General features: G+C 51.0%; 1 protein-coding gene across 3 annotated transcripts; it reads left to right on the top strand.

Moving 5' to 3' along the window:
* The first annotated feature begins 23,198 nt into the window (after positions 1-23,198).
* On the top strand, positions 23,199-64,877 carry ZBTB7B (zinc finger and BTB domain containing 7B). Of its 3 annotated transcripts, none has more exons than XM_075843559.1 (4): positions 23,199-23,428; positions 44,796-44,855; positions 54,220-55,280; positions 62,183-64,877. In XM_075843559.1, the coding sequence occupies exons 3-4, from the start codon at positions 54,226-54,228 to the stop codon at positions 62,571-62,573; spliced, it is 1,446 nt and encodes a 481-aa protein (XP_075699674.1). In that variant the 5' UTR covers positions 23,199-23,428; positions 44,796-44,855; positions 54,220-54,225; the 3' UTR covers positions 62,574-64,877. The 3 variants fall into 3 exon arrangements, with proteins under 3 accessions (XP_075699674.1, XP_075699676.1, XP_075699675.1); XM_075843560.1 differs by lacking the exon at positions 23,199-23,428 and adding an exon at positions 30,326-30,356; XM_075843561.1 differs by lacking the exon at positions 44,796-44,855.
* The last annotated feature ends 7,024 nt before the right edge of the window (positions 64,878-71,901 follow it).

Below are 71,901 nucleotides of genomic sequence, written 5' to 3'. Positions count from 1 at the left end.
GACATCACTCACAGGTCCTGCATCGTGTCAGACGAGCGAGGACACATCGGCACCAGAGGCTTCAGTTGATTCTGCAGCAGCATCGGCGTTAGCAGGTAAGTCGATGTAGCTACTTACCTGCAAACGCTGATGCTGCTGCAGAATCAACTGTAGCCTCTGGTGCCGATGTGTCCTCGCTCGTCTGACACGATGCAGGACCTGTGAGTGACGTCACAGCGTGATCTGGCAGAAGCTGGGCGTTCTGAAGAGAAGTGGATGATACTTCTCATCAGAACGCCCAGCTAGTAAAAGTATTAAAAACGCCCCGATGTACGCACATAATACACGCCCACTTGGACTTTTACTTTTAAACACACCCACTTGGACTTTTGCAAGCCTCATTTGCATAACTACAAAAATGGTCATAACTTGGCCAAAAATGCTCGTTTTTTAAAAATAAAAACGTTACTGTAATCTACATTGCAGCGCCTATCTGCTGCAATAGCAGATAGGGGTTGCAAAATCTGGTGACAGAGCCTCTTTAAGAAACTGTTTCTCAGAAGCTACTGATTCTCCTGGTCCTGAAGGAACTGCTTCTCAGAAGGTACTGATTCTCCTGGTCCTTGAGAAACTGCCTCTCGGAAGGTACTGATTCTCCTGGTCCTGGAGATACTGATTCTCGGAAAGTACTGATTGTCCTGGTCCTGAATGTACTGCCTCTCGGAAGGTACTGATTGTCCTGGTCCTGAAGGAACTACTTCCCGGAAGGTAAAGATTCTCCTGGTCCTGAAGAAACCTCCTCTCGGAAGGTACCGATTTTCCTGGTCCTGAACACACTGCTTCTCAGAAAGTATTGATTCTCCTGGTCCTGTAGAAACTGCCTCTCAGAAGGTACTAATTCTACTGGACCTGAAGATACTGTTAATCGGAAGGTAATGATTCTCCTGGTCCTGAAGGAACTACTTCCCGGAAGGTAAAGATTATCCTGGTCCTGAAAAAGCTGTTTCTCAGAAGGTACAGATTCTCCTGGTCCTGAGGGAACCGCTTCTCGGAAGGCACTGATTCTCCTGGTCCTGGAGAAACTGCTTCATGGAAGGTACTGATTCTCCTGGTCCTGAAGAAACTGTTTCTCGGAGGGTACAGATTCTCCGGATCCTGAAGAAAAAGCCTCTCTGAAGGTTTCAGATTCTCCTAGTCCTGAAGAAACTGCCTCTTGGAAAGTACTGATTCTCCTGGTCCTGAAGGAAGTTCTTTTTGGAATGTACAGATTCTCCTGGTCTTGAAGGAACTGCTTCTTGAAAGGTACTGATTCTCACGGCCCTGAAGGAACTGCCTCTCCGAAAGTACTGATTATCCTGGCTCTGAAGAAACTGCTTCTCAGAAGGTATTAGTTCTCATGGCCCTCAAGGAACTGCTTCTTGGAAGGTACTGATACTCCTGGTCCTGAAGAAACTGTCTCTCGGAAGGTACAGATTCTCACGGCCCTGAAGGAACTGCCTCTCAGAAGCTACTGATTAACCTGGTTCTGAAGAAACTGCTTCTCAGAAGGTATTGGTTCTCATGGCCCTCAAGGAACTGCTTATTGGAAGGTACTGATACTCCTGGTTCTGAAGAAACTGCCTCTCGGAAGGTACAGATTCTCCTGGTCCTGAAGGTACAGCTTCTCAGAAGGTACTGATTCTCCTGGTCCTGAAGAAACTGCTTCTCATAAAAAAACTGATTCTTCTGGTCCTAAAGAAACTGCTTATCGGAAAGTACTGATTCTCCTGGTTCTGTAGAAACTTCTTTTCTGAAAGTACACATTATCCTGGTCCTGAAGAAACTGCTTTTTTGAAGGTACTTATTCTCCTTGTCCCAACAAAACTGCTTCTCGGAAGGTGCTCTTTATCCTGGTCCTGAAGAAACTGCCTCTCGGATGGTTCTGATTCTCCTGGTCCTGAAGGAACTTCTTCTCGGAATGTACTGAATCTACTGGTACTTAAGAAACTGTTTCTCAGAAGCTACTGATTCTCCTGGTCCTCAAGGAACTGCTTCTCAGAAGGTACTGATTCTACTGGTCCTGAAGAAACTGCTTCTCTGAAGGTACTGATTCTCCTGGTCCTTGAGAAACTGCATATCGGAAGGTACTGATTCTCGTGGTCCTGGAGATACTGCTTCTTGGAAAGTACTGATTCTCCTGGTCCTGAAGATATTGCCTCTCGGAAGGTACAGTTTCTCCTGGTCCTGAAGAAACTGCTTCTCAGAAGGTACAGATTCTCCTAGTCCTGAAGAAACTGATTCTCGGAAGGTACTGATTCTCCTGGTCCTGAAGAAACCTCCTCTCGGAAGGTACTGATTCTCCTGGTCCTGAAGAAACCTCCTCTCGGAAGGTACTGATTCTCCTGGTCCTGAAGAAACTGCTTCTCATAAAAAAAACTGATTCTTCTGGTCCTAAAGAAACTGCTTATCGGAAAGTACTGATTCTCCTGGTTCTGTAGAAACTTCTTTTCTGAAAGTACACATTATCCTGGTCCTGAAGAAACTGCTTTTTTGAAGGTACTTATTCGCCTTGTCCCAACAAAACTGCTTCTCGGAAGGTGCTCTTTATCCTGGTCCTGAAGAAACTGCCTCTCGGATGGTTCTGATTCTCCTGGTCCTGAAGGAACTTCTTCTCGGAATGTACTGAATCTACTGGTACTTAAGAAACTGTTTCTCAGAAGCTACTGATTCTCCTGGTCCTCAAGGAACTGCTTCTCAGAAGGTACTGATTCTACTGGTCCTGAAGAAACTGCTTCTCTGAAGGTACTGATTCTCCTGGTCCTTGAGAAACTGCATATCGGAAGGTACTGATTCTCGTGGTCCTGGAGATACTGCTTCTTGGAAAGTACTGATTCTCCTGGTCCTGAAGATATTGCCTCTCGGAAGGTACAGTTTCTCCTGGTCCTGAAGAAACTGCTTCTCAGAAGGTACAGATTCTCCTAGTCCTGAAGAAACTGATTCTCGGAAGGTACTGATTCTCCTGGTCCTGAAGAAACCTCCTCTCGGAAGGTACTGATTCTCCTGGTCCTAAAGAAACCTCCTCTCGGAAGGTACTGATTCTCCTGGTCCTGAAGAAACCTCCTCTCGGAAGGTACTGATTCTCCTGGTCCTGAACACACTGCTTCTCAGAAAGTACTGATTCTCCTGGTCCTGAAGAAACTGCCTCTCAGAAGGTACTAATTCTACTGGTCCTGAAGATACTGTTTATCGGAAGGTAATGATTCTCCTGGTCCTGAAGGAACTGCTTCATGGAAGGTACTGATTCTCCTGGTCCTGAAGGAACTGCTTCATGGAAAATACTGATTCTCCTGGTCCTGAAGAAACTGCTTCTCGGAAGGTACTAATTCTCCTGGTACTGAAGAAACTGCCTCTCGGAACATACAGATTCTCCTGGTTCTGAAGAAACTGCCTCTCGGAACGTACAGATTCTCCTGGTTCTGAAGAAATTGCCCCTCGGAAGGTACAGATTCTCCTGGTCCTGAAGAAACTGCCTCTCGGAAGGCACTGATTCTCCTGGTCCTGGAGAAACTGCTTCTCGGAAGGTACTGATTTTCCTGGTCCTGAAGAAACTGCTTCTCGGAAGGTACTGATTCTTCTGGTCCTAAAGAAACTTCCTCTCGGAAGGTACAGATTCTCCTGGTCCTGAAGAAACTGCTTCTTGCAAGGTATTGATTCTCCTGGTCCTGAAGAAACTGCCTCTCAGAAGGTACAGATTCTCCTGGTCCTGAAGGTTCTGCTTCTCAGAAGGTACTGATTCTCATGGTCCTCAAGAAACTGCCTCTCGGAAGGTACTGATTCTCCTGGTCCTGATGAAACTGCTTCTCGGAAGGTACAGATTCTCCTGGTCCTGAAGAAAATGCCTCTCAGAAGTTACAGATTCTCCTGGTCCTGAAGAAACTGCTTCTCTAAATGCTTTTTGGAAGGCACTGATTCTCCAGGTCTTGAAGAAACTTCTTCTCGCAAGGTACTGATTCTCCTGGTCCTGGAGCAACAGCCTCTCAGAAAGTACTGATTCTCCTGGTGCTGAAGAAACTGCTTATCGGAAGGCATTAATTCTCCTGGTCCGGAAGGAAGTTCTTTTTGGAATGTACAGATTCTCCTGGTCTTGAATGTACTGCTTCTCAGAAGGCACTGATTCTCCTGGTCCTGAAGGATCTGCTTCTTGAAAGGTTCTGATTCTCCTGGTCCTGAAGAAACTGCTTTTCAGAAGGTAAAGATTCTCATGACCCACAAGGAACTGCTTCTCAGAAGCTACTGATTCTCCTGGTTCTGAAAAAAACTGCTTCTCAGAAGGTATTGGTTCTCATGGCCCTCAAGGAACTGCTTCTTGGAAGGTACTGATATTCCTGGTCCTGAAGGAGCTGCCTCTCAGAAGGTACATATTTTCCTGGTCCTGAAGAAACTGCTTTAACGTAAGGTACTCAATCTCCTGGTCCTGAACACACTGCTTCTCGGAAGGTACTGATTCTCCTGGTCCTAAAGAAACTGCTTCTCGGAAGGCACTGATTCTTCTGGTCCTGAAGAAACTTCCTCTCGAAAGGTACAGATTCTCCTGATTCTGAAGGTACTGCTTCTCAGAAGGTACTGATTCACCTGGTCCTGAAGAAACTGCTTCTCAAAAGGTACTGATTCTCCTGGTCCTGAAGAAATGCTTCTCGGAAGGTACTGATTCTTCTGGTCCTAAAGAAACTTCCTCTCGGAAGGTACAGATTCTCCTGGTCCTGAAGAAACTGCTTCTTGCAAGGTATTGATTCTCCTGGTCCTGAAGAAACTGCCTCTCAGAAGGTACAGATTCTCCTGGTCCTGAAGGTTCTGCTTCTCAGAAGGTACTGATTCTCATGGTCCTCAAGAAACTGCCTCTCGGAAGGTACTGATTCTCCTGGTCCTGATGAAACTGCTTCTCGGAAGGTACAGATTCTCCTGGTCCTGAAGAAAATGCCTCTCAGAAGTTACAGATTCTCCTGGTCCTGAAGAAACTGCTTCTCTAAATGCTTTTTGGAAGGCACTGATTCTCCAGGTCTTGAAGAAACTTCTTCTCGCAAGGTACTGATTCTCCTGGTCCTGGAGCAACAGCCTCTCAGAAAGTACTGATTCTCCTGGTGCTGAAGAAACTGCTTATCGGAAGGCATTAATTCTCCTGGTCCGGAAGGAAGTTCTTTTTGGAATGTACAGATTCTCCTGGTCTTGAATGTACTGCTTCTCAGAAGGCACTGATTCTCCTGGTCCTGAAGGATCTGCTTCTTGAAAGGTTCTGATTCTCCTGGTCCTGAAGAAACTGCTTTTCAGAAGGTAAAGATTCTCATGACCCACAAGGAACTGCTTCTCAGAAGCTACTGATTCTCCTGGTTCTGAAAAAAACTGCTTCTCAGAAGGTATTGGTTCTCATGGCCCTCAAGGAACTGCTTCTTGGAAGGTACTGATATTCCTGGTCCTGAAGGAGCTGCCTCTCAGAAGGTACATATTTTCCTGGTCCTGAAGAAACTGCTTTAACGTAAGGTACTCAATCTCCTGGTCCTGAACACACTGCTTCTCGAAAGGTACAGATTCTCCTGGTCCTGAAGAAATGCTTCTCAGAAGGTACTGATTCTCCTCTTCCTGAAGAAACTGCCTCTCAGAAGGTACAGATTCTCCTGGTCCTGGAGAAAGTGCTTCTCGGAAGGTACTGATTCTCCTGGTCCTGAAGAAACTGCTTCTTGGAAGGTACTGATTCTTCTCGTCCTGAAGAAACTTCCTCTCGGAAGGTACAGATTCTACTGGTCCTGAAGAAACTTCTTCTCGCAAGGTACTGATTATCCTGGTCCTAAAGAAACTGCTTCTCGGAAGGTACTGATTCTTCTAGTCCTGAAGATACTGCTTCTCAGAAGATACTGATTCTCCTAGTCCTGAAGAAACTGCTTCTCGGAGGGTACTGATTATCCTGGTCCTGAAGAAACTGCTTTTTTGAAGGTACTTATTCTCCTCTTCCTGAAAAAACTGCTTCTCGGAAGGTACTGTTTCTCCTGGTGTTGAAGAAACTGCCTCTCGGAAGGTACAGATTCTACTGGTCCTGAAGAAACTGTCTCTCAGAAGGTACAGATTCTCCTGGTCCTGAAGAAACTTCCTCTCGGAAGGTACAGATTCTACTGGTCCTGAAGAAACTTCCTCTCGGAAGTTAAGGATTCTCCTGGTCCTGAAGAAACTGCTTCTCAGAAGGTACTGATTCTCCTGGACCTGAAGAAACTGCTTCTCAGAAGGTACTGAGTCTCCTGGTCCTGAAGAAACTGCTTCTCAGAAGGTACTGATTGTCCTAGTCCTGATTAAACTTCTTCTTGGAAGGTACAGATTCTCCTTGTCCTGAAGGAACTGCTTCTCGAAATGTACTGATTCTCCTGTTCCTCAAGAAACTGCTTTTCGGAAGGCACTGATTCTCCTGGTCCTGGAGAAACTGCTTCTCGGAAGGTACAGATTCTCCTGGTCCTGAAGAAACTGCCTCTTGGAAGGCACTGATTCTCCTGGTCCTGGAGAAACTGCTTCTCGGAAGGTACTGAGTTTCCGGGTCCTGAAGAAACTGCTTCTCGGAATGTACTGATTCTTCTGGTCCTAAAGAAACTTCCTCTCGGAAGGTACAGATTCTCCTGGTCCTGAAGAAACTGCTTCTTGCAAGGTACTGATTCTCCTGGTCCTGAAGAAACTGCCTCTCTGAAGGTACAGATTCTCCTGGTCCTGAAGAAACTGCCTCTCGGAAGGCACTGATTCTCCTGGTCCTGGAGAAACTGCTTCTCGGAAGGTACTGATTTTCCTTGTCCTGAAGAAACTGCTTCTTGCAAGGTACTGATTCTCCTGGTCCTGAAGAAACTGCCTCTCGGAAGGTACTGATTCTCCTGGTCCTGATAACTGCTTCTCGGAAGGTACAGATTCTCCTGGTCCTGAAGAAACTGCCTCTCAGAAGGTACAGATTCTCCTGGTCCTGAAGAGACTGCTTTTCTAAATGTACTGATACTCCAGGTCTTGAAGAAACTGCTTCTCGGAAGGTACTGATTCTCCTGGTCCTGGAGCAACAGCCTCTCAGAAAGTACTGATTCTCCTGGTCCTGAAGAAACTGCTTATCGGAAGGCATTAATTCTCCTGGTCCTGAAGGAAGTTCTTTTTGGAATGTACAGATTCTCCTGGTCTTGAATGTACTGCTTCTCAGAAGGCACTGATTCTCCTGGTCCTGAAGGATCTGCTTCTTGAAAGGTACTGATTCTCCTGGTCCTGAAGAAACTGCTTTTCAGAAGGTATTGGTTCTAATGGCCCTCAAGGAACTGCTTCTTGGAAGGTACTGATTCTCCTGGTCCTGAAGGAACTGCCTCTCAGAAGGTACATATTTTCCTGGTCCTGAAGAAACTGCTTTAACACAAGGTACTGAATCTCCTGGTCCTGAACACACTGCTTCTCGGAAGGTACTGATTCTCCTGGTCCTAAAGAAACTGCTTCTCGGAAGGTACTGATTTTTCTGGTCCTGAAGAAACTTCCTCTCGAAATGTACAGATTCTCCTGATCCTGATGGTACTGCCTCTCAGGAGGTACTGATTCTCCTCTTCCTGAAGAAACTGCCTCTCAGAAGGTACAGATTCTCCTGGTCCTGGAGAAAGTGCTTCTCGGAAGGTACTGATTCTCCTGGTCCTGAAGAAACTGCTTCTTGGAAGGTACTGATTCTTCTGGTCCTGAAGAAACTTCCTCACGGAAGGTATAGATTCTCCTAGTCCTGAAGATACTGCTTCTCAGAAGATACTGATTCTCCTAGTCCTGAAAAAACTGCTTTTTGGAAGGTATTCATTCTACTGGTCCTGAAGAAACAGCTTCTTGGAGGGTACTGATTATCCTGGTCCAGAAGAAACTGCTTTTTTGAAGGTACTTATTCTCCTCTTCCTGAAAAAACTGCTTCTCGGAAGATACTGTTTTTCCTGGTGCTGAAGAAACATCCTCTCGGAAGGTACAGATTCTTCTGGTCCTGAAGAAACTTCCTCTCGGAAGGTACAGATTCTACTGGTCCTGAAGAAACTGCTTCTCGCAAGGTACTGATTCTCCTGGTCCTAAAGAAACTGCTTCACGGAAGGTACTGATTCTTCTAGTCCTGAAGAAACTTCTTCTCGAAAGGTACAGATTCTCCTAGACCTGAAGATACTGCTTCTCAGAAGATACTGATTCTCCGAGTCCTGAAGAAACTACTTCTCGGAAGGTATACATTCTACTGGTCCTGAAGAAACTGCTTCTCGGAGGGTACTGATTATCCTGGTCCTGAAGAAACTGCTTTTTTGAAGGTACTTATTCTCCTCTTCCTGAAAAAACTGCTTCTCGGGAGGTACTGTTTCTCCTGGTGCTGAAGAAACTGTCTCTGAAGGTACAGATTCTCCTGATCCTTGGGAAACTGCCTCTCGAAGGTACAGATTCTACTGGTCCTGAAGAAACTGTCTCTCAGAAGGTACAGATTCTCCTTGTCCTGAAAAAACTTCCTCTCGGAAGGTACAGATTCTTCTGGTCCTGAAGAAACTTCCTCTCGGAAAGTACAGATTCTCCTGGTCCTGAAGAAACTGCTTCCCAGAAGGTACTGATTCTCCTGGTCCTGAAGAAACTGCTTCTCACAAGGTGTAGCGCCCATGGCCGCGGGCCGTCGGGTTTACTCACCTCCGGACGCCCGCAGCCATGGATCTGTGAGCGCTGGCCTCCGTCTCCCTCCTAGGAGATGCCAGCGCTCACTTCCGCTCCGTCCGGCTGGGTCCCGTAGGATTTATTGAAAACAAGGCTACGCGTTTCAATGCCGCACCGGCATCTTCATCAGGCCATATGGCGTAGCCTTGTTTTCAATAAATCGCTTGTATATCACATATCGTTTATGCCTATTGCCTTCCTCGTGCAGCAGCGCCTTGGAGACTCTGTTTTTTCTGTACATCAGCATATCTTCTGCGGTTTTCCTTGGAACAGCAGCAACTATTCTCTCAACTGTCCGTTGTCCTCTTATCCTAGGTGAGCACCTATTTGGATTTTTGGATATTGTACCTTTATTGCCCGGGTAATCTACACTATGTGGCGCCGTGTTTTCTATTTCCTATCTGGTCTATAAGAAGGCCCCTGGCCTTCTAATCCTTGCCTGAGCGTTGTTAGTCTTTCCCAGTCTGTCTCGCAAATGGTCCCTTAGTGTCTCCCGTTCCAGCTGTTACCCGTGCCCTGTTACCGTTCCTGTATTCCGTATTGTTCCTGTGCCTACCCGCGTTCAAGTGTCTTCTGCCACGTCAAGTGCCATCTGCCACGTCAAGTGCCATCTGCCACGTCAAGTGTCATTTGCCACATCAAGTGTCTACCGCTCATCGGATACTGCCCGACACGTCTGGCGCCACTTGCCGCACCTGCCTCCACCCGTGCTGAAGCCACAGCCACCGCCCGGACTAATTCAGGTACCCAAGCATTACTGTCTGCCATTTTACTTTCGCATAGACTGTGACCTGGTCAGCTGCCTCCCCGCTACGGCGGAGCGGCCTAGTGGGTCCACAAACCCAGTGTCCGTGACAGTACGCTCAGGCCATGGAACCCGCTGGCCAGCCCAAGACCCCAGTACAGAAGATTCAGACAGAGATGCAGGACCTACGCACACGTCAGGATCAACTCCTTGAGGCGGTGAATTCTATTCTGGTCCGCCTGGATCTACTCACGGTTCCACCCCCGGTTCTTCCTCCTGAAGTTGTTGCCGTGCCACTGCCTGTTGCTCCCCCTGTTTGTTCCAGATCCTCAGTTCCTCTGCCTCTTCCTCCTCGCTACGATGGTGACCCCAGAGCATGCAGAGGATTTCTCAATCAATGCACGGTGCATTTTAGGCTACGGCCTCATCTCTTCCCCTCCGAGGAGGCCAAAGTAGCGTTCATTATCTCCCTCCTCGCTGGCAAGGCCCTCGCATGGGCGAACCCAATCTTGGAGCAACAAGGACCTGTATCCTCGGATCTAGCCTTGTTCCTGCAGTCCTTTCGTGCCGTGTTCGAGGAGCCGGTTCGAACATCCTTTGCCGCAGGCACTCTGCTGACCCTCAAGCAAGAAGGCTCCACAGTAGGGGAGTTTGCGATCTCCTTCCGTACCCTAGCAGCTGAGCTGGCATGGAACAATGAGGCACTGGTGGCGAACTTCTGGCAGGGACTGTCCTCTCACATCAAGGACGAACTGGCAGCCCGCGACCTTCCTTCTACCTTGGATGCCCTCATCCTGTTAGCCACCCGGGTTGATACGAGAATCCGGGAGCGTTCTCAAGAGGTTCGCCAGGAGAGCCGGGCCCACAGACCAGCACCCTCTGCCCAGAGACCACTATTGTCCACTCCTAGTGCGCTACCTGAGGAACCCATGCAGGTAGACAGAGTCCGGTTATCTGAACAGGAGAAGCAGCGCAGACGCTCCTCTGGACTTTGTATATATTGCGGCCTCAAGGGTCATTTTGTGCGCCAATGCCCACAGAAACCGGGAAACTCCAGTACCTAGGGTTGGTTGGAGAGGCAACTCTAGGTGGAACGTCTCCAAACGTTAAAACCTCTTCCAAATTATCGATACCTGTGGCCATCGTCACCGGACAGGCATCACATCCTTCCTCCGCCTATCTTGACTCTGGAGCGGCTGCTAATTTTATCCACCAAGATCTAGTGGATCGGTTTCAACTACCCACAGTCCGTCTGGAGAGACTCCTGGCAGTTGCCTCTGTGAATGGTCTACCGTTGCCTGATCCAATCATGCTCATCACTGAGCCGTTGACATTACGGGTCGGAGCTCTTCACTCAGAACAGATCTCCTTCCTGGTACTACCCAAGGCTATCAATCCTATCCTGCTGGGTCTGCCATGGCTCCGTCTACACGCCCCCCGACACTCGACTGGAGTTCTGGAGAAGTTCTTCAATGGGGTTCCAGATGCCATAGCCATTGCCTGTCACAAGTCCGTCCTGTTGTGCCCCCTCTGCCTCAGTCACTCTCCGATCTACCTTCAGTATGCCAGTTTTGCGGATGTCTTCTGCAAACGAGAGGCTGAGACGTTGCCTCCACATCGGAATTATGACTGTCCCATTGAACTGGTTCCCAATGCTTCTCTTCCCCGTGGACGAGTATATCCTCTCTCCTTGCCAGAGACTTTATCGATGTCAGCCTATATCAAGGAGAACTTGGAGAGGGGTTTTATTCGAAAATCTTCCTCCCCGGCCGGGGCAGGATTCTTCTTCGTTAAAAAGAGAGATGGATCTCTCCGACCCTGCATTGACTACCCGTGGCCACTCATTTCCGAGCTGTTTGATCACATACGAGGAGCCAAAATTTTTTCCAAGCTAGATCTGCGGGGGGCCTATAATCTAATCCGGATTCGCCGGGGTGACGAATGGAAGACGGCATTTAACACCCGCGATGGGCACTACGAATACCTAGTGATGCCCTTCGGACTGTGTAACACTCCCGCAGTATTTCAGGAGTTCGTTAATGACATCTTCCGAGATCTCCTGTATACGTGTGTTGTAGTTTATCTCGATGATATTCTAATCTTCTCCCCAGATCTGATGACCCATCGGAGGCATGTTCGTCAAGTTCTTCTGCGACTAAGAGAGAATCGCTTGTATGCCAAGTTAGAGAAATGCACCTTTGAAAAGAGGTCTTTGCCCTTCCTGGGCTATGTCATCCGGATCAAGGCCTTAAGATGGACCCTATGAAGTTAAAGTCTGTCCTGGAATGGCCACGTCCTCAAGGCCTAAGAGCCATACAGCGGTTCCTGGGTTTCGCCAATTTCTACCGGCAGTTTTTTCCGAACTTTTCTTCGCTGACGGCCCCCATCTCTACCCTTACCAAGAAGGGTGTGAACGCCAAGATGTGGACTCCAGAGGCAGAGTCCGCATTCATTAGCCTCAAGAAAGCCTTCACCTCAGCTTCAATCCTCCATCACCCTGACGTATCTCAGCAGTTCTCACTGGAAGTGGACGCTTCCTCTGTTGGTGCAGGCGCACTTTTGTTCCAGAGGAGCTCCAAAGGAAAGGCAGTAGTATGTGGCTACTACTCAAGACTGTTTTCCTCTGCTGAGCGCAATTATTCCGTTGGAGATCGGGAGCTACTGGCTATCAAATTGGCTCTGGAGGAGTGGAGACATCTTCTGGAGGGCGCTGCTCACCCCATCCTGATCTTCACCGACCACAAGAATCTCACTTACCTTCAGTCCGCTCAAAGTCTGAATCCTCGTCAAGCCAGGTGGTCACTGTTCTTCACCCGTTTCCAATTTCTGCTCCACTACCGTCCCGCTGACAAGAACGTGAGGGCCGATGCCCTGTCCAGATCATTTGAAATGGAAGACACGGTGGAATCCCTTCAGACGATCATAGACCCATCCTGCGTTGTCACCGCCAATCCTCTGCAGCTTAGAAATATCCCTCCGGGGAGAACTTTTGTTCGGTTGGCAGACAGAAAAAGAATTCTCCGCTGGGGACACAGTTCTAAACTAGCTGGGCACGCCGGTGTCTGTAAAACCCAAGACCTGATCGCTCGTCACTTCTGGTGGCCCACGCTACCTAAGGATGTTCTGGACTTTGTCTCTGCTTGCACGGTTTGTGCCTCTAACAAAGTGACTCACAGCAAGCCTGCCGGCCTGCTTCAACCCCTGCCTGTACCCAGTACCCCCTGGCAGCACATCGCTATGGACTTCGTCACGGACCTTCCTCTCAGCAGGATGCAACACCATCTGGGTGGTGGTGGACCGGTTCTCTAAGATGGCACATTTTATCCCGCTGACCGGCCTACCCTCTGCTCCCCGACTGGCAAGTCTCTTCATTCAGCACATATTTCGCTTGCATGGCTTGCCTCTTCACATTGTGTCCGACCGGGGGGTTCAGTTTACCTCCAAGGAACTGCTTCTCGGTAAGTACTGATTCTCCTGGTCCTGAATGTACTGTTTCTCAGAAGGCACTGATTCTCCTGGTCCTGAAGGAACTGCTTCTCGGCGGGTACTGATTCTACTGGTCCTGAAGGAACTGCTTCTTGGAAGGTACTGATTCTCCTGGTCCTGAAGAAACTGCTTCTCAGAACCGTCTGGATCTGGCATGTCTTCTTCTCCTGTGACCACATAACTATCTCCACCACCATGGTTTACACTGCAGTTATCAGATTTTTCTGGTGAAATGCTGTCTTTGGTTCTTTAATTTTTATGTCTGTGGACACATAACTCTACCTCTGCCCCATCTGTCCAGAGCATATTGTCCCACAACTCCTGCTGTGTCCCGAGTTATCATGGGTAATCTTTAGTTCTCATGTTCTTCCTGGACAGAGGTGGTCTCCTCCTGGCACCTCTTATGCAAATGTGTGCACTCTCTGTCTAGTGGTTGCCTCCTGCACTGTGACCTCCTTAGTGGTGAGAGATTCCTGTAGGTCCTGGGATGAAGTTCTGGCTTCTTTTGGACGTCCTCCAGTATCTTCTGCTCTGGGACTGATCTTGCTGGGATGTTGTGGAGAAGTTGTGTGACGTCTCCTCCACTTGTAGATGATCTTCTGGACAGTGGTGGTCTCCTCCTGGCACCTCTTATGCAGATGTGTGCAGTCTCTGTCTAGTGGTTGCCTCCTGCACTGTGACCTTCTTAGTGGTGAGAGTCCTGTAGGTCCTGGGATGAAGTTCTGGCTTCTTATGGACGTCCTCCAGTATCTTCTGCTCTGGGACTGATCTTGCTGGGATGTTGCGGAGAAGTTGTGTGACGTCTCCTCCACTTGTAGATGATCTTCTGGACAGTGGTGGTCTCCTCCTGGCACCTCTTATGCAGATGTGTGCAGTCTCTGTCTAGTGGTTGCCTCCTGCACTGTGACCTTCTTAGTGGTGAGAGTCCTGTAGGTCCTGGGATGAAGTTCTGGCTTCTTTTGGACGTCCTCCAGTATCTTCTGCTCTGGGACTGATCTTGCTGGGATGTTGTGGAGAAGTTGTGTGACGTCTCCTCCACTTGTAGATGATCTTCTGGACAGTGGTGGTCTCCTCCTGGCACCTCTTATGCAGATGTGTGCAGTCTCTGTCTAGTGGTTGCCTCCTGCACTGTGACCTCCTTAGTGGTGAGAGTGTCCTGTAGGTCCTGGGATGAAGTTCTGGCTTCTTTTGGACGTCCTCCAGTATCTTCTGCTCTGGGACTGATCTTGCTGGGATGTTGTGGAGAAGTTGTGTGACGTCTCCTCCACTTGTAGATGATCTTCTGGACGGTGGTGGTCTCCTCCTGGCACCTCTTATGCAGATGTGTGCAGTCTCTGTCTAGTGGTTGCCTCCTGCACTGTGACCCCCTTAGTGGTGAGAGTGTCCTGTAGGTCCTGGGATGAAGTTCTGGCTTCTTATGGACGTCCTCCAGTATCTTCTGCTCTGGGACTGATCTTGCTGGGATGTTGTGGAGAAGTTGTGTGACGTCTCCTCCACTTGTAGATGATCTTCTGGACAGTGGTTGTCTCCTCCTGGCACCTCTTATGCAGATGTGTGCAGTCTCTGTCTAGTGGTTGCCTCCTGCACTGTGACCTTCTTAGTGGTGAGAGTCCTGTAGGTCCTGGGATGAAGTTCTGGCTTCTTTTGGACGTCCTCCAGTATCTTCTGCTCTGGGACTGATCTTGCTGGGATGTTGTGGAGAAGTTGTGTGACGTCTCCTCCACTTGTAGATGATCTTCTGGACAGTGGTTGTCTCCTCCTGGCACCTCTTATGCAGATGTGTGCAGTCTCTGTCTAGTGGTTGCCTCCTGCACTGTGACCTTCTTAGTGGTGAGAGTTCTGTAGGTCCTGGGATGAAGTTCTGGCTTCTTTTGGACGTCCTCCAGTATCTTCTGCTCTGGGACTGATCTTGCTGGGATGTTGTGGAGAAGTTGTGTGACGTCTCCTCCACTTGTAGATGATCTTCTGGACAGTGGTTGTCTCCTCCTGGCACCTCTTATGCAGATGTGTGCAGTCTCTGTCTAGTGGTTGCCTCCTGCACTGTGACCTTCTTAGTGGTGAGAGTCCTGTAGGTCCTGGGATGAAGTTCTGGCTTCTTTTGGACGTCCTCCAGTATCTTCTGCTCTGGGACTGATCTTGCTGGGATGTTGTGGAGAAGTTGTGTGACGTCTCCTCCACTTGTAGATGATCTTCTGGACAGTGGTTGTCTCCTCCTGGCACCTCTTATGCAGATGTGTGCAGTCTCTGTCTAGTGGTTGCCTCCTGCACTGTGACCTTCTTAGTGGTGAGTGTCCTGTAGGTCCTGAGATGAAGTTCTGGCTTCTTATGGACGTCCTCCAGTATCTTCTGCTCTGGGACTGATCTTGCTGGGATGTTGCGGAGAAGTTGTGTGACGTCTCCTCCACTTGTAGATGATCTTCTGGACAGTGGTTGTCTCCTCCTGGCACCTCTTATGCAGATGTGTGTAGTCTCTGTCTAGTGGTTGCCTCCTGCACTGTGACCCCCTTAGTGGTGAGAGTGTCCTGTAGGTCCTGAGATGAAGTTCTGGCTTCTTATGGACGTCCTCCAGTATCTTCTGCTCTGGGACTGATCTTGCTGGGATGTTGCGGAGAAGTTGTGTGACGTCTCCTCCACTTGTAGATGATCTTCTGGCCAGTGGAAGGATTGATGACAATAGTCTCCAGACTCCTCGGCCTCGAGAACCTTCTATGTGAAGCCTCAGAGATCTCTGTGGCTCCAGGCCTCAAACTACAAGTCTGAGGAGGAATAAGACGCTTCCTCCGAGATCTCTCTGCCCAGGGTCTGCTGCACCTGCGTCTAATGTAGGGGACACTTATTCTACAGGAGATGGCAGATCTGGGGATTTTGTGCCATACAGAACATTTGTTCTCCGTTCCTTTGTCTGTATTCTGGGACTGCAGAGGTAACAAACATAGGACTTTACATAGGGGGGCACTTACTTTTTCACATGATTGTTTGTTCTATGTGTACAGGTGACTGTGTAGGGTCTCGCCCTGTATTCTGGCTTGTTTGTGTGGCAGAGGGCTGGCACCTGCAGTCAGGTGGGTGAGATCAGGTGAGGGTGGAGACAGGGCAGGTTGTTGTGCCCAGCGGGTAGTTGGGGGGAGGGGAGACTTGTTGGATGGAGGGGATGCTGCTGAACAGGTCCGTCCTGTAATCCCTCCCTGTCAGTTCCTGTGGGGGAGGGGATCATTATAAGATGTGTCAGAACCGGGCGCAGTGCTGTGTCTGTATATCCAGCCTGTGGCATGTCCATATTAACAGAGTGCAAGCTCTGCAGACAAGCCATACCAAAGAGCCTCAGTGCTAATCACTTGCACTATACTGGGGCCCTGCCGTCACCCCTCAGGGGGACAGGATCAGGAGCCACTGGAGGGGACACTTATTTCACAGGGATCAGTCACTGCAGACCCAAACATGATCTCCCATACTATCCTCTATAAGTGACATCACAACGCGGTGACATCATCACCTGACACTGCAGTCACATGTTCACAAGGGGGATACTGACACGCCTGGCCTGTGGGGCCCCTGTATAATGACTGACTTCTCTGATCTGTGGGCCCCTGTATAATCACTGACACCTCTGATCTGTGGGGGCCCTGTATAATGACTGACTCCTCTGATCTGTGGGGCCCCTGTATAATGACTGACACCTCTGATATGTGGGGCCCCTGTATAATGACTGACACCTCTGATCTGTGGGGCCCCTGTATAATCACTGACATCTCTGATCTGTGGGGCCCCTGTATAATCACTGACACCTCTGATCTGTGGGGCCCCTGTATAATCACTGACACCTCTGATCTGTGGGGCCCCTGTATAATCACTGACTCCTCTGATCTGTGGGGCCCCTGTATAATCACTGACACCTCTGATATGTGGGGCCCCTGTATAATGGCTGACACCTCTGATATGTGGGGCCCCTGTATAATGACTGACACCTCTGATCTGTGGGCCCCTGTATAATCACTGACACCTCTGATATGTGGGGCCCCTGTATAATCACTGACACCTCTGATCTGTGGGCCCCTGTATAATGACTGACACCTCTGATCTGTGGGCCCCTGTATAATCACTGACACCTCTGATATGTGGGGCCCCTGTATAATCACTGACACCTCTGATATGTGGGGCCCCTGTATAATCACTGACACCTCTGATATGTGGGGCCCCTGTATAATCACTGACACGTCTGATATGTGGGGCCCCTGTATAATGACTGACACCTCTGATCTGTGGGGCCCCTGTATAATCACTGACACCTGATCTGTGGGCCCCTGTATAATCACTGACACCTCCGATCTGTGGGCCCCTGTATAATCACTGACATCTCTGATATGTGGGGCCACTGTATAATCACTGACACCTCTGTTCTGCGGGGCCCCTGTATAATCACTGACACCTCTGATCTGTGGGGCCCCTGTATAATCACTGACACCTCTGATCTGTGGGGCCCCTGTATAATCACTGACACCTCTGATCTGTGGGCCCCTGTATAATGACTGACACCTCTGATCTGTGGGCCCCTGTATAATCACTGACACCTCTGATATGTGGGGCCCCTGTATAATCACTGACAACTCTGATATGTGGGGCCCCTGTATAATCACTGACACCTCTGATATGTGGGGCCCCTGTATAATCACTGACACCTCTGATATGTGGGGCCCCTGTATAATGACTGACACATCTGATCTGTGGGGCCCCTGTATAATCACTGACACCTCTGATCTGTGGGCCCCTGTATAATCACTGACACCTCTGATCTGTGGGGCCCCTGTATAATCACTGACATCTCTGATATGTGGGGCCACTGTATAATCACTGACACCTCTGTTCTGCGGGGCCCCTGTATAATCACTGACACCTCTGATCTGTGGGGCCCCTGTATAATGACTGACACCTCTGATCTGTGGGCCCCTGTATAATCACTGACACTTCTGATCTGTGGGCCCCTGTATAATGACTGACTCCTCTGATCTGTGGGGGCCCTGTATAATCACTGACACCTCTGATCTGTGGGCCCCTGTATAATGACTGACTCCTCTGTTCTGCGGGGCCCCTGTATGACTGACACCTTTGATCTGTGGGGCCCCTGTATAATGACTGACACCTCTGATATGTGGGGCCCCTGTATAATCACTGACACCTCTGTACTGTGGGGCCCCTGTATAATGACTGACACCTCTGATCTGTGGGCTCCTGTATAATGACTGACACCTCTGATCTGTGGGCCCCTGTATAATGACTGACTCCTCTGTTCTGCGGGGCCCCTGTATGACTGACACCTTTTGATCTGTGGGCCTCTGTATAATGACTGACTCCTCTGATATGTGGGCCCCTGTATAATCACTGACACCTCTGATCTGTGGGCCCCTGTATAATGACTGACTCCTCTGTTCTGCGGGGCCCCTGTATGACTGACACCTTTGATCTGTGGGGCCCCTGTATAATGACTGACACCTCTGATATGTGGGGCCCCTGTATAATCACTGACACCTCTGATATGTGGGGCCCCTGTATAATGACTGACACCTCTGATCTGTGGGCCCCTGTATAATGACTGACACCTCTGATATGTGGGGCCCCTGTATAATGACTGACACCTCTGATATGTGGGGCCCCTGTATAATCACTGACACCTCTGATCTGTGGGCCCCTGTATAATCACTGACACCTCTGATATGTGGGGCCCCTGTATAATCACTGACACTTCTGATATGTGGGCCCCTGTATAATCACTGACACCTCTGATATGTGGGGCCCCTGTATAATGACTGACACCCCTTATTTGTGGGGCCCCTGTATAATCACTGACTCCTCTGATCTGTGGGCCCCTGTATAATCACTGACACCTCTGATCTGTGGGCCCCTGTATAATGACTGACACCTCTGATATGTGGGGCCCCTGTATAATGACTGACACCTCTGATATGTGGGGCCCCTGTATAATGACTGACACCTCTGATATGTGGGGCCCCTGTATAATCACTGACACCTCTGATCTGTGGGCCCCTGTATAATCACTGACACCTGAGATGTGGGGCCCCTGTATAATCACTGACACCTCTGATATGTGGGCCCCTGTATAATCACTGACACATCTGATATGTGGGGCCCCTGTATAATGACTGACAACCCTTATTTGTGGGGCCCCTGTATAATCACTGACACCTCTGATATGTGGGGCCCCTGTATAATGACTGACACCTATGATCTGTGGGGCCCCTGTATAATCACTGACACCTCTGATCTGTGGGCCCCTGTATAATCACTGACACCTCTGATATGTGGGGCCCCTGTATAATCACTGACACCTCTGATATGTGGGGCCCCTGTATAATCACTGACACTTCTGATATGTGGGGCCCCTGTATAATCACTGACACCTCTGATCTGTGGGCCCCTGTATAATCACTGACACCTCTGATATGTGGGGCCCCTGTATAATCACTGACACTTCTGATATGTGGGCCCCTGTATAATCACTGACACCTCTGATATGTGGGGCCCCTGTATAATGACTGACACCCCTTATTTGTGGGGCCCCTGTATAATCACTGACTCCTCTGATCTGTGGGCCCCTGTATAATCACTGACACCTCTGATCTGTGGGCCCCTGTATAATGACTGACACCTCTGATATGTGGGGCCCCTGTATAATGACTGACACCTCTGATATGTGGGGCCCCTGTATAATGACTGACACCTCTGATATGTGGGGCCCCTGTATAATCACTGACACCTCTGATCTGTGGGCCCCTGTATAATCACTGACACCTGAGATGTGGGGCCCCTGTATAATCACTGACACCTCTGATATGTGGGCCCCTGTATAATCACTGACACATCTGATATGTGGGGCCCCTGTATAATGACTGACAACCCTTATTTGTGGGGCCCCTGTATAATCACTGACACCTCTGATATGTGGGGCCCCTGTATAATGACTGACACCTATGATCTGTGGGGCCCCTGTATAATCACTGACACCTCTGATCTGTGGGCCCCTGTATAATCACTGACACCTCTGATATGTGGGGCCCCTGTATAATCACTGACACCTCTGATATGTGGGGCCCCTGTATAATCACTGACACTTCTGATATGTGGGGCCCCTGTATAATCACTGACACCTCTGATCTGTGGGCCCCTGTATAATCACTGACACCTCTGATCTGTGGGGCCCCTGTATAATCACTGACATCTCTGATATGTGGGGCCACTGTATAATCACTGACACCTCTGATCTGTGGGGCCCCTGTATAATGACTGACACCTCTGATCTGTGGGCCCCTGTATAATCACTGACACTTCTGATCTGTGGGCCCCTGTATAATGACTGACTCCTCTGATCTGTGGGGCCCCTGTATAATCACTGACACCTCTGATCTGTGGGGCCCCTGTATAATGACTGACACCTCTGATCTGTGGGGCCCCTGTATAATCACTGACACTTCTGATCTGTGGGCCCCTGTATAATGACTGACTCCTCTGATCTGTGGGGCCCCTGTATAATCACTGACACCTCTGATCTGTGGGCCCCTGTATAATGACTGACTACTCTGTTCTGCGGGGCCCCTGTATAATGACTGACACCTCTGATATGTGGGGCCCCTGTATAATCACTGACACCTCTGATCTGTGGGCCCCTGTATAATGACTGACACCTCTGATATGTGGGGCCCCTGTATAATCACTGACACCTCTGATCTGTGGGGCCCCTGTATAATCACTGACACCTCTGATATGTGGGGCCCCTGTATAATCACTGACACCTCTGATATGTGGGCCCCTGTATAATCACTGACACCTCTGATATGTGGGGCCCCTGTATAATCACTGACACCTCTGATCTGTGGGCCCCTGTATAATGACTGACTCCTCTGTTCTGCGGGGCCCCTGTATAATGACTGACACCTCTGATATGTGGGGCCCCTGTATAATCACTGACACCTCTGATCTGTGGGCCCCTGTATAATCACTGACACCTCTGATATGTGGGGCCCCTGTATAATCACTGACACTTCTGATATGTGGGCCCCTGTATAATCACTGACACCTCTGATATGTGGGGCCCCTGTATAATGACTGACACCCCTTATTTGTGGGGCCCCTGTATAATCACTGACACCTCTGATATGTGGGGCCCCTGTATAATGACTGACACCTCTGATATGTGGGGCCCCTGTATAATGACTGCCACCTCTGATATGTGGGGCCCCTGTATAATGACTGACACCTCTGATATGTGGGGCCCCTGTATAATTACAGACATCTCTGATATGTGGGGCCCCTGTATAATGACTGACACCTCTGATCTGTGGGGCCCCTGTATAATCACTGACACCTCTGTTCTGCAGGGCCCCTGTATAATGACTGACACCTCTGATATGTGGGGCCCCTGTATAATGACTGACACCTCTGATCTGTGGGGCCCCTGTATAATCACTGACACTTCTGATCTGTGGGCCCCTGTATAATGACTGACTCCTCTGATCTGTGGGGCCCCTGTATAATCACTGACTCCTCTGATCTGTGGGGCCCCTGTATAATCACTGACACCTCTGATCTGTGGGCCCCTGTATAATGACTGACTACTCTGTTCTGCGGGGCCCCTGTATAATGACTGACACCTCTGATATGTGGGGCCCCTGTATAATCACTGACACCTCTGATCTGTGGGCCCCTGTATAATCACTGACACCTCTGATATGTGGGGCCCCTGTATAATCACTGACACCTCTGATATGTGGGCCCCTGTATAATCACTGACACCTCTGATATGTGGGGCCCCTGTATAATCACTGACACCTCTGATCTGTGGGCCCCTGTATAATGACTGACTCCTCTGTTCTGCGGGGCCCCTGTATAATGACTGACACCTCTGATATGTGGGGCCCCTGTATAATCACTGACACCTCTGATCTGTGGGCCCCTGTATAATCACTGACACCTCTGATATGTGGGGCCCCTGTATAATCACTGACACTTCTGATATGTGGGCCCCTGTATAATCACTGACACCTCTGATATGTGGGGCCCCTGTATAATGACTGACACCCCTTATTTGTGGGGCCCCTGTATAATCACTGACACCTCTGATATGTGGGGCCCCTGTATAATGACTGACACCTCTGATATGTGGGGCCCCTGTATAATGACTGACACCTCTGATATGTGGGGCCCCTGTATAATGACTGCCACCTCTGATATGTGGGGCCCCTGTATAATGACTGACACCTCTGATATGTGGGGCCCCTGTATAATTACAGACATCTCTGATATGTGGGGCCCCTGTATAATGACTGACACCTCTGATCTGTGGGGCCCCTGTATAATCACTGACACCTCTGTTCTGCGGGGCCCCTGTATAATGACTGACACCTCTGATCTGTGGGGCCCCTGTATAATGACTGACACCTCTGATCTGTGGGGCCCCTGTATAATGACTGACACCTCTGATCTGTGGGGCCCCTGTATGACTGACACCCCTGATATGTGGGGCCCCTGTATAATTACAGACACCTCTGATCTGTGGGCCCCTGTATAATGACTGACACCCCTGATATGTGGGGCCCCTGTATAATTACAGACACCTCTGATCTGTGGGCCCCTGTATAATCACTGACATCTCTGCTCTGTGGGGCCCCTGTATAATCACTGACACCTGATATGTGGGGCCCCTGTATAATCACTGACACCTCTGTTTTGCGGGGCCCCTGTAGGGGTCAGGAGCCGGGGGAGCACGGTGGCCCCTGTATAATCACTGACTCCTGTTTTGTGGGGCCCCTGTAGGGGTCAGGAGCCGGGGGAGCACGGTGGCCCCTGTATAATCACTGACTCCTCTGTTTTGTGGGGCCCCTGTAGGGGTCAGGAGCCGGGGGAGCACGGTGGCCCCGGGGTGTCACGGTCTGTCTGTGCTGGTCACTCTCCCGCCTTCCGTCCTGTCAGTTTTCTTTTTGTTGCCGCTTTAAGAGAAAGCAGAAGTTCTACCGTCATCTTCCTTGTAGCTCCGCCCTTTCCACTGACAGCCAGTAGCTGGCGCCAATCACAGTGCGGGTTTTTATCCGGTCCAGCCCCCGTCTTGCCCAATGAACGCGCTGCAGGCTGAAGAGCACTTCCTGGTTGTCAGTTAAGGTGGCCCCATGAGGATGGCAGCTGGGCAGAGTTTAAAGGTGGCAGGGAGGAGTCTGTGACAACCTGTGGCAGGTGGGAGGGGGGAGGTCCTGGGTGGGGGGCTGTCTTCTCTCATTGGCTGCTCAGGCCAGGTAGAGGGGGCTGGGGCAGCTGGGATCCAGGAAGTGTCTGCTGGGTGTAGCTGTATCCAGGGACAGGTGAGGCTGGGAGGGGACAGGACAGGTGTGACAGGCTGGGGAGGGAGGGGGAGAGCAGGCAGCTTCCTGCATCCAGAGCCCACCCAGCCAGCAGGAAGAAGGAGCAGAGGACGAGAGGGCACCGAGCCTGGACCCCCTAATCCGGACTGCATCTGTCACTGCGGAGCAGGTGAGTGCTGAGAGCCCCCCGACAATCAGTGCCCGCCGGCAGGGTGACATCTGTCACCGCCATCTCATCACCGCCATCTCATCACCTGCACATGTCCCGTCCTGTGTATATATATATATATACACCCCGTTATGGAGAGACCCCCGACAATCAGTGCCCGCCGGCAGGGTGACATCTGTCACCGCCATCTCATCACCTGCACATGTCCCGTCCTGTATATATATATATACACCCCGTCATGAGGAGCCCCCCGACAATCAGTGCCCGCCGGCAGGGTGACATCTCACCGCCATCTCATCACCTCCGCATGTCCCGTCCTGTGTATACATATATATATATATATACACCCCGTCATGGAGAGACCCCCGACAATCAGTGCCCGCCGGCAGGGTGACATCTGTCACCGCCATCTCATCACCTCCGCATGTCCCGTCCTGTATATATATATGTACACCGTCATGAAGGGAGCCCCCCGACATGACATCATCACCGCCATCTCATCACCTGCACATGTCCCGTCCTGTGTGTGTGTGTGTGTGTGTGTGTATATATATATACACACCCCGTCATCAGGAGAGCCCCCTATGTCTGTGTACCCCTCATTATTGTGAGACCCCCCCCAGCATGGACCGTCCTGTCACTTGTCATGTGCTATGTTATACGCTGCGGTCTGTCACCCCCGGAGCTTGCACTCATTATGTCGCTGTGGGTGGAGCCTCCGGTGCGGTCAGTTATATTACAGCGGCGTATTATTATAATGTCGGGGTGGACGACGTGACGGACAGGTAAGAGCTGCAGAAAGGGTTAATGAAGCCCCCCCCCCCCCGTCACCTTTCAATGGCCGCCCCTCCCTGCGCGGTTAAACCTGCTCATGATAATCCCGGCTTTCCTTGCTGACGGCAGCCGGAGAGGGGTCTGTAATTATGGAGGTCGCTGTGGATTTATGGGGGAGGACACAGAATCCACCCCCCCTATAGACATGTGACGCCACCGAACCCTGAATGATTGCAAGCTCCTTGTACCAGTGGTAAGACGCTGCCGTGTAATTACTGCCTGGACTAACGGGGTTAAAAGTGTCCGTCACACACACACACAAACATATATATATATATATATATATGTGTGTATGTGATATATACTGTGTATACGGGCCCTGTATGTGATATATACTGTGTGTATATACCGGTCCTGTATGTGATATATACTGTGTGTATACCGGTCCTGTATGTGATATATATACTGTGTGTATACCGGTCCTGTATGTGATATATATACTGTGTGTATACGGGCCCTGTATGTGATATATACTGTGTGTATATACCGGTCCTGTATGTGATATATACTGTGTGTATACCGGCCCTGTATGTGATATATACTGTGTGTATATACTGATCCTGTATGTGATATATATACTGTGTGTATACCGGTCCTGTATGTGATATATACTGTGTGTATACCGGTCCTGTATGTGATATATACTGTGTGTATACCGGCCCTGTATGTGATATATACTGTGTGTATACCGGCCCTGTATGTGATATATACTGTGTGTATACCGGTCCTGTATGTGATATATACTGATCCTGTATGTGATATATACTGATCCTGTATGTGATATATACTGTGTGTATATACCGGTCCTGTATGTGATATATACTGTGTGTATACCGGTCCTGTATGTGATATATACTGTGTGTATACTGATCCTGTATGTGATATATACTGTGTGTATACCGGTCCTGTATGTGATATATACTGTGTGTATACCGGCCCTGTATGTGATATATACCGATCCTGTATGTGATATATACTGTGTGTATACCGGTCCTGTATGTGATTATATATACTGTGTGTATACCGGTCCTGTATGTGATTATATATACTGTGTGTATACCGGCCCTGTATGTGATATATATACTGTGTGTATATACCGGCCCTGTATGTGATATATATACTGTGTGTATACTGATCCTGTATGTGATATATACTGTGTGTATACTGATCCTGTATGTGATATATACTGTGTGTATACCGGCCCTGTATGTGATATATACCGATCCTGTATGTGATATATACTGTGTGTATACTGATCCTGTATGTGATATATACTGTGTGTATACCGGTCCTGTATGTGATTATATATACTGTGTGTATACCGGTCCTGTATGTGATTATATATACTGTGTGTATACCGGTCCTGTATGTGATTATATATACTGTGTGTGTATACCGGCCCTGTATGTGATATATATACTGTGTGTATATACCGGCCCTGTATGTGATATATATACTGTGTGTATACTGATCCTGTATGTGATATATACTGTGTGTATACCGGCCCTGTATGTGATATATACCGATCCTGTATGTGATATATACTGTGTGTATACTGATCCTGTATGTGATATATACTGTGTGTATACCGGTCCTGTATGTGATTATATATATACTGTGTGTATACCGGTCCTGTATGTGATTATATATACTGTGTGTATACCGGTCCTGTATGTGATATATATACTGTGTGTATATACCGGTCCTGTATGTGATATATATACTGTGTGTATACCGGCCCTGTATGTGATATATATACTGTGTGTATACCGGCCCTGTATGTGATATATACTGTGTGTATACCGGCCCTGTATGTGATAGATATATATACTGTATGTGATATATACTGTGTGTATACCGATCCTGTATGTGATATATACTGTGTGTGTATACCGGCCCTGTATGTGATATATATACTGTGTGTATACCGGCCCTGTATGTGATATATATACTGTGTTTATACTAGTCCTGTATGTGATATATACTGTGTGTATACCGGCCCTGTATATGATATATACTGTGTGTATACTGGCCCTGTATGTGATATATATACTGTGTGTATACCGGCCCTGTATGTGATATATATACTGTGTGTATACCGGCCCTGTATGTGATATATATACTGTGTATATACCGGTTCTGTATGTGATATATACTGTGTTTATACTAGTCCTGTATGTGATATATACTGTGTGTATACCGGCCCTGTATGTGATATATACTGTGTGTATACCGGCCCTGTATGTGATATATACTGTGTGTATACTGGCCCTGTATGTGATATATACTGTGTGTATATACCGGTCCTGTATGTGATATATACTGTGTGTATACCGGCCCTGTATGTGATATATACTGTGTATATACCGGTCCTGTATGTGATATATACTGTGTGTATACCGGCCCTGTATGTGATATATACTGTGTGTATACCGGTCCTGTATGTGATATATACTGTGTGTATATACCGGTCCTGTATGTGATATATACTGTGTATATACCAGTCCTGTATGTGATATATACTGCGTGTATACCGGTCCTGTATGTGATATATACTGTGTGTATATACTGATCCTGTATGTGATATATACTGTGTGTATACCGGCCCTGTATGTGATATATATAATGTGTGTATACCGGCCCTGTATGTGATATATACTGTGTTTATACTAGTCCTGTATGTGATATATACTGTGTGTATATACCGGCCCTGTATGTGATATATACTGTATATATACCGGTCCTGTATGTGAAATATACTGTGTGTATATACCGGCCCTGTATGTGATATATACTGTGTGTATACCGGTCCTGTATGTGATATATACTGTGTGTATATACTGATATATATGTATACTGTGTGTATACTGGTCCTGTATGTGATATATACTGTGTGTATACCGGTCCTATATGTGATATATACTGTGTGTATACCGGCCCTGTATGTGATATATACTGTGTGTATATACCAATCCTGTATGTGATATATACTGTGTGTATACCGATCCTGTATGTGATATATACTGTGTGTATACCGGCCCTGTATGTGATATATACTGTGTGTATACCGGCCCTGTATGTGATATATACTGTGTGTATATACCGGCCCTGTATGTGATATATACGGTGTGTATACCGGTCCTGTATAGGATATATACTGTGTATATACACCGGTACTGTATGTGATATATTCTGTGTGTGTACTGGCCCTGTATGGGACGTGTACTGGCCCTGTATGGGACGTGTACTGGCCCTGTATGGGACGTGTACTGGCCCTGTATGGGACGTGTACTGGCCCTGTATGGGACGTGTACTGGCCCTGTATGGGACGTGTACTGGCCCTGTATGGGACGTGTACTGGCCCTGTATGGGACGTGTACTGGCCCTGTATGGGACGTGTACTGGCCCTGTATGGGACGTGTACTGGCTGTATACCGGTCCCGTATGTGATGTATACTGTGTGTATACCGATCCTTTATGTGATGTATACTGTGTGTATACCGATCCTTTATGTGATATATAGTGTGTGTATGCTGGTCCTGTATGTGATGTATGCTGGTCCTGTATGTGATGTATGCTGGTCCTGTATGTGATGTATGCTGGTCCTGTATGTGATGTATGCTGGTCCTGTATGTGATGTATGCTGGTCCTGTATGTGATGTATGCTGGTCCTGTATGTGATGTATGCTGGTCCTGTATGTGATGTATGCTGGTCCTGTATGTGATGTATGCTGGTCCTGTATGTGATGTATGCTGGTCCTGTATGTGATGTATGCTGGTCCTGTATGTGATATATACTGTGTGTATACCGGTCCTGTATGTGATATATACTGTGTGTATACCGGCCCTGTATGTGATATATATACTGTGTGTATACCGGCCCTGTATGTGATATATACTGTGTGTATACTGGTCCTGTATGTGATATATACTAACCCTGTATTTGATATATAGTATGTGTATACTGGCCCTGTATGTGATCTATACTGTGTGTATACTGGCCCTGTATGTGATGTATACTGTGTGTATACCGATCCTGTATGTGATATATACTGTGTGTATACCGGTCCTGTATGTGATATATACTAACCCTGTATTTGATATATAGTATGTGTATACTGGCCCTGTATGTGATCTATACTGTGTGTATACTGGCCCTGTATGTGATGTATACTGTGTGTATACCGATCCTGTATGTGATATATACTGTGTGTATACCGGTCCTGTATGTGATATATACTAACCCTGTATTTGATATATAGTATGTGTATACTGGCCCTGTATGTGATCTATACTGTGTGTATACTGGCCCTGTATGTGATATATACTGTGTGTATACCGGTCCCGTATGTGATGTATACTGTGTGTATACCGATCCTGTATGTGATATATAGTGTGTGTAAACCTGTCCTGTATGTGATGTTTACTGGCCCTGTATGGGCTATATACTGTGTGTATACCGGCCCTGTATGTGATGTATACTGTGTGTATACCGGCCCTGTATGTGATGTATACTGTGTGTATGCTGGCACTGTATGTGATATATACGGTGTGTATACTGGTCCTGTATGTGGTATATATACACCAGTGCTGTATGTGATATATAGTGTGTGTGTGCCGCTCCTGTGTGTGATATATAGTGTAGTGTAGTGTGTGTGTGTGTGTGTCACTCCTGTGTGTGTGATATATAGTGTGTGTGCCGCTCCTGTGTGTGATATATAGTGTGTGTCGCTCCTGTGTGTGATATATAGTGTGTGTGCCGCTCCTGTGTGTGATATATAGTGTGTGTGATATATAGTGTGTGTGTGCCGCTCCTGTGTGTGATATATAGTGTGTGCCGCTCCTGTGTGATATATAGTGTGTGTGTCGCTCCTGTGTGTGTGCCGCTCCTGTGTGTGATATATAGTGTGTGTGTCACTCCTGTGTGTGATATATAGTGTGTGTGCCGCTCCTGTGTGTGATATATAGTGTGTGTGTGCCGCTCCTGTGTGTGATATATAGTGTGTGTGTGTCGCTCCTGTGTGTGATATATAGTGTGTGTGTCGCTCCTGTGTGTGATATATAATGTGTGTGCCGCTCCTGTGTGTGATATATAGTGTGTGTGTGCCGCTCCTGTGTGTGATATATAGTGTGTGTGTGTGTGCCGCTCCTGTGTGTGATATATAGTGTGTGTGCCGCTCCTATTTGTGATATATAGTGTGTGTGTGTGTGTGTCGCTCCTGTGTGTGATATATAGTGTGTGTGCCGCTCCTGTGTGTGATATATAGTGTGTGTGTGCCGCTCCTGTGTGTGATATATAGTGTGTGTGCCGCTCCTATTTGTGATATATAGTGTGTGTGTGTGCCGCTCCTATTTGTGATATATAGTGTGTGTGTGTGCCGCTCCTGTGTGTGATATATAGTGTGTGTGTGCCGCTCCTGTGTGTGATATATAGTGTGTGTGTGTCGCTCCTGTGTGTGATATATAGTGTGTGTGCCGCTCCTGTGTGTGATATATAGTGTGTGTGTGCCGCTCCTGTGTGTGATATATAGTGTGTGTGTGTGCCGCTCCTGTGTGTGATATATAGTGTGTGTGTGTCGCTCCTGTGTGTGATATATAGTGTGTGTGCCGCTCCTGTGTGTGATATATAGTGTGTGTGTGCCGCTCCTGTGTGTGATATATAGTGTGTGTACTGGCTCTGGAGGTCCCTCACACCCTCCAGCCCACAGATAAGGAAGTTCCAAACTGACAGAAGTCTTAAAGGCACAGCAGGCGTCTCGTGTGTTGACAGATCTCGCTGTGCTCAGTGGGGCTGGACCCTCAGGATACACGGGTGGGACCCCTGTGAGCGCTGCTCTGAGGTTGGGTTCAATGTCCCGGCTGTATGAGTGATAACGAGCGGCTGATAATTACAGACAGGACGACCTCTCCGGCTCCACCTGCTGACTCATCTGATTTGTGCTGGTAAAGTGTCAGCTCTGTGGCCCGGGATGCCCCCTGTATGGTGGGAGTTGGTGATTTCTTGCGGTGTTGACGTTGGAGGAGCCCGGGGGCCCCTGCGCAGGTGCTTACGTTGACTGGACGAGTCACATTCTGATGCTGCACATTCCTCCAGGTGACTTTGTGTTTAGATCTTCGTCTCGTCATTTTAATTTTCGTTTTTTTCGCTTGCGTTCGGAGCAGGGATTAAGGAGGCGGGTGTGCGGCGCTAATGACCCACTACTCACCGCTCCGCTCCGAGGGTGGAGATGGATATAAATATGCCATAAACTGCTGTGAGGACTGGGACCTGAGTCACCCTGCCTGTGTGTGACAGCCGCTACTATGACACTGAACGTTGACGCTGTCACCCAGCTTTCCACGGACACGGAATGGCAGCGTTGTGTAGAGTTACACCTCCCTCTCTCTTACTGTATGTGTCAGTCTTAACTGTAGTCCTGACATTCTATTCATAGACCTGGAGGCTCAGGATAAGTAGAGCTTCGTGCCCAGATAGTGACGTGCTGCAACCCGTGAGGTCAAGTATGTTCTCGGCTAGCAGTCCGGCTGGGACCTACGAGGGGTTATTGGGGAGTAGTACAGTTCACATGTGGGTGCCCCCGCACTATTGTCATCCAGCTGTGTGGGGAAGCCTCTCCACTCTGCTACTTGCAGGTGTCTTTTAGGAAGGGGTTAATGAGGGGCAACCAGAGGTGGTCCAGGGGCAGTGAGTACCTGGTGTGTCCGGTTTGGTTAGACATTGGCTGGAGTCCGGCCGGGGTTACGAGCACGTTGGCAGCAGAATGTACGTTCCCATGCTCGGGTGACATTTGTAGCCCCTTCCCTTGCAGTACTGCGGGGTCTCGGGGCAGGAGGCCGATGTGTGGGGGTGCCGCTCTTGTCCTCTGTAGCAGTTCTGGACTTGTCCAGTCTGCAGAGCTTGGCGGCCATGTCCTGTGTGTGACGTCCCCGGGATCCTTGTGAGTGAACCCTAGGACCTGGTCGGCTATGTCTGGGGTCCCCGGGGAGAGGGATATTACAGATGATGAAATGGGAGAGAAATCGTTCAACAGAGGGAGATGCTCTCATTATACTGGGGCCTGGGGACCTCCAGCTGCTGCCTGCACCATGCAATACACTCAGATGTTGCATGAGCACCTTGAGGTCACCCTGCCAATTCATCAGCTGCTAGTGCCATCTTCTGTCACCTGGTTCAAAACTGACCCCAACTTCTCCCCAGTTCTGGTGTAATTCCATATAGTAAGATGATGTCTATGAATGGTGGTGCTGGTGTTTGTGTGGCATGTTGTAGACCTCCTTCTATGTGGTGGCCCCGGTAGTGGTAGACCTCCCTCTGTGTGATGGCCCCGGTAGTGGTAGACGTCCCTCTGTGTGATGGCCCCGGTAGTGGTAGACGTCCCTCTGTGTGATGGCCCCGGTAGTGGTAGACGTCCCTCTGTGTGATGGCCCCGGTAGTGGTAGACGTCCCTCTGTGTGATGGCCCCGGTAGTGGTAGACCTCCCTCTGTGTGATGGCCCCGGTAGTGGTAGACCTCCCTCTGTGTGATGGCCCCGGTAGTGGTAGACCTCCCTCTGTGTGATGGCCCCGGTAGTGGTAGACCTCCCTCTGTGTGATGGCCCCGGTAGTGGTAGACCTCCCTCTGTGTCAGGGCCCCGGTAGTGGTAGACCTCCCTCTGTGTCATGGCCCCGGTAGTGGTAGACCTCCCTCTGTGTCATGGCCCCGGTAGTGGTAGACCTCCCTCTGTGTGATGGCCCCGGTAGTGGTAGACCTCCCTCTGTGTGATGGCCCCGGTAGTGGTAGACCTCCCTCTGTGTCATGGCCCCGGTAGTGGTAGACGTCCCTCTGTGTGATGGCCCCGGTAGTAGTAGTAGATGTTCCTCTGTGTGGTGGCCCCGGTAGTAGTAGATGTCCCTCTATGTGGTGGCCTCGGTAGTGGTAGATGTCCCTCTATGTGGTGGCCTCGGTAGTGGTAGATGTCCCTCTATGTGATGGCCCCGGTAGTGGTAGACCTCCCTCTGTGTGGAGGCCCCGGTAGTTGTAGATGTCCCGGTAGTTGTAGATGTCCCTCTATGTGCTGGCCCCGGTAGTGGTAGATGTCCCTCTGTGGTGACCTGGTAGTAGTAGATGTCCCTCTGTGGTGACCCCGGTAGTAGTAGATGTCCCTCTGTGGTGACCCCGGTAGTAGTAGATGTCCCTCTGTGTGATGGCCCCGGTAGTAGTAGATGTCCCTCTATGTGATGGCCCCGGTAGTGGTAGACGTCCCTCTGTGTGATGGCCCCGGTAGTGGTAGACCTCCCTCTGTGTGATGGCCCCGGTAGTGGTAGACCTCCCTCTGTGTGATGGCCCCGGTAGTGGTAGACCTCCCTCTGTGTGATGGCCCCGGTAGTGGTAGACCTCCCTCTGTGTGATGGCCCCGGTAGTGGTAGACCTCCCTCTGTGTGATGGCCCCGGTAGTGGTAGACCTCCCTCTGTGTCATGGCCCCGGTAGTGGTAGACCTCCCTCTGTGTCATGGCCCCGGTAGTAGTAGTAGATGTTCCTCTGTGTGGTGGCCCCGGTAGTAGTAGATGTCCCTCTATGTGGTGGCCTCGGTAGTGGTAGATGTCCCTCTATGTGGTGGCCTCGGTAGTGGTAGATGTCCCTCTATGTGATGGCCCCGGTAGTGGTAGACCTCCCTCTGTGTGGAGGCCCCGGTAGTTGTAGATGTCCCGGTAGTTGTAGATGTCCCTCTATGTGCTGGCCCCGGTAGTGGTAGATGTCCCTCTGTGGTGACCTGGTAGTAGTAGATGTCCCTCTGTGGTGACCCCGGTAGTAGTAGATGTCCCTCTGTGTGATGGCCCCGGTAGTAGTAGATGTCCCTCTGTGTGGTGGCCCCGGTAGTAGTAGATGTCCCTCTGTGTGGTGGCCCCGGTAGTAGTAGATGTCCCTCTGTGTGGTGGCCCCGGTAGTAGTAGATGTCCCTCTGTGTGGTGGCCCCGGTAGTAGTAGATGTCCCTCTGTGTGGTGGCCCCGGTAGTAGTAGATGTCCCTCTGTGTGGTGGCCCCGGTAGTAGTAGATGTCCCTCTATGTGGTGGCCTCGGTAGTGGTAGACGTCCCTCTATGTGGTGACCCGGAAGTAGTAGACGTCCCTCTATGTGTTGGCCCCGGTAGTGGTAGACCTCCCTCTATGTGGTGCCCCCGGTAGTGGTAGACGTACCTCTATGTGGAGGCCCCGGTAGTGGTAGACGTACTTCTATGTGGAGGCCCCGGTAGTGGTAGACCTCCCTCTGTGTGATGGCCCCGGTAGTGGTAGACCTCCCTCTGTGTGGAGGCCCCGGTAGTTGTAGATGTCCCGGAAGTTGTAGATATCCCTCTATGTGGTGACCCGGTAGTGGTAGACCTCCCTCTGTGTGGAGGCCCCGGTAGTGGTAGATGTCCCTCTATGTGGTGGCCCCGGTAGTGGTAGATGTCCCTCTGTGGTGACCCGGTAGTAGTAGATGTCCCTCTGTGTGGTGGCCCCGGTAGTTGTAGATGTCCCTCTGTGTACTGGCCCCGGTAGTAGTAGATGTCCCTCTGTGTGGTGGCCCCGGTAATAGTAGATGTCCCTCTGTGTGGTGGCCCCGGTAGTTCTAGCTGTCCCTCTGTGTGGTGGCCCCGGTAGTAGTAGATGTCCCTCTGTGTGGTGGCCCCGGTAGTAGTAGATGTCCCTCTGTGTGGTGGCCCCGGTAGTTGTAGATGTCCCTCTGTGTGGTGGCCCCGGTAGTAGGTGTCCCTCTGTGTGGTGGCCTCGGTAGTGGTAGGTGTCCCTCTGTGTGGTGGCCTCGGTAGTGGTAGGTGTCCCTCTGTGTGGTGGCCTCGGTAGTGGTAGGTGTCCCTCTGTGTGGTGGCCTCGGTAGTGGTAGGTGTCCCTCTGTGTGGTGGCCCCGGTAGTTGTAGATGTCCCTCTATGTGGTGGCCTCGGTAGTGGTAGGTGTCCCTCTATGTGGTGGCCTCGGTAGTGATAGGTGTCCCTCTATGTGGTGGCCTCGGTAGTTGTCCCTCTATGTGGTGGCCGTGGTAGTTGTCCCTCTATGTGGTGGCCCCGGTAGTGGTAGATGTCCCTCTATGTGGTTGCCCCGGTAGTTGTAGATGTCCCTCTATGTGGTGGCCTCGGTAGTGGTAGGTGTCCCTCTATGTGATGGCCCCGGTAGTGGTAGGTGTCCCTCTATGTGGTGGCCTCGGTAGTGGTAGGTGTCCCTCTATGTGGTGGCCCCGGTAGTGGTAGACGTCCCTCTATGTGGTGGCCTCGGTAGTGGTAGACGTCCCTCTATGTGGTGGCCCCGGTAGTTGTAGGTGTCCCTCTATGTGCTGGCCCCGGTAGTTGTAGCTGTTCTGTTGTGTTGTGGAGATGAGATGATATTTTGGGGCATTTTCCCAACCAGAAATTTGAATCTGTGTCCCCCATATCGCTGTGAGTGGTGCCATGCAGTAGACGGAGCTATGTCAGTATCTTGGTAGATGGTGACTGGTTCTAATATTCGTGTACGTGGGGGTGATCTGTCTGTATCCCCTGGAGTAAGGTTATGTCCCCAGCCCCCCAGTCTGACCTGAGTGTATAATTCCTGCTTGACCTGGATGCCGGAACGTCAGAATGCCTGTAGTCCAGAGATTGGAGTGCGCTCGCCGTCTGCATATTTCATGAGCTTCCTGCATTAACTTGAAGATCTTCTCGTGCCCCCCCCCCCCCACAACCCGTATCGTTTATGTATAAAGTATTTATCTCCTTTGCACAATAGAGGTGGGGGTGAACGCTGCATTGTACTTTGTACAACGGGGTGAACGTGACGGTGTACAATATAGACCAGGGGGTGAATGTGACGGTGTAAATTATAGACCAGGGGGTGAATGTGACGGTGTAAATTATAGACCAGGGGGTGAATGTGACGGTGTACACTATAGACCAGGGGGTGAATGTGACGGTGTACATTATAGACCAGGGGGTGAATGTAGACCAGGGGGTGAATGTGACGGTGTACACTATAGACCAGGGGGTGAATGTGACAGTGTACACTATAGTCCAGGGGGTGAATGTGACGGTGTACATTATAGACCAGGGGGTGAATGTGACGGTGTACGCTATAGACCAGGGGGTGAATGTGACGGTGTACATTATAGACCAGGGGGTGAATGTGACGGTGTACATTATAGACCAGGGGGTGAATGTGACGGTGTACATTATAGACCAGGGGGTGAATGTGACGATGTACACTATAGACCAGGGGGTGAATGTGACGGTGTACATTATAGACCAGGGGGTGAATGTGACGGTGTACATTATAGACCAGGGGGTGAATGTGACGGTGTACACTATAGACCAGGGGGTGAATGTGACGGTGTACATTATAGACCAGGGGGTGAATGTGACGGTGTACATTATAGACCAGGGGTGAATGTGACGGTGTACACTATAGACCAGGGGGTGAATGTGACGGTGTACACTATAGACCAGGGGGTGAATGTGACGGTGTACGCTATAGACCAGGGGGTGAATGTGACGGTGTACGTTATAGACCAGGGGGTGAATGTAGACCAGGGGGTGAATGTGACGGTGTACACTATAAACCGGGGGGTGAATGTGACAGTGTACGTTATAGACCAGGGGGTGAATGTGACGGTGTACGTTATAGACCAGGGGGTGAATGTGACGGTGTACACTATAGACCAGGGGGTGAATGTGACGGTGTACACTATAGACCAGGGGGTGAATGTGACGGTGTACGTTATAGACCAGGGGGTGAATGTGACGGTGTACGCTATAGACCAGGGGGTGAATGTGACGGTGTACGCTATAGACCAGGGGGTGAATGTGACGGTGTACGTTATAGACCAGGGGGTAAATGTGACGGTGTACGTTATAGACCAAGGGGTGAATGTGACGGTGTACGCTATAGACCAGGGGGTGAATGTGACTGTGTACATTATAGTCCAGGGGGTGAATGTGACGGTGTACACTATAGACCAGCGGGTGAATGTGACGGTGTACACTATAGACCAGGGGGTGAATGTGACGGTGTACACTATAGACCAGGGGGTGAATGTGACGGTGTACACTATAGACCAGGGGGTGAATGTGACGGTGTACACTATAGACCAGGGGGTGAATGTGACGGTGTACATTATAGACCAGGGGGTGAATGTGACGGTGTACACTATAGACCAGGGGGTGAATGTGACGGTGTACACTATAGTCCAGGGGGTGAATGTGACGGTGTACACTATAGACCAGGGGGTGAATGTGACGGTGTACACTATAGACCAGGGGGTGAATGTGACGGTGTACACTATAGACCAGGGGGTGAATGTGACGGTGTACACTATAGACCAGGGGGTGAATGTGACGGTGTACACTATAGACCAGGGGGTGAATGTGACGGTGTACACTATAGACCAGGGGGTGAATGTGACGGTGTACACTATAGACCAGGGGTGAATGTGACGGTGTATACTATAGACCAGGGGGTGAATGTGACGGTGTACATTATAGACCAGGGGGTGAATGTGACGTCATATATGATATAGGGGGACATAAGTGCGTTCCTGCTTCTTGTCAGGTCAGTGGCATACTCCGGGCAAGGTGCATTCTGGGACATGGCGCAGCAGTGGATGGCATGTGTCCGGTGTAACACTAATAAGGAGGCTGTTTTGTATTTCCCTGTGGTATATAAGCACACGGTGAGCAGGGTGTGGAGGGGGGAGCACGTACCAGGAAGGCGGAGGGGTGTGCGCCCACCTGTCCTACTTAACAGGGCGGCCCTGCGGGATTGTCAGGACGATGACAGAGAACCAGTCTGTTTAGTGGGGTGGGGTGCGGCCCAGATGTAGGTGGAGGCCGATGTACCGATCTGCCAGCCTCACCTGATTAACCCTTTCCCTGCACCACAGGGGCTCCCAAATACTCAGTCTGTGGGGGATAGGAGACCCACACACATTACTGTCCCCTCATCTCCCCGTGTGTCACTGTCATTACTGTCCCCTCATCTCCCCGTGTGTCACTGTCATTACTGTCCCCTCATCTCCCCGTGTGTTACTGTCATTACTGTCCCCTCATCTCCCCGTGTGTTACTGTCATTACTGTCCCCTCATCTCCCCGTGTGTCACTGTCATTACTGTCCCCTCATCTCCCCGTGTGTTACTGTCCCCTCATCTCCCCGCGTGTCACTGTCATTACTGTCCCCTCATCTCCCCGTGTGTTACTGTCATTACTGTCCCCTCATCTCCCCGTGTGTTACTGTCCCCTCATCTCCCCGTGTATCAGTCATTGTCGCCCCCCCCCTCCCCCCGGTATCACGGTCATTGTCGCCCTCCCCCGGTGTCACGGTCATTGTCGCCCCCCCCGGTATCACGGTCATTGTCGCCCTCCCCCGGTGTCACGGTCATTGTCACCCTCCCCCTGGTGTCACGGTCAGTGTCGCCCTCCCCCCCGGTGTCACGGTCATTGTCGCCCTCCCCCCCGGTGTCACGGTCATTGTCGCCCTCCCCCCGGTGTCACGGTCATTGTCGCCCTCCCCCCGGTGTCACGGTCATTGTCGCCCTCCCCCCGGTGTCACGGTCATTGTCGCCCTCCCCCCGGTCATTGTCGCCCTCCCCCCGGTGTCACGGTCATTGTCGCCCTCCCCCGGTGTCACGGTCATTGTCGCCCTCCCCCTGGTGTCACGGTCAGTGTCGCCCTCCCCCCCGGTGTCACGGTCATTGTCGCCCTCCCCCCGGTGTCACGGTCATTGTCGCCCTCCCCCCGGTGTCACGGTCATTGTCGCCCTCCCCCCGGTGTCACGGTCATTGTCGCCCTCCCCCGGTGTCACGGTCATTGTCGCCCTCCCCCCGGTGTCACGGTCATTGTCGCCCTCCCCCCGGTGTCACGGTCATTGTCGCCCTCCCCCCGGTGTCACGGTCATTGTCGCCCTCCCCCCGGTGTCACGGTCATTGGCGCCCTCCCCCCGGTGTCACGGTCATTGGCGCCCTCCCCCCGGTATCACGGTCATTGTCGCTCCCCCCCGTGTCGCGGTCATTGTCGTCGCCCCCCCTCCCCCCGGTGTCGCGGCCATTGTCGTCGCCTACCTCCCGGTGTCACAGTCATTGTCGCCCCCCCTCCCCCAGGATTTCATGGTCATTGTCGCCCCTCCCCCCGGTGTCACGGTCATTGTCGTCGCCCCTCCCCCCGGTGTCACGGTCATTGTCGTTGACGTCGCCCCCCTTGGCGTCATTGTCGTGGCCCCCACACCCCTTGGCGTCACGGTCGTTGTCGCCCCCCCCCCTTGGTGTCACGGTCAGTGTCGCCCTCCCCCCCGGTGTCACGGTCATTGTCGCCCTCCCCCCGGTGTCACGGTCATTGTCGCCCTCCCCCCGGTGTCACGGTCATTGTCGCCCTCCCCCCGGTGTCACGGTCATTGTCGCCCTCCCCCCGGTGTCACGGTCATTGTCGCCCTCCCCCCGGTGTCACGGTCATTGTCGCCCTCCCCCCGGTGTCACGGTCATTGTCGCCCTCCCCCCGGTGTCACGGTCATTGTCGCCCTCCCCCCGGTGTCACGGTCATTGTCGCCCTCCCCCCGGTGTCACGGTCATTGTCGCCCTCCCCCCGGTGTCACGGTCATTGTCGCCCTCCCCCGGTGTCACGGTCATTGTCGCCCTCCCCCTGGTGTCACGGTCATTGTCGCCCTCCCCCCCGGTGTCACGGTCATTGTCGCCCTCCCCCCGGTGTCACGGTCATTGTCGCCCTCCCCCCGGTGTCACGGTCATTGTCGCCCTCCCCCCGGTGTCACGGTCATTGTCGCCCTCCCCCCGGTGTCACGGTCATTGTCGCCCTCCCCCCGGTGTCACGGTCATTGTCGCCCTCCCCCCGGTGTCACGGTCATTGTCGCCCTCCCCCCGGTGTCACGGTCATTGTCGCCCTCCCCCCGGTGTCACGGTCATTGTCGCCCTCCCCCCGGTGTCACGGTCATTGTCGCCCTCCCCCCGGTGTCACGGTCATTGTCGCCCTCCCCCCGGTGTCACGGTCATTGTCGCCCTCCCCCCGGTGTCACGGTCATTGTCGCCCTCCCCCCGGTGTCACGGTCATTGGCGCCCTCCCCCCGGTGTCACGGTCATTGGCGCCCTCCCCCCGGTATCACGGTCATTGTCGCTCCCCCCCCGTGTCGCGGTCATTGTCGTCGCCCCCCCTCCCCCCGGTGTCGCGGTCATTGTCGTCGCCTACCTCCCGGTGTCACGGTCATTGTCGCCCCTCCCCTCCCCCGGTGTCACGGCCATTGTCGCACTCCCCCTTGCTGTCACAGTCATTGTCGCCCCCCCTCCCCCAGGATTTCATGGTCATTGTCGCCCCTCCCCCCGGTGTCACGGTCATTGTCGTCGCCCCTCCCCCCGGTGTCACGGTCATTGTCGTCGCCCCTCCCCCCGGTGTCACGGTCATTGTCGTTGACGTCGCCCCCCTTGGCGTCATTGTCGTGGCCCCCACACCCCTTGGCGTCACGGTCGTTGTCGCCCCCCCCCCCCTTGGTGTCACGGTCGTTGTCGGCCCCTCTCTTCTCTCGCCGGCGTCACGGTCGTTGTCGGCCACCCCCCCCCGGTGTCACGGTCATTGTCGCCCCCCCCTTCCCCCCGGTGTCACGGTCAAGGTCACTGTCGCCCCCCCCCCCCTTCCCCCGGTGTCACGGTCATTGTCGTTGCCCCCCCCTTCCCCCGGTGTCACGGTCATTGTCTCCCCCTTCCCCCCCATGTCACGGTCATTGTCGCCCCGGTGTCATTGTCGTCGCCCCCCCTTACCCCCGGTGTCACGGTCATTGTCGTCGCCCCGGTGTCACGGTAATTGTCCCCCCCCTCCCCCGGGTGTCATTGTCGTCGCCCCCCCCCCTTCCCTCCGGTGTCACGGTCATTGTTGTCGCCCCCCCCCTTCCCCCCGGTGTCATTGTCGTCGCCCCCCCCCTACCCCCCGGTGCCACGGTCATTGTCGCCCCTCCCCTTGGTGTCCCGGTCATTGTCGTCCCCCCCCCCCCTTGCTGTCACAGTCATTGTCGCCCCCCCTCCCCCAGGATTTCATGGTCATTGTTGCCCCTCCCCCCGGTGTCACGGTCATTGTCGCCCTCCCCCCGGTGTCACGGTCATTGTCGCCCTCCCCCCGGTGTCACGGTCATTGTCGCCCTCCCCCCGGTGTCACGGTCATTGTCGCCCTCCCCCCGGTGTCACGGTCATTGTCGCCCTCCCCCCGGTGTCACGGTCATTGTCGCCCTCCCCCCGGTGTCACGGTCATTGTCGCCCTCCCCCCGGTGTCACGGTCATTGTCGCCCTCCCCCCCGGTGTCACGGTCATTGTCGCCCTCCCCCCGGTGTCACGGTCATTGTCGCCCTCCCCCCCGGTGTCACGGTCATTGTCGCCCTCCCCCCGGTGTCACGGTCATTGGCGCCCTCCCCCCGGTGTCACGGTCATTGGCGCCCTCCCCCCGGTATCACGGTCATTGTCGCTCCCCCCCCGTGTCGCGGTCATTGTCGTCGCCCCCCCTCCCCCCGGTGTCGCGGTCATTGTCGTCGCCTACCTCCCGGTGTCGCGGTCATTGTCGCCCCTCCCCTCCCCCGGTGTCACGGCCATTGTCGCACTCCCCCTTGCTGTCACAGTCATTGTCGCCCCCCCTCCCCCAGGATTTCATGGTCATTGTCGCCCCTCCCCCCTGTGTCACGGTCATTGTCGTCGCCCCTCCCCCCGGTGTCACGGTCATTGTCGTCGCCCCTCCCCCCGGTGTCACGGTCATTGTCGTTGACGTCGCCCCCCTTGGCGTCATTGTCGTGGCCCCCACACCCTTTGGCGTCACGGTCGTTGTCGCCCCCCCCCCCTTGGTGTCACGGTCGTTGTCGGCCCCTCTCTTCTCTCGCCGGCGTCACGGTCGTTGTCGGCCACCCCCCCCCGGTGTCACGGTCATTGTCGCCCCCCCCTTCCCCCCGGTGTCACGGTCAAGGTCACTGTCGCCCCCCCCCCCTTCCCCCGGTGTCACGGTCATTGTCGTTGCCCCCCCCTTCCCCCGGTGTCACGGTCATTGTCTCCCCCTTCCCCCCCATGTCACGGTCATTGTCGCCCCGGTGTCATTGTCGTCGCCCCCCCTTACCCCCGGTGTCACGGTCATTGTCGTCGCCCCGGTGTCACGGTAATTGTCCCCCCCCTCCCCCGGGTGTCATTGTCGTCGCCCCCCCCCCTTCCCTCCGGTGTCACGGTTATTGTTGTCGCCCCCCCCCTTCCCCCCGGTGTCATTGTCGTCGCCCCCCCCCTACCCCCCGGTGCCACGGTCATTGTCGCCCCTCCCCTTGGTGTCCCGGTCATTGTCGTCCCCCCCCCCCCTTGCTGTCACAGTCATTGTCGCCCCCCCTCCCCCAGGATTTCATGGTCATTGTTGCCCCTCCCCCCGGTGTCACGGTCATTGTCGTCGCCCCTCCCCCCGGTGTCACGGTCATTGTCGTCGCCCCCCTTGGCGTCATTGTCGTGGCCCCCACACCCCTTGGCGTCATTGTCGCCCCCCCCCCCCCTTGGTGTCACGGTCGTTGTCGCCCCCCCCCCCCTTGGCGTCGCGGTCGTTGTCTGCCCCTCTCTTCCCTCGTCGCGGTCGGCCCCTCTCTTCCCTCGCCGGCGTCGCGGTCGGCCCCTCTCTCTTCCCTCGGTATCACTATATGTTGGGGTGTATTGTAGATGTGACCCGTCGGGCCTTGCATGGACATGTTATGTGCGGTGTGGGCAGAGCTGTGGTGTTATCGCGCAGGGTCCGGGGGTGCAGGGCGGCAGGTGGTCCTTATCTTGGCTGCCTCTCCCCCTCTTATCTGGCTGTTTGCTCGGTGCTTGGTCGCTCCTGCTCTTATGATGTTTGGTTTCCAGGGACCTCCCAGACAAACAGAGAGCAGCGGTGTCTCCCCGGCCATGGCCGCCCTGCCCACCCCGTGACGCTCTGCGACCCCTCTTTGCTGACAATTCTCTCTGTGACTCGCGCAGCGTTGCGACACGGAATGGGGGGGGCTCCAGTGTCCTGTTTTTAATGTCCCCTTTGTGGTGTGGGGGGCCGTGTCTTCCTCATGTGATCTGCAGGGTCTGACTCAGCTTCTTTCTGTCACTCACACCCAAGATCCTACTTCCCCCCCCCCCCCCCATGGCCCCCCCTCTATGTGGTGTCCCTCCCTGTCTGACCATAATCGGCCCCCCTCCCCCCGGCTGCAGAGCTTGCAATCTAGTATAGTGTGTCCTGTCACATGAGCCGGGGCCACATTTCCCGTTTCTGCGCTGGGTGACGTGGCAGTACGGGGGTTGTCAGGCTGTGGTCTATAGGGTGGTGTCAGGCCTCTGCCCCCCCCCCCTCACCTCTTTGTCTCTTGTGGGTAAACATAAGCTTTCTTGTGGATGGGTGCCAGCGTGAGGGAGGTGGAGGGGGGGCTGCCCTGCCAGTATCCTGGTGCTCAGTGCCAACAGGGCGTAGTGTTTGCTTAGTCTACCTGCACCCCTTACCATGGGGGAGATAATGCCAGGGGGGGGGCACAGGAATCATCGGTTTTACATTTGCAGAATCTGCTCTGGTTCTGCCGATCGGATCTAATGCAGGAACCACCTGAGTGCCCACCGCAGCCTCGAAGTGCCCACCGCAGCCTCGAAGTGCCCACCGCAGCCTCGAAGTGCCCACCGCAGCCTCGAAGTGCCCACCGCAGCCTCGAAGTGCCCACCGCAGCCTCGAAGTGCCCCTATAACTGCTGCTGTAATGGGGTCACGTGTCGGGGTGTAGAGGTGCCCCTATAACTGCTGCTGTAACGGGGTCACGTGTCGGGGTGTAGAGGTGCCCCTATAACTCTGCTGTAACGGAGTCACGTGTCGGGGTGTAGAGGTGCCCCTATAACTGCTGCTGTAATGGAGTCACGTGTCGGGGTGTAGAGGTGCCCCTATAACTGCTGCTGTAATGGGGTCACGTGTCGGGGTGTAGAGGTGCCCCTATAACTGCTGCTGTAACGGGGTCACGTGTCGGGGTGTAGAGGTGCCCCTATAACTCTGCTGTAACGGAGTCACGTGTCGGGGTGTAGAGGTGCCCCTATAACTGCTGCTGTAATGGGGGTCATTCTATAAACACCGGTCTCTTTGGGGTGATGGGGCCTGCAGTGTGCGGACGCCCGGTGGCGGAGGTGCGGGGTGACTATTCTGTGTATGACGCCGCGGTTTATTACGACCCTGCAGTAAATGACCCTTGCTGCGCAGTGTGGGGGTGGGGAGGCTGGGTGCTATCTGCTTGCGTGCCTCGCTCGGGGGTAGTTACGAGCCCCTGGATGGGAGCGGCAGGACAATCCGACCAAAGTCCTTCAAGCTGCGACCATAAAAGAGGGCGCTCCGCCCAGCTGAGCTCCCTTTGTGAGGTGGGGGAGGGGGTCTGAGCACACCTGGGCACACAGGTACCGCCATCCTCCACCCGCCAGGTGCTGGCGCCCCACAGTGGTGGCTGGGAGAAGTGAGGTCCTATTAACCCTTCCAGAGCCTGGGGACCTGAGGCCGCAGAATTATAGACAGTGGGGGGGGGGGCACCTGGGTGGTGATGGGCGACCCTGGGCATTCCTCTTCGGTATCATCACATGACACTGTTGCTCCAATAGTCGGTGACCGCTCGCCTTGCCCCACCTCTGGCGTCATGTGATTAGGTGCCGCCTGTGGTTTGGCGGTGAAGTGGTTAAGCCAGGTTACGCTGCACCTGAGCTGTGCCGGGACCTCTGCCAGCTGGCACCTCCCCAGGACCAGTTTAATACCCCCCTGCCTGCTTGGCATTTTTCACAGCTTTGAATGGAGGGCGTGCCCTGGATCAGGTGGCCCCATTCTCGCCCTGCGGTGCCCCCTCCTATAATTACAGGGCAGATTGTGGTCATTAAGATTCCTGCCCGCTGACTCGGGATGTTCCAGCGAGGGGACGGAGCCCTCTGCCCACCTCTCGTCACACAAGTTTAGCAGGAGCCTCCCTGTCCCGGAAACGCCCTGTGCTGGGGGACGCCCGCCTGTGTGATGCAGCCGGAACGCTCGGCGCCGTCACATGACGCATTTGCGTTCACGTCTATAGACAGCGGCGGGTTCCTGGGGGGTGGCGTAGAGGTTGGCGCGTCGTGGACGTATCGCGTGGCTGCCGCCGTCTCCCTCCAGATCTTGTGTATAAAGCGCAGGGCGGGGCTACGGTAAAGGGAGCGCCGGCTGTCAGCCATGTTGTCTGCCCCAGGGTGGACGGGCACAAGATACGGGGCAAGGGCTGGGGCTATTGTTATTGTAGAGGAGACATAAAGCAGCCGTGGTGTCTGGGGAGAGGCGTGAGGCACGAGGCACCGCACACTTATCTCACCGTACTGTCTGAAGACGACGCACACAGCGCCCCTCCCCTCCTTCCATTCTCTTTCCCCTCCACCCCCTCTCACCCCAACTTCAAAGGGGGAGCAGCTCTGCGTTCCCTTTACACTTCTGGGAAGTTTGTACGTGGGCGACATTTTCACAAATAATAAGAGCGTCAGTCTGTGCGGTGGAATTCTGGGGTAACGTCAACCTGTCGCCTTTGTGTCGTTGACAGTGATCGGGGAGGTGAGGAGCGCGCGGCTGCCGGGACGTGTGGACGAGGTTCACCCCACAGGTACGAGGCGGAGTCCTTCCTGTCTTACATGTGTCCGGCCGCCATGTTGTAGTCAGTGGATGGTGATCTCTCCTTCTGGCGGTGCGACTGTGTGACACCCCGGGGTACTGGGGCCGGCGCTCCGGGTCATCAGATGTCCATGTTTGAGGTCTTTGTACACTTGTAGAGTGTTGTAGTGGTGTGTGTGTGTCTGTATGCAGTGTATAGTGTAGAGGTGTGTGTGCTGTGTGTAGTGTGTGTCTGTGTGCAGTGTATAGAGTAGAAGTGTCTGTGCAGTGTGTGTAGTGTAGAGGTGTGTGCAGTGTGTGTCTGTCTGTGTGCAGTGTATAGTGAAGAGGTGTGTGCTGTGTGTAGTGTAGAGGTGTGTGTGTCTGTCTGTGTGCAGTGTATAGTGTAGAGGTGTGTGCTGTGTATAGTGTAGAGGTGTGTGTGTCTGTCTGTGTGCAGTGTATAGTGTAGTGGTGTGTGTGTGTCTGTATGCAGTGTATAGTGTAGAGGTGTGTGTGCTGTGTGTAGTGTGTGTCTGTGTGCAGTGTATAGAGTAGAAGTGTCTGTGCAGTGTGTGTAGTGTAGAGGTGTGTGCAGTGTGTGTAGTGTAGAGGTGTGTGCAGTGTGTGTAGTGTAGAGGTGTGTGCAGTGTATAGAGTAGAGATGTGTGCTGTGCAGTGTGTAGTGTAGAGGTGTCTGCAGTGTGTAGTGTAGAGGTGTGTGCTGTGCTGTGTAGTGTAGAGTTGTGTGTCTGTGCAGTGTGTGTAGTGTAGAGGTGTTCGTGTGTAGTGTAGAGGTGTGTGCTGTGCAGTGTGTGTAGTGTAGAGGTGTGTGCTGTGCAGTGTGTAGAGGTGTGTGCTGTGCAGTGTGTAGTGTAAAGGTGTGTGCTGTGCAGTGTGTATAGTGTAGAGGTGTGTGCTGTGCAGTGTGTAGAGGTGTGTGCTGTGTAGTGTAGAGGTGTGTGCTGTGCAGTGTGTAGTGTAGAGGTGTGTGCTGTGTGTAGTGTAGAGGTGTGTGCTGTGCAGTGTGTGTGCAGTGTGTGTGTAGTGTAGAAGTGTCTTTGCTGTGTATAGTGTAGAGGTGTGTGCTGTGCAGTTTATAGTGTAGAGGTGTCTGTGTGCAGTGTAGTGTAGAGGGGTGTGCAGTGTATAGTGTAGAGGCGTCTGTGTGTAGTGGTCTGTGTGCTGTGTGTATAGTGTAGAGGTGTGTGCTGTGCAGTGTGTAGTGTAGAGGTGTGTGCTGTGCAGTGTGTAGTGTAGAGGTGTCTGTGCAGTGTGTATAGTGTAGAGGTGTCTGTGCAGTGTGTATAGTGTAGAGGTGTCTGTGCAGTGTGTATAGTGTAGAGGTGTCTGTGCAGTGTGTAGTGTAAAGGTGTGTGCTGTGCAGTGTGTATAGTGTAAAGGTGTGTGCTGTGCAGTGTGTAGTGTAGAGGTGTGTGCTGTGCATTGTGTAGTGGTCTGTGCAGTGTGTATAGTGTAGAGGTGTGTGCTGTGCAGTGTGTAGTGTAGAGGTGTCTGTGCAGTGTGTAGTGTAGAGGTGTGTGCTGTGCAGTGTCTGCAGTGTGTATAGTGTAGAGGTGTGTGCTGTACAGTGTGTTGTGTAGAGGTGTGTGCTGTGCAGTGTGTGTAGTGTAGAGGTGTCTGTGCAGTGTGTGTAGTGTAGAGGTGTCTGTGCAGTGTGTGTAGTGTAAAGGTGTGTGCTGTGCAGTGTGTGTAGTGTAGAGATGTGTGCTGTGCATTGTGTAGTGGTCTGTGCAGTGTGTATAGTGTAGAGGTGTCTGTGCAGTGTGTGTAGTGTAGAGGTGTCTGTGCAGTGTGTGTAGTGTAGAGGTGTGTGCTGTGCAGTGTGTAGTGTAGCGGTGTGTGCTGTGTAGTGTAGCGGTGTGTGCTGTGCAGTGTGTGTAGTGTAGAGGTGTCTGTGCAGTGTGTGTAGTGTAGAGGTGTGTGCTGTGCAGTGTGTAGTGGTCTGTGCAGTGTGTAGTGGTCTGTGCAGTGTGTAGTGTAGAGGTGTCTGCTGTGCAGTGTGTAGTGTAGCGGTGTCTGTGCAGTGTGTATAGTGTAGAGGTGTTTGCTGTGCAGTGTATAGTGTAGCGGTGTGTGCTGTGCAGTGTGTAGTGTAGAGGTGTGTGCTGTGCAGTGTGTGTAGTGTAGAGGTGTCTGTGCAGTGTGTGTAGTGTAGAGGTGTGTGCTGTGCAGTGTATAGTGTAGCGGTGTGTGCTGTGCAGTGTGTAGTGTAGAGGTGTGTGCTGTGTAGTGTAGAGGTGTGCTGTGTGTAGTGTAGAGGTGTGTGCTGTGCAGGTTGTATAGTGTAGAGGTGTCTGTGTAGTGTAGAGGTGTGTGCTGTGCAGTGTGTAGTGGTCTGTGCAGTGTGTGTAGTGTGTGTAGTGTAGAGGTGTGTGCTGTGCAGTGTGTAGTGTAGCGGTGTGTGCTGTGCAGTGTGTGTAGTGTAGAGGTGTCTGTGCAGTGTGTGTAGTGTAGAGGTGTGTTCTGTAAAGTGTGTAGTGGTCTGTGCAGTGTGTAGTGTAGAGGTGTCTGCTGTGCAGTGTGTGTAGTGTAGCGGTGTGTGTGTGTGTGTGTGTGTGTGTGTGTGTGTGTGTGTGTGTGTGTGTGTGTGGTGTAGAAGTCTTTGCTGTGTATAGTGTAGAGGTGTGTGCTGTGCAGTGTATAGTGTAGAGGTGTGTGCTGTGTAGTGTAGAAGTGTCTGCAGTGGTCTGTGTGCTGTGCAGTGTGTAAAGTGTAGAGGTGTGTGTAGTGTAGAGGTGTGTGCAGTTGATAGTGTAGAGGCGTCTGTGTAGTGGTCTGTGTGCTGTGTGTAGTGTAGAGGTGTGTGCTGTGCAGTGTGTAGTGTAGAGGTGTGTGCTGTGCAGTGTGTATAGTGTAGAGGTGTGTGTGTGTGTAGTGTAGCGGTGTATGCTGTGCAGTGTGTATAGTGTAGAGGTGTGTGCTGTGTGTAGTGTAGAGGTGTCTGCAGTGTATAGTGTAGAGGTGTCTGTGTGTAGTGGTCTGTGTGCTGTGAGGTGTGTGCTGTGCAGTGTGTATAGTGTAGAGGTGTGTGCTGTGCAGTGTGTAGTGTAGAGGTGTCTGTGCAGTGTGTATAGTGTAGAGGTGGGTACTGTGCAGTGTGTATAGTGTAGAGGTGTGTGCTGTGCAGTGTGCTGTGCAGTGTGTATAGTGTAGAGGTGTGTGCTGTGCAGTGTGTATAGTGTAGAGGTGTGTGCTGTGCAGTGTGTATAGTGTAGCGGTGTGTGCTGTGCAGTGTGTAGTGTAGAGGTGTGTGCTGTGCAGTGTGTAGTGTAGAGGTGTGTTCTGTGCTGTGTGTAGTGTAGAGGTGTGTGCTGTGCAGTGTGTGTAGTGTAGAGGTGTCTGCAGTGTGTATAGTGTAGAGGTGTCTGTGCAGTGTGTGTAGTGTAGAGGTGTGTGTAGTGTAGAGGTGTCTGTGCAGTGTGTGTAGTGTAGAGGTGTGTGCTGTGCAGTGTGTAGTGTAGAGGTGCGTGCTGTGCAGGTTGTATAGTGTAGAGGTGTGTGCTGTGCAGTGTGTAGTGTAGAGGTGTCTGTGCAGTGTGTGTAGTGTAGAGGTGTGTGTATTGTAGAGGTGTGTGCTGTTCAGTGTGTAGTGTAGAGGTGTCTGTGCAGTGTGTGTAGTGTAGAGGTGTGTGCTGTGCAGTGTGTAGTGGTCTGTGCAGTGTGTGTAGTGGTCTGTGCAGTGTGTGCTGTGCAGTGTGTAGTGTAGAGGTGTGTGTGCTGTGCAGTGTGTGTAGTGTAGAGGTTGCTGTGCAGTGTGTAGTGTAGAGGTGTGTGCTGTGCAGTGTGTATAGTGTAGAGGTGTGTGCTGTGTGTAGTGTAGAGGTGTGTGCTGTGTGTAGTGTAGAGGTGTGTGCTGTGCAGTGTGTATAGTGTAGAGGTGTGTGCTGTGCAGTGTGTATAGTGTAGAGGTGTGTGCTGTGCAGTGTAGTGTAGCGGTGTGTGCTGTGCAGTGTGTGTGTGTAGTGTAGAAGTCTTTGCTGTGTATAGTGTAGAGGTGTGTGCTGTGCAGTGTGTAGAGGGGTGTGTGTAGTGTAGAGGTGTGTGCAGTGTATAGTGTAGAGGCGTCTGTGTGTGTAGTGGTCTGTGTGCTGTGAGGTGTGTGCTGTGCAGTGTGTATAGTGTAGAGGTGTGTGCTGTGCAGTGTGTATAGTGTAGAGGTGTCTGCTGTGCAGTGTGTAGAGGTGTCTGCATTGTGTAGAGGTGTGAGGTGTGTGTAGTGTAGAGGTGTCTGCTGTGCAGTGTGTAGTGTAGAGGTGTCTGGTGTGTAGTGTAGAGGTGTCTGCTGTGCAGTGTGTATAGTGTAGAGGTGTCTGCTGTGCAGTGTGTAGTATAGAGGTGTGTGCTGCGCAGTGTGTAGTGTAGAGGTGTGTGCTGTGTAGTGTAGAGGTATGTGCAGTGTGTGTAGTGTAGCGGTGTGTGCTGTGCAGTGTGTAGTGTAGCGGTGTGTGCTGTGCAGTGTGTAGTGTAGCGGTGTGTGCTGTTCAGTGTGTAGTGTAGCGGTGTGTGTAGTGGTGCTTGGTGTGCAGTGTGTAGTGTAGTGGTGCTTGGTGTGCAGTGTGTAGTGTAGCGGTGCTTGGTGTGCAGTGTGTAGTGTAGCGGTGTGTGCTGTGCAGTGTGTGTAGTGTAGAGGTGTCTGTGTAGTGTAGAGGTGTGTGCTGTGCAGTGTGTAGTGTAGAGGTGTGTGCTGTGCAGTGTGTGGTGGTCTGTGCAGTGTGTGTAGTGTAGAGGTGTCTGCTGTGCAGTGTGTAGTGTAGAGGTGTGTGCTGTACAGTGTGTATAGTGTAGAGGTGTGTGTATTGTAGAGGTGTGTGCTGTGCAGTGTGTATAGTGTAGAGATGTGTGCTGTGCAGTGTGTATAGTGTAGAGGTGTGTGCTGTGCAGTGTAGTGTGTGTAGCGGTGTGTGCTGTGCAGTGTGTGTGTGTGTTGTAGAAGTCTTTGCTGTGTATAGTGTAGAGGTGTGTGCTGTGCAGTGTATAGTGTAGAGGTGTCTGTGTGCAGTGTAGTGTAGAAGTGTCTGCAGTGTGTGTAGTGGTCTGTGTGCAGTGTGTAAAGTGTAGAGGGGTGTGTGTGTGTAGTGTAGAGGTGTGTGCAGTGTAGAGGCGTCTGTAGTGGTCTTTGTGCTGTGAGGTGTGTGCTGTGCAGTGTGTATAGTGTAGAGGTGTGTGCTGTGCAGTGTGTATAGTGTAGAGGTGTGTGTAGTGTAGAGGTGTCTGCAGTGTGTAGTGTAGAGGTGTGTGATGTGCAGTGTGTGTAGTGAAGAGATGTGTGCAGTGTAGTGTAGAGGTGTGTTCTGTGTAGTGTAGAGTTATGTGCTGTGCAGTGTGTGTAGTGTAGCGGTGTGTGCTGTGTAGTGTAGCGGTGTGTGCTGTGCAGTGTGTATAGTGTAGAGGTGTGTGCTGTGCAGTGTGTATAGTGTAGAGGTGTGTCCTGTGCAGTGTGTGTAGTGTAGAGGTGTGTGCTGTGCAGTGTGTGTAGTGAAGAGATGTGTTCTGTGAAGTGTGTATAGTGTAGAGGTGTGTGCTGTGCAGTGTGTGTAGTGTAGAGGTGTGTGCTGTGCAGTGTGTAGTGTAGAGGTGTGTTTTGTGTAGTGTAGAGGTATGTTCTGTGCAGTGTGTAGTGTAGAGGTGTGTTCTGTGTAGTGTAGAGGTATGTGCTGTGCAGTGTGCGTAGTGTAGCGGTGTGTGCTGTGCAGTGTGTAGTGTAGCGGTGTGTGCTGAGGTGTGTGTAGTGTAGTGTAAAGGGTGTGTAGTGTATTGGTGCTTGGTGTGCAGTGTGTAGTGTAGCGGTGCTTGGTGTGCAGTGTGTAGAGTAGAGGTGTGTGCTGTGCAGTGTAGAGGTGTGTGCTGTGCAGTGTAGAGGTGTGTGTAGTGTAGAGGTGTGTGTAGTGTAGAGGTGTGTGCTGTGCAGTGTGTAGTGTAGAGGTGTGTGCTGTGCAGTGTGTGTAGTGTAGCGGTGTGTGCAGTGTAGCGGTGTGTGCTGTGCAGTGTGTAGTATAGCGGTGTGCTGTGCAGTGTGTAGTATAGTGGTGTGTGCTGTGCAGTGTGTAGTATAGTGGTGTGTGCTGTGCAGTGTGTGTAGTGTAGAGTTGTCTGTGCTGTGCAGTGTGTGTGTTGTAGCGGTGTTTGTTGTGCATTGTATAAGCGGTATAGGGTGATAATCCCGGTTATTACATGGTGTATAGGGTGATCATCCTGGTTATTACATGGTGTATAGGCTGATAATCCCGGTTATTACATGGTGTATAGGTTGATAATCCCGGTTATTACATGGTGTATATGCGGTACAGGGTGATAATCCCGGTTATTACATGGTGTATACGCGATACAGGGTGATAATCCCGGTTATTACATGGTGTATACGCGGTACAGGGTGATAATCCCGGTTATTACATGGTGTATACGCGGTACAGGGTGATAATCCCGGTTATTACATGGTGTATACGCGGTACAGGGTGATCATCCCGGTTATTACATGGTGTATATGCGGTATAGGGTGATAATCCCGGTTATTACATGGTGTACAGGGTGATAATCCCGGTTATTACATGGTGTATAGGGCTATAATCCCGGTTATTACATGGTGTACAGGGTGATAATCCCGGTTATTACATGGTGTATAGGGTGATAATCCCGGTTATTACATGGTGTACAGGGTGATAATCCCGGTTATTACATGGTGTACAGGGTGATAATCCCGGTTATTACATGGTGTATAGGGTGATAATCCCGGTTATTACATGGTGTACAGGGTGATAATCCCGGTTATTACATGGTGTATAGGGTGATAATCCCGGTTATTACATGGTGTACAGGGTGATAATCCCGGTTATTACATGGTGTACAGGGTGATAATCCCGGTTATTACATGGTGTACAGGGTGATAATCCCGGTTATTACATGGTGTACAGGGTGATAATCCCGGTTATTACATGGTGTATAGGGTGATAATCCCGGTTATTACATGGTGTATAGGGTGATAATCCCGGTTATTACATGGTGTATAGGGTGATAATCCCGGTTATTACATGGTGTATAGGGTGATAATCCCGGTTATTACATTTTGTATAGGGTGATAATCCCGGTTATTACATGGTGTACAGGGTGATAATCCCGGTTATTACATGGTGTATAGGGTGATAATCCCAGTTATTACATGGTGTATAGGGTGATAATCCCGGTTATTACATGGTGTATAGGGTGATAATCCCGGTTATTACATGGTGTATAGGGTGATAATCCCGGTTATTACATGGTGTATAGGGTGATAATCCCGGTTATTACATGGTGTATAGGGTGATAATCCCTGTTATTACATGGTGTATAGGGTGATAATCCCGGTTATTACAGGGTGATAATCCCGGTTATTACATGGTGTACAGGGTGATAATCCCGGTTATTACATGGTGTATAGGGTGATAATCCCGGTTATTACATGGTGTACAGGGTGATAATCCCGGTTATTACATGGTGTATAGGGTGATAATCACGGTTATTACATCTTGTATAGGGTGATAATCCCGGTTATTACATGGTGTACAGGGTGATAATCCCGGTTATTACATGGTGTATAGGGTGATAATCCCGGTTATTACATGGTGTATAGGGTGATAATCCCGGTTATTACATGGTGTACAGGGTGATAATCCCGGTTATTACATGGTGTACAGGGTGATAATCCCGGTTATTACATGGTGTACAGGGTGATAATCCCGGTTATTACATGGTGTATAGGGTGATAATCCCGGTTATTACATGGTGTACAGGGTGATAATCCCGGTTATTACATGGTGTACAGGGTGATAATCCCGGTTATTACATGGTGTATAGGGTGATAATCCCGGTTATTACATGGTGTACAGGGTGATAATCCCGGTTATTACATGGTGTACAGGGTGATAATCCCGGTTATTACATGGTGTACAGGGTGATAATCCTGGTTATTACATGGTGTACAGGGTGATAATCCCGGTTATTACATGGTGTACAGGGTGATAATCCCGGTTATTACATGGTGTACAGGGTGATAATCCCGGTTATTACATGGTGTACAGGGTGATAATCCCGGTTATTACATGGTGTACAGGGTGATAATCCTGGTTATTACATGGTGTACAGGGTGATAATCCCGGTTATTACATGGTGTACAGGGTGATAATCCCGGTTATTACATGGTGTACAGGGTGATAATCCCGGTTATTACATGGTGTATAGGGTGATAATCCCGGTTATTACATGGTGTACAGGGTGATAATCCCGGTTATTACATGGTGTACAGGGTGATAATCCCGGTTATTACATGGTGTACAGGGTGATAATCCTGGTTATTACATGGTGTACAGGGTGATAATCCCGGTTATTACATGGTGTACAGGGTGATAATCCCGGTTATTACATGGTGTACAGGGTGATAATCCCGGTTATTACATGGTGTACAGGGTGATAATCCCGGTTATTACATGGTGTATAGGGTGATAATCCCCGTTATTACATGGTGTATAGGGTGATAATCCTGGTTATTACATGGTGTATAGGGTGATAATCCCGGTTATTACATGGTGTACAGGGTGATAATCCCGGTTATTACATGGTGTACAGGGTGATAATCCCGGTTATTACATGGTGTACAGGGTGATAATCCCGGTTATTACATGGTGTACAGGGTGATAATCCCGGTTATTACATGGTGTATAGGGTGATAATCCCGGTTATTACATGGTGTACAGGGTGATAATCCCGGTTATTACATGGTGTACAGGGTGATAATCCCGGTTATTACATGGTGTACAGGGTGATAATCCCGGTTATTACATGGTGTATAGGGTGATAATCCCGGTTATTACATGGTGTACAGGGTGATAATCCCGGTTATTACATGGTGTACAGGGTGATAATCCCGGTTATTACATGGTGTACAGGGTGATAATCCCGGTTATTACATGGTGTACAGGGTGATAATCCCGGTTATTACATGGTGTACAGGGTGATAATCCCGGTTATTACATGGTGTACAGGGTGATAATCCCTGTTATTACATGGTGTACAGGGTGATAATCCCGGTTATTACATGGTGTACAGGGTGATAATCCCGGTTATTACATGGTGTGAGGTGTGTGTATTCCTGTGCAGCGTGTAGATGGCGGCTCGTTAACCCTTTGTGTCCTGTATCCGCGCGCACTGTTTGAAGATGTTGAGAGGAAGTGCGTCTCTACTCTGGTTGGAGGTGAATTTCCAGAGTGAGATCAGATAGAACATGAGAGATTATACTGCTATAATGTACGGGGGCGCCGCGTGTCCTTATCCTGCACCCCAAGTCTCGGGAGGGACATCCGTCCTAATCCTTGTTTGTTTTCCAGGTGGTGATGGCAAGCTCCGAAGACGAGCTCATAGGGATCCCCTTCCCAGAACACAGCTGTGACCTCCTGAGCAGCCTGAACGAGCAGCGTCACCGCGGCGTCCTGTGCGATGTCACCATCAGGACGCAGGGCCTGGAGTATCGCACGCACCGCGCTGTGCTGGCCGCCTGCAGCCAATACTTCCGCAAGCTTTTCACGGGGACGCGGTCTGGGAAACGGTCCCGGGACGTCTGTCAGCTGGACTTCCTGAAGCCGGACGCGCTGGCGGCTCTGCTGGACTTTGCCTACACGGCCACGCTCACAATCAGTAATGCCAACATGCGCGATGTGCTGCGCGCCGCCCGTCTCCTGGAGATCCCGTGCGTGGTGGAAGCCTGCGTGGAGATCCTGCGCTGTAACGGGGGCTGGGAGGAGAAGAGCGGCGACGCGGAGGATCTGGAAGGCTTCATACGTGCTCGCCAGTATCTAGATCGCTTCGGTGCCCAGGAGAATGGCGAGGACACCACCACCACCTCTCCGGAGGCAGAAAGCCCCCCGCCCGTCCACTCCATGCCACTACCACAGAAACCGCTGCAGTTCATACCCCGGAAGCACAGAAGGAAGTTCCTGCAGGTAAACCCCAGCCAGAGGGCCCAAAATGGGGGCCCCTATGTGGTAGAAGACGAGTCAATGGATCGCGCCGACAGCCCGGCGGAGGCCCCCTCACCCGGTGAATTACCCCCGAGCGACAGTAGCCTGAACTACGAGCGTTTCACCCCTGACAACGGGCTGGGAGGGCACCACATATTTGTCCCCCCGTCGCCCCCTGAAGACATTTTATCGGACGAGGAGCCCTCTGAAATGATGTACGCAACCGCACTGGACGCCGGAAACCCGGAGTCCGTGTCTGCGTCCCCGGATGGTGCCGACAAGCTGGTGAGGAAACGACGGTCACAGATGCCCCAGGAGTGTCCCGTGTGCCACAAAATTATCCATGGTGCCGGGAAGCTGCCCCGCCACATGCGCACGCACACCGGGGAGAAGCCTTTCGTGTGTCAGGTCTGCGGCGTCAGATTTACCAGGTAAGCGGGATGGAAATGTGCTGCGATATCCGGTCTACTCGCTGCTGCCCTGGTCTGACATTGCAAGGTCACTCGCAGTAAGCTGGAAATACCTTTAGGTGGTGCTATCTCCTCACTTCTACGTCCAGGGGGCATTTCCAATGTAGGACTGTACTGTAGTGCCACCTAGTGGTCAAACGTGGCGGATCTGCCCCCTATATGTATGGCTGTACTTGTAGAGCCCCCTACAGGCTGACTGTTTCAGATATGCCTTATGTTTGTTTGGCTGCACTGTAGTGCCATCTAGTGGCTAAATGCTGCATATCTGCCCCCTGTATGTAGGGTTATACAGTAGTGCCATCTAGTGGCTTAATGCTGCATATCTGTCCCCTGTATGTAGGGTTATACAGTAGTGCTATCTAGTGGCTTAATGCTGCATATCTGCCCCCTGTATGTAGGGTTATACAGTAGTGCTATCTAGTGGCTTAATGCTGCATATCTGCCCCCTGTATGTAGGGTTATACAGTAGTGCCATCTAGTGGCTAAATGCTGCATATCTGCCCCCTGTATGTAGGGTTATACAGTAGTGCTATCTAGTGGCTTAATTCTGCATATCTGTCCCCTGTATGTTTGGTTGTACTGTAGTGCCATCTAGTGGTTAAATGCTGCATATCTGCCCCCTGTATGTAGGGTTGTACAGTAGTGCCATCTAGTGGCTAAATGCTGCATATCTGTCCCCTGTATGTAGGGTTATACAGTAGTGCTATCTAGTGGCTTAATGCTGCATATCTGATGCACCCTGTATGTAGGGTTATACTGTAGTGCTATCTAGTGGCTTAATGCTGCATATCTGCCCCCTGTATGTAGGGTTGTACAGTAGTGCCATCTAGTGGCTTAATGCTGCATATCTGCCCCCTGTATGTAGGGTTGTACAGTAGTGCCATCTAGTGGTGAAATGCTGCATATCTGTCCCCTGTATGTTGGGTTATATAGTAGTGCCATCTAGTGGCTTAATGCTGCATATCTGCCCCCTGTATGTAGGGTTATACAGTAGTGCCATCTAGTGGCTTAATGCTGCATATCTGCCCCCTGTATGTAGGGTTATACAGTAGTGCCATCTAGTGGCTTAATGCTGCATATCTGCCCCCTGTATGTAGGGTTGTACTGTAGTGCTATCTAGTGGCTTAATGCTGCATATCTGCCCCCTGTATGTAGGGTTGTACTGTAGTGCTATCTAGTGGCTTAATGCTGCATATCTGCCCCCTGTATGTAGGGTTATACAGTAGTGCCATCTAGTGGCTAAATGCTGCATATCTGCCCCCTGTATGTAGGGTTGTACAGTAGTGCCATCTAGTGGCTAAATGCTGCATATCTGCCCCCTGTATGTAGGGTTGTACTGTAGTGCTATCTAGTGGCTTAATGCTGCATATCTGTCCCCTGTATGTTTGGTTATACAGTAGTGCCATCTAGTGGCTAAATGCTGCATATCTGCCCCCTGTATGCAGGGTTATACAGTAGTGCCATCTAGTGGCTTAATGCTGCATATCTGCCCCCTGTATGTAGGGTTGTACTGTAGTGCTATCTAGTGGCTTAATGCTGCATATCTGTCCCCTGTATGTTTGGTTGTACTGTAGTGCTATCTAGTGGCTTAATGCTGCATATCTGATGCACCCTGTATGTAGGGTTATACTGTAGTGCTATCTAGTGGCTTAATGCTGCATATCTGCCCCCTGTATGTAGGGTTGTACAGTAGTGCCATCTAGTGGCTTAATGCTGCATATCTGCCCCCTGTATGTAGGGTTGTACAGTAGTGCCATCTAGTGGTGAAATGCTGCATATCTGTCCCCTGTATGTTGGGTTATATAGTAGTGCCATCTAGTGGCTTAATGCTGCATATCTGCCCCCTGTATGTAGGGTTATACAGTAGTGCCATCTAGTGGCTTAATGCTGCATATCTGCCCCCTGTATGTAGGGTTATACAGTAGTGCCATCTAGTGGCTTAATGCTGCATATCTGCCCCCTGTATGTAGGGTTGTACTGTAGTGCTATCTAGTGGCTTAATGCTGCATATCTGCCCCCTGTATGTAGGGTTGTACTGTACTGCTATCTAGTGGCTTAATGCTGCATATCTGCCCCCTGTATGTAGGGTTATACAGTAGTGCCATCTAGTGGCTAAATGCTGCATATCTGCCCCCTGTATGTAGGGTTGTACAGTAGTGCCATCTAGTGGCTAAATGCTGCATATCTGCCCCCTGTATGTAGGGTTGTACTGTAGTGCTATCTAGTGGCTTAATGCTGCATATCTGTCCCCTGTATGTTTGGTTATACAGTAGTGCCATCTAGTGGCTAAATGCTGCATATCTGCCCCCTGTATGTAGGGTTATACAGTAGTGCCATCTAGTGGCTTAATGCTGCATATCTGCCCCCTGTATGTAGGGTTATACAGTAGTGCTATCTAGTGGCTTAATGCTGCATATCTGCCCCCTGTATGTAGGGTTATACAGTAGTGCCATCTAGTGGCTTAATGCTGCATATCTGTCCCCTGTATGTTTGGGTGTACTGTAGTGCCATCTAGTGGCTAAATGCTGCATATCTGCCCCCTGTATGTAGGGTTATACAGTAGTGCCATCTAGTGGCTTAATGCTGCATATCTGTCCCCTGTATGTAGGGTTATACAGTAGTGCTATCTAGTGGCTTAATGCTGCATATCTGCCCCCTGTATGTAGGGTTGTACTGTAGTGCTATCTAGTGGCTTAATGCTGCATATCTGCCCCCTGTATGTAGGGTTATACAGTAGTGCCATCTAGTGGCTTAATGCTGCATATCTGTCCCCTGTATGTAGGGTTATACAGTAGTGCTATCTAGTGGCTTAATGCTGCATATCTGTCCCCTGTATGTAGGGTTATACAGTAGTGCTATCTAGTGGCTTAATGCTGCATATCTGTCCCCTGTATGTTTGGTTGTACTGTAGTGCCATCTAGTGGCTAAATGCTGCATATCTGCCCCCTGTATGTAGGGTTGTACAGTAGTGCCATCTAGTGGCTAAATGCTGCATATCTGCCCCCTGTATGTAGGGTTGTACTGTAGTGCTATCTAGTGGCTAAATGCTGCATATCTGCCCCCTGTATGTAGGGTTGTACTGTAGTGCCATCTAGTGGCTAAATGCTGCATATCTGCCCCCTGTATGTAGGGTTGTACAGTAGTGCCATCTAGTGGCTAAATGCTGCATATCTGCCCCCTGTATGTAGGGTTGTACAGTAGTGCCATCTAGTGGCTAAATGCTGCATATCTGCCCCCTGTATGTAGGGTTGTACAGTAGTGCCATCTAGTGGCTAAATGCTGCATATCTGATGCACCCTGTACGTAGGGTTGTACTGTAGTGCTATCTAGTGGCTTAATGCTGCATATCTGCCCCCTGTATGTTTGGTTGTACTGTAGTGCCATCTAGTGGCTAAATGCTGCATATCTGATGCACCCTGTATGTAGGGTTGTACAGTGGTGCCATCTAGTGGTGAAATGCTGCATATCTGTCCCCTGTATGTTGGGTTATATAGTAGTGCTATCTAGTGGGTTAATGCTGCATATCTGCCCCCTGTATGTAGGGTTATACAGTAGTGCCATCTAGTGGCTTAATGCTGCATATCTGTCCCCTGTATGTAGGGTTATACAGTAGTGCTATCTAGTGGCTTAATGCTGCATATCTGTCCCCTGTATGTTTGGGTGTACTGTAGTGCCATCTAGTGGCTAAATGCTGCATATCTGCCCCCTGTATGTAGGGTTGTACAGTAGTGCCATCTAGTGGCTTAATGCTGCATATCTGCCCCCTGTATGTAGGGTTATACAGTAGTGCTATCTAGTGGCTTAATGCTGCATATCTGTCCCCTGTATGTAGGGTTATACAGTAGTGCTATCTAGTGGCTTAATGCTGCATATCTGCCCCCTGTATGTAGGGTTATACAGTAGTGCCATCTAGTGGCTTAATGCTGCATATCTGTCCCCTGTATGTAGGGTTATACAGTAGTGCTATCTAGTGGCTTAATGCTGCATATCTGTCCCCTGTATGTTTGGTTGTACTGTAGTGCCATCTAGTGGCTAAATGCTGCATATCTGCCCCCTGTATGTAGGGTTGTACAGTAGTGCCATCTAGTGGCTAAATGCTGCATATCTGCCCCCTGTATGTAGGGTTGTACTGTAGTGCTATCTAGTGGCTAAATGCTGCATATCTGATGCACCCTGTATGTAGGGTTGTACAGTAGTGCCATCTAGTGGTGAAATGCTGCATATCTGCCCCCTGTATGTAGGGTTGTACTGTAGTGCCATCTAGTGGCTTAATGCTGCATATCTGTCCCTTACTATGTTTGCTTGTACTGTAGTGCTATCTAGTGGCTAAATGCTGCATATCTGCCCCCTGTATGTAGGGTTGTACTGTAGTGCCATCTAGTGGCTAAATGCTGCATATCTGCCCCCTGTATGTAGGGTTGTACAGTAGTGCCATCTAGTGGCTAAATGCTGCATATCTGCCCCCTGTATGTAGGGTTGTACAGTAGTGCCATCTAGTGGCTAAATGCTGCATATCTGCCCCCTGAATGTAGGGTTGTACAGTAGTGCCATCTAGTGGCTAAATGCTGCATATCTGATGCACCCTGTATGTAGGGTTGTACTGTAGTGCTATCTAGTGGCTAAATGCTGCATATCTGCCCCCTGTATGTAGGGTTGTACAGTAGTGCCATCTAGTGGCTTAATGCGGCATATCTGCCCCCTGTATGTAGGGTTATACAGTAGTGCCATCTAGTGGCTAAATGCTGCATATCTGATGCACCCTGTATGCAGGGTTGTACTGTAGTGCCATCTAGTGGCTTAATGCTGCATATCTGCCCCCTGTATGTAGGGTTATACAGTAGTGCCATCTAGTGGCTAAATGCTGCATATCTGATGCACCCTGTATGTAGGGTTGTACAGTGGTGCCATCTAGTGGTGAAATGCTGCATATCTGTCCCCTGTATGTTGGGTTATATAGTAGTGCTATCTAGTGGGTTAATGCTGCATATCTGTCCCCTGTATGTTGGGTTATATAGTAGTGCCATCTAGTGGCTTAATGCTGCATATCTGCCCCCTGTATGTAGGGTTGTACTGTAGTGCTATCTAGTGGCTAAATGCTGCATATCTGCCCCCTGTATGTAGGGCTGTACAGTAGTGCCATCTAGTGGCTTAATGCTGCATATCTGCCCCCTGTATGTAGGGTTGTACTGTAGAGGATTTTCCACATGTTTGTAGGTAGAGCTGTACTGTAGCGCAACCTAGTGGCTGAATCTACCCCTTGATTGTAGGGCTATACTGCTGTGCCACCTAGAGTCTGAATGCTGCTTATATGCCTGCTGTATGTAGTGTTTTACTATAGTACCACATAGTGGCTGAATGTAATGGATCTGCCCCCTATATGTAGGACTGTACATTCAGCCGCTCGGCGCTACAGCAAAGGATCTGCCTTGTGTATGTAGGACTGTGCTGTCGTGCCACCTAGTGGCTGAATGTTATGGGTCTGACTCCTGTATGTAGGACTGTGCTGAATCTGCCTCCTGTATATAGGGCTGTAATGTAGCGCCATCTAGTGGCTGAATGTAATGGGTCCGCCTCCTGTATATCGGGCTCTAATGTAGCGCCACCTAGTGGCTGAATGTAATGGATCTGCCTCCTGTATTTATGACTGTGCTGAATCTGCCTCCTGTATATAGGGCTGTAATGTAGCGCCATCTAGTGGCTGAATGTAATGGGTCCGCCTCCTGTATATAGGGCTGTAATGTAGCGCCATCTAGTGGCTGAATGTAATGGATCTGCCTCCTGTATGTAGGAATGTGCTGTTGCGCCACCTAGTGGCTGAATGTAATGGATCTGCCTTATGTATGTAGGACTGTGCTGTGGCACTACCTAGTGGCTGAATATTATGGGTCTACCTCCTGTATGTAGGACTATGCTGAATCTGCCTTCTGTATATAGGGCTGTATTGTAACGCCACCTAGTGGCTGAATGTAATGAATCTGCCTCCTGTATATAGGGCTGTAATGTAGCGCCACCTAGTGGCTGAATGTAATGGATCTGCCTCCTGTATGTAGGACTGTGCTGAATCTGCCTTCTGTATATAGGGCTGTATTGTAGCCCCACCTAGTGGCTGAATTTAACGGATCTGCCTCCTGTATGTAGGACTGTGCTGAATCTGCCTCCTGTATATAGGGCTGTAATGTAGCGCCGCCTAGTGGCTGAATGTAATGGGTCTGCCTCCTGCATATAGGGCTGTAATGTAGCGCCACCTAGTGGCTGAATGTAATGGATCTGACTCCTGTATGTAGGACTGTGCTGAATCTGCCTTCTGTATATAGGGCTGTAATGTAGCGCCGCCTAGTGGCTGAATGTAATGGGTCTGCCTCCTGTATATAGGGCTGTAATGTAGCGCCACCTAGTGGCTGAATGTAATGGATCTGCCTCCTGTATGTAAGACTGTGCTGAATCTGCCTTCTGTATATAGGGCTGTAATGTGGCGCCGCCTAGTGGCTGAATGTAATGAGTCTGTCTCCTGTATATAGGGCTGTAATGTAGCGCCGCCTAGTGGCTGAATGTAATGGGTCTGCCTCCTGTATATAGGGCTGTAATGTAGCGCCACCTAGTGGCTGAATGTAATGGATCTGCCTCCTGTATGTAAGACTGTGCTGAATCTGCCTTCTGTATATAGGGCTGTAATGTAGCACCACATAGTGGCTGAATGTAATGGATCTGCCCCCTATATGTAGGACTGTACATTCAGCCACTAGGTGGCGCTACAGCAAAGTATCTGCCTTCTGTATGTAGGACTGTGCTGTCGTGCCACCTAGTGGCTGACTGTTATGGCCCCGCCCCGTTTATCCGTTCTCATGGCTCTCTCATCTCCCCAGGAATGACAAGCTGAAGATTCACATGCGGAAACACACGGGTGAGCGTCCGTATTGCTGTGAGCACTGCAGCGCCCGCTTCCTGCACAGCTACGACCTGAAGAATCACATGCACCTTCACACCGGTGATCGCCCCTATGAATGCTCCTTGTGCCACAAGGCTTTCGCTAAGGAAGACCACCTACAGCGCCATATGAAGGGGCAGAACTGCTTGGAGGTGCGTACCCGAAGACGACGCAAAGAGGATCCTCCGGTGCCACGTATCGTCCCCACCCCCGGCCTGGATCTGACCAATGGTAAAATGGATGACCTCCGCCTGTCCATGCTCCGATACTGGCAGCTTCCTCGAGGAGGGGGCAGCCCTGAGGGGCCCTTAGTGATAGACAATTCTTAGCGTCTTCTGGACAGTGACCCCCTCCCCCTCCCTGCAGGAGACATTTGGGCTTCCAAAGGTTTTAGTCCATTGCAGCTCCCCCCAAAACAGACGACCGCGCTCTCCCTTCTGCACTCTCGTCATTGTGGGGGACCCCTGCTGTCCTGCACCCCATCACCCAAACACAGTAATAACCAGAATGGACTGTTTGCCGCTCAGCGGCCGGGGGAGGGGTGAGAGACCATGCACGGGACTATAGGGGGCGCTGCTCCACAGCCTCAGGGATCATATAAAGATGGAGCAGAGTGAGATGTATAATATATATACTGTCTGTATATAGAGATGCCGCTTCTAGAAGGAGATGTATATTACTGAATATATATATATATAGATAGAGATCTACCACCCAGAAAAGCAATAAGTTGTTGTGTGGGGGGACTCTGCAATATGGGGGCACACAGGGAACGCTATGGACCCCACTTTTTGCTCGCTTTATGGTGCTGTGCCTTCTGAGAATGAATGAGTGTCTTGTCACCCCCCGTGTGTGCGTGCGCGGACCCCCAGGAGGAGCTCGTCATTGGTCTCTGGGGATTTCCCATCTACTGAGGCGCCATTACCACTGAAGCTGCCCCTGCAGTACCCTCACCTGGCCTGTGGTGGTGCTGTAGGGTAAACTGTGACCTTCTGGCTAACGTGTCCCCACATCTTGCTGAGACTTCTAGTCCCCCTCATCTACGCTCTCATTGGTAATGGTGCCGGGGGATCCAGTATCGGTGGCTGTTGCCTCGGTAACCGCTTGCGCTGCTCGCGTTCTGTGGTACACACCCTTTCTAGATGCTGGAAGTAGAGGGGGTGGGGACCCACGGGAAGGAGCGGCAGGGGCCCTAGTGCAGGACACAGGATTTTCTGTTTGTTCGTTATATTTAAATTATTATAAAATGATTGTGTGCCGGGGAGGTACCGGGTGCCTCAGACCCCACTGTTCATAGAGCTGCATGTGCCCCCATCCTCGGCCTGCAGTCTAATAAAAGCCTGCGTACAGTGATGGCGGCCAGGAGAGGCGGAGCTTTGTCCCGCAGTCATTCCAGTCACGTCATTGGTTCGGACCAATATTCCACTGTAATACATTGTAATCGCACCGGACGACTGTTTGTTTCCTGCTGTGCCCCCTCCCCACTGATGCCACAGCCGTTTACAGATGCTACTACTCCCACTCTCCCATACCCTTGTAACTGCGGGTCTGACCAGCAGGTGGCTCTTCAACATGTCCTTTCCCCAACGTATCTGGGCAATAGGGCAGATAGAGGCACTCCTCCTCCAGAAACTCCCCCATCATTATTGCAGTTTCCGTTTCTCCTGGCGGCGTCCTTGCGTTATATATAATTCTGTATATTATCCCCCTGCTCGCATTTCCACATTTGTGCTTTGGATGCTTGGGGGTGGGGGTCACAGGAGCTGATGTTTGGGGGTGGAGCTGAGGGAGGTAATGGGTGGAATGAAGTGTGCTGATGCTTGGGGGCGGCGTTGTGGGTGCTGATGCTTGGGGGCGGCGTTGTGGGTGCTGATGCTTGGGGGCGGCGTTGTGGGTGCTGATGCTTGGGGGCGGAGTTGTGGGTGCTGATGCTCGGGGGCGGAGCTGAGGGTGTTGATGGGTGGAATTAAGTGTGCTGATGCTCAGGGGCAGCGTTGTGGTCACCGATGCTTGGGGTGGGGGTGCTGTACTCTGTACATAGGTGCGTGTGTTGATGTGTTTGTTGGCAGGTTTTCGGGTCTGTCCTAAATTAACTGCAAATTCCAAAGCCATAACCACAGTGTCGGCGACCGGGCGGCTCCCCCGCGACGACCCGCAATGCAGCTGGCTGCACATATGACGCTACATGGTACTACTGTACACTGTGGCATTCCACAATGTTAACCCCTCCCCCATCCCAGGCCCGCACTGCACTGAGGCCTCCGCACTCTCCCACTCTTGGGGCCCTAGTACACAGACCCTCTGCACGCGGGGCCACCGTTTACATCTAGCGTAGCGCTCCGTGGAAGATTGACAGATGTGTGATTGACGTCTCTGCAGCGGGGACCCCCCCCCCCCCTCCGGTACCCACATCAGCCAGGGGGGCACAGCCCACATTCCAGGGGGTGTCTGTCCTTGCACTAATCAGATGACCCCCTGCGGGCTGGTGGGGAGGGGGAGCGCGTGCCTTCCCTTGTTGACGACACTTTTACTTGAACTTGTACACTGGTGAGAAGAGGGAATCCGATTATTTAAATTTTTTTTTTGCTTTTTTAATGAAGGCCAATGGAGAAATAAAATAAAGTGAAACCTGAGCCTGCGGAATCGTCTTATTGGTGGGGGCGGCTGTCACTACTCCAAACAATGTCCACTCTACACAACCACACGTCAGGGACCCCAATAGTCTAGAATGAGTGCTGGATAGAACGGGACCGGGAGCCACGAGGACCAAAGTTACCAGGAAGATGCCCGAGCAGCAGAATGACCCACCATCAGCCCCAGTCACAGCTGCCAGTAGGGGGCGGTGCTGGAATTACAATGGCCCAGTGTCCTGTCGCTGACCAGGTCTATTTATAAGCTCCTTTGGAGTGGGGGGGGGGGGGGGGGTCTCAGCTGGATATTTGTTAGGGTATGGGGGGGTAGACTATGTCGCGGTTATATCCAGCTGTGGTAGAATAACTCCACGGGCCGGCCCCGCTGCTTTACAAATGATCACACTTTGGGTGAATTCACTCGCTGCCGCTTTGTCAAATTTTATTTTTTTTGCCGCGTGGCCAAAACTCGTACTGAAAATCCGCATGTGACATTGCAACTAGCAGTAAAGACACGTGCGTTTTGTTGGTGCGGTTTTCTGCGGATTAATCTCATTGTATCTGTAAAAATGTGGCCAGAGGTCAGCCCCCCCCCCCCCCCCCCTCACCCCCAATGACTCCAGATTCCAGCAAACCGTCATCTCCACAGACAAACATCACTAGTAGCAGGGGGCGTACTGAAGAGCTCAGCGACATTAACCCGTTCACTGCCAGGGGTTCTGCACCTCCGGTAGTGTGACAAATTTCCTACCCCCCCCCCCCCCCCCCACATGCTTTCAGAACACAGAGGCCGGGCACAGGTGTCCACGTTACAGGTTTTCCCCACTGAATTCAATGGGAATGTAAATCCCGCTACAACTAACAATTATTGTAGCGGAAAACCTACAAAGCCGCCACAAAAGTTGCAACTCAGGAAAAAAAAAAAAAAAAGCTTATACTTACCCGGTTGCCGTAGTCATGGCGACACACCCCTCTGTTGTCCGTGCAGACCGGCCTCCTAGGATGACGCTTTAGCCCATGTCACTGACGCAGCAGTTACACGTTATGAAATTTCATCCCAGGAGGCAGGGATGCGTCGCCATGACTACGGTAACCGGTTAAGTAGAAGGTTTTTCTTTTACCGCTATTTTTAAACCATGATTTCAGGTGTTACATCATGTGGACAGCCGGGTGCGTCACTTACCTGGGGAGATGACCGTATAAGAGGGTACACGAGGGTACAGGAGAGAACACGAGGGTACATGACAATATAAGAGGGTACAGGAGAGAACACGAGGGTGCAGGAGAGAACACGAGGGTGCAGGAGAGAACACGAGGGTACATGACAGTATAAGAGGGTACACGAGAGAACACGAGGGTGCAGGAGAGAACACGAGGGTACATGACAGTATAAGAGGGTACAGGAGAGAACACGAGGGTGCAGGAGAGAACACGAGGGTGCAGGAGAGAACACGAAGGTACATGACAGTATAAGAGGGTACACGAGAGAACACGAGGGTACAGGAGAGAACACGAGGGTACAGGAGAGAACACGAGGGTACATGACAGTATAAGAGGGTACAGGAGAGAACACGAGGGTACATGACAGTATAAGAGGGTACACGAGAGAACACGAAGGTACATGGCAGTATAAGAGGGTACACGAGAGAACACGAGGGTACAGGAGAGAACACGAGGGTACATGGCAGTATAAGAGGGTACACGAGAGAACACGAGGGTACAGGAGAGAACACGAAGGTACATGACAGTATAAGAGGCTACAGGAGAGACCACGAGGGTACAGGAGAGAACACGAAGGTACATGGCAGTATAAGAGGGTACATGACCGTATAAGAGGGTACAGGAGAGAACACGAGGGTACATGACAGTATAAAATGGTACAGGAGAGAACACGAAGGTACATGACAGTATAAGAGGGTACACGAGAGAACGCGAGGGTACTGGAGAGAACACGAGGGTACATGACAGTATAAGAGGCTACAGGAGAGAACACGAAGGTACATGACAGTATAAGAGGCTACAGGAGAGAACACGAAGGTACATGGCAGTTTAAGAGGGTACATGACAGTATAAGAGGGTACACGAGAGAACACGGTACAGGAGAGAACACGAGGGTACATGACAGTATAAGAAGGTACAGGAGAGAACACGAGGGTACATGGCAGTATAAGAGGGTACATGACAGTATAAGAGGGTACAGGAGAGAACACGAGGGTACATGGCAGTATAAGAGGGTACAGGAGAGAACACGAGGGTACATGACAGTATAAAATGGTACAGGAGAGAACACGAAGGTACATGACAGTATAAGAGGGTACACGAGAGAACACGAGGGTACATGACAGTATAAGAGGGTACATGACAGTATAAGAGGGTACACGAGGGTACATGACCGTATAATATGGTACAGGAGAGAACACGAAGGTACATGACAGTATAAGAGGGTACATGAGAGAATACAAGGGTACATGACAGTATAAGAGGGTACAGGAGAGAACACGAGGGTACATGGCAGTATAAGAGGGTACAGGAGAGAACACGAGGGTACATGGCAGTATAAGAGGGTACATGACAGTATAAGGGTACAGGAGAGAACATGAGGGTACATGACCGTATAAGAGGGTACAGGAGAGAACACGAGGGTACATGACCGTATAAGGGTACAGGAGAGAACACGAGGGTGCAGGAGAGAACACGAGGGTACATGACAGTATAATAGGGTACATGACAGTATAAGAGGGTACAGGAGAGAACACGAGGGTACATGGCAGTATAAGAGGGTACAGGAGAGAACACGAGGGTACATGACAGTATAAAATGGTACAGGAGAGAACACGAAGGTACATGACAGTATAAGAGGGTACACGAGAGAACACGAGGGTACATGACAGTATAAGAGGGTACATGACAGTATAAGAGGGTACATGAGGGTACATGACCGTATAATATGGTACAGGAGAGAACACGAAGGTACATGACAGTATAAGAGGGTACATGAGAGAATACAAGGGTACATGACAGTATAAGAGGGTACAGGAGAGAACACGAGGGTACATGGCAGTATAAGAGGGTACAGGAGAGAACACGAGGGTACATGGCAGTATAAGAGGGTACATGACAGTATAAGGGTACAGGAGAGAACACGAGGGTACATGACCGTATAAGAGGGTACAGGAGAGAACACGAGGGTACATGACCGTATAAGGGTACAGGAGAGAACACGAGGGTGCAGGAGAGAACACGAGGGTACATGACAGTATAAGAGGGTACATAAGAGAACACGAGGGTACATGACAGTATAAGAGGGTACACGAGGGTACAGGAGAGAACACGAGGGTACATGACAGTATAAGATGGTACAGGAGAGAACACGAAGGTACATGACAGTATAAGAGGGTACACGAGAGAACACAAGGGTACATGACAGTATAAGGGTACAGGAGAGAACACGAGGGTACATGGCAGTATAAGGGTACAGGAGAGAACACGAGGGTACATGACCGTATAAGAGGGTACAGGAGAGAACACGAGGGTACATGACAGTATAAGAGGGTACAGGAGAGAACACGAGGGTACAGGAGAGAACACGAGGGTACATGACAGTATAAGAGGGTACAGGAGAGAACACGAGGGTGTAGGAGAGAACACGAGGGTACATGGCAGTATAAGAGGGTACAGGAGAGAACACGAGGGTACATGGCAGTATAATATGGTACAGGAGAGAACACGAAGGTACATGACAGTATAAGAGGGTACAGGAGAGAACACAAGGGTACAGGAAAGAACACGAGGGTACATGGCAGTATAAGAGGGTACACGAGAGAATACAAGGGTACATGACAGTATAATATGGTACAGGAGAGAACACGAAGGTACATGACAGTATAAGAGGGTACAGGAGAGAACACAAGGGTACAGGAAAGAACACGAGGGTACATGGCAGTATAAGAGGGTACATGACAGTATAAGGGTACAGGAGAGAACACGAGGGTACATGACCGTATAAGAGGGTACAGGAGAGAACACGAGGGTACATGACCGTATAAGGGTACAGGAGAGAACACGAGGGTGCAGGAGAGAACACGAGGGTACATGACAGTATAAGAGGGTACAGGAGAGAACACCAGGGTACAGGAGAGAACACGAGGGTACATGACAGTATAAGAGGGTACAGGAGAGAACACGAGGGTACATGACCGTATAAAAGGGTACAGGAGAGAACACGAGGGTGCAGGAGAGAACACGAGGGTACATGACAGTATAAGGGTACAGGAGAGAACACGAGGGTACACGACAGTATATGAGGGTACAGGATAGAACATAAGGGTGCTCGAGAGAACATGGGGGTACATGACAGTATAAGAGGCTACAGGAGAGAACACGAGGGTACATGACAGTATAGGAGGGTACACGAGAGAATACAAGGGTACATGACAGTATAATATGGTACAGGAGAGAACACGAAGGTACATGACAGTATAAGAGGGTACAGGAGAGAACACAAGGGTACAGGAAAGAACACGAGGGTACATGGCAGTATAAGAGGGTACATAAGAGAACACGAGGGTACATGGCAGTATAAGAGGGTACATGACAGTATAAGGGTACAGGAGAGAACACGAGGGTACATGACAGTATAAGAGGGTACAGGACAGAACACGAGGGACATGACAGTATAAGAGGGTACAGGAGAGAACGCGAGGGTACAGGAGAGAAAACTATGGTACATGAGAGAACATGAGGGTACATGACAGTATAAGAGGGTACAGGACAGAACACGAGGGTACAGGAGAGAACATGGGGGTACAAGAGAGAACACGAGGGTACAGGAGAGATCACGAGGGTACACGACAGTATAAGAGAGTAGAGGAGAAGACACGAGGGTACATGGCAGTATAAGAGGGTACAGGAGAGAACACGAGGGTACAGGACAGAACACGAGGTTACAGGACAGAACACAAGGGTACTGGAGAGAACACGAGGGTACATGACATTATAAGGGTACAGGAGAGAACACGAGGGTACACGAAAGAACGCGATGGTACATGACAGTATAAGAGGGTACACGAGAGAACATGAGGGTACAGAAGATAACACCAGGGTACATGACAGTATAAGAGGGTACAGGAGAGAACACGAGGGTACAGGAGAGAACACGAGGGTACAGGAGAGAATGCGAGGGTACACAAGAGAACGCGAAGGTACAGGAGAGAAAACGATGGTACACGAGAGAACATGAGGGTACATGACAATATAAGAGGGTACACGAGAGAACACGAGGGTACATGACAGTATAAGAGGGTACATGACAGTATAAGAGGGTACACGAGAGAACATGAGGGTACAGGAGATAACACCAGGGTACATGACAGTATAAGAGGGTACAGGAGAGAACACGAGGGTACATGACAGTATAAGAGGGTACAGGAGAGAACACGAGGGTACAGGAGAGAACATAAGGGTACATGACAGTATAAGAGGGTACACGAGATAACATGAGGGTACTGGAGAGAACACGAGGGGACATGACAGTATAAGAAGGTACACAAGAGAACACGGCAGTATAAGAGGGTACATGACAGTATAAGAGGGTACACAAGAGAACACGAGGGTACATGACAGTATAAGAGGGTACAGGAGAGAACACGAGGGTACAGGAGAGAACACGAAGGTACAGGAGAGAATGCGAGGGTACACAAGAGAACGCGAAGGTACAGGAGAGAAAACGATGGAACATGAGGGTACATGATAGTATAAGAGGGTACAGGAGAGAACACGAGGGCACGGGAGAGAACATGAGGGTACATGACAGTATAAGAGAGTAGAGAGAACACGAGGGTACAGGAGAGAACCTGGGGGTACATGACAATATAAGAGGGTACACGAGAGAACACGAGGGTACATGACAGTATAAAATGGTACAGGAGAGAACACGAAGGTACATGACAGTATAAGAGGGTACACGAGAGAACGCGAGGGTACTGGAGAGAACACGAGGGTACATGACAGTATAAGAGGCTACAGGAGAGAACACGAAGGTACATGACAGTATAAGAGGCTACAGGAGAGAACACGAGTGTACAGGAGAGAACACGAAGGTACATGGCAGTTTAAGAGGGTACATGACAGTATAAGAGGGTACACAAGAGAACACGGTACAGGAGAGAACACGAGGGTACATGACAGTATAAGAGGGTACAGGAGAGAACACGAGGGTACATGGCAGTATAAGAGGGTACATGACAGTATAAGAGGGTACAGGAGAGAACACGAGGGTACATGGCAGTATAAGAGGGTACAGGAGAGAACACGAGGGTACATGACAGTATAAAATGGTACAGGAGAGAACACGAAGGTACATGACAGTATAAGAGGGTACACGAGAGAACACGAGGGTACATGACAGTATAAGAGGGTACACGAGGGTACATGACCGTATAATATGGTACAGGAGAGAACACGAAGGTACATGACAGTATAAGAGGGTACATGAGAGAATACAAGGGTACATGACAGTATAAGAGGGTACATGAGAGAATACAAGGGTACATGACAGTATAAGAGGGTACAGGAGAGAACACGAGGGTACATGGCAGTATAAGAGGGTACAGGAGAGAACACGAGGGTACATGGCAGTATAAGAGGGTACATGACAGTATAAGGGTACAGGAGAGAACACGAGGGTACATGACCGTATAAGAGGGTACAGGAGAGAACACGAGGGTACATGACCGTATAAGGGTACAGGAGAGAACACGAGGGTGCAGGAGAGAACACGAGGGTACATGACAGTATAAGAGGGTACATGACAGTATAAGAGGGTACAGGAGAGAACACGAGGGTACATGGCAGTATAAGAGGGTACAGGAGAGAACACGAGGGTACATGACAGTATAAAATGGTACAGGAGAGAACACGAAGGTACATGACAGTATAAGAGGGTACACGAGAGAACACGAGGGTACATGACAGTATAAGAGGGTACATGACAGTATAAGAGGGTACACGAGGGTACATGACCGTATAA

Source organism: Rhinoderma darwinii, chromosome 12 (assembly GCF_050947455.1).
Source record: "Rhinoderma darwinii isolate aRhiDar2 chromosome 12, aRhiDar2.hap1, whole genome shotgun sequence".
NCBI lineage: Eukaryota > Metazoa > Chordata > Amphibia > Anura > Rhinodermatidae > Rhinoderma > Rhinoderma darwinii.
The sequence above is the reverse complement of the archived record's forward strand: the minus strand, read 5'-3'. Positions and strand labels throughout refer to the sequence as shown.

What these genes read in the sequence shown, in the direction of transcription:
- ZBTB7B (XM_075843561.1), top strand. Translation starts at nt 54,226, where the DNA reads ATGGCAAGCTCCGAAGACGAGCTCATAGGGATCCCCTTCCCAGAACAC. An exon ending in TGCGGCGTCAGATTTACCAG is followed by an intron (nt 55,281 to 62,182) that starts GTAAGCGGGATG and finishes TCATCTCCCCAG; the next exon opens with GAATGACAAGCTGAAGATTC.